The 71,568-nt window shown below is 42.1% G+C and overlaps 5 protein-coding genes across 6 annotated transcripts in view; 2 read left to right on the top strand and 3 right to left on the bottom strand.

Annotated features, from left to right (window-relative positions):
- Positions 1-1,653: 1,653 nt before the first annotated feature.
- ndufaf7 (NADH:ubiquinone oxidoreductase complex assembly factor 7) lies at positions 1,654-12,760 on the bottom strand. The gene is made up of 10 exons (XM_056427522.1): positions 12,559-12,760; positions 11,833-11,993; positions 7,914-7,994; positions 7,352-7,462; positions 6,472-6,685; positions 5,200-5,258; positions 4,649-4,762; positions 3,925-4,068; positions 3,045-3,218; positions 1,654-2,507 (listed from the first exon to the last, which is right to left on the bottom strand). The coding sequence occupies exons 1-10, from the start codon at positions 12,590-12,592 to the stop codon at positions 2,280-2,282; spliced, it is 1,320 nt and encodes a 439-aa protein (XP_056283497.1). The 5' UTR covers positions 12,593-12,760; the 3' UTR covers positions 1,654-2,279.
- Positions 12,761-13,999: 1,239 nt separating this feature from the next.
- On the top strand, positions 14,000-25,833 carry cebpz (CCAAT enhancer binding protein zeta). The gene is made up of 17 exons (XM_056427480.1): positions 14,000-14,218; positions 14,768-16,227; positions 17,098-17,329; positions 17,463-17,631; positions 17,854-17,942; positions 20,682-20,735; positions 20,814-20,916; positions 21,039-21,080; positions 21,440-21,506; positions 21,853-21,956; positions 23,706-23,766; positions 23,850-24,025; positions 24,472-24,498; positions 24,788-24,862; positions 24,938-24,999; positions 25,168-25,249; positions 25,408-25,833. Exons 1-17 carry the CDS (start codon positions 14,012-14,014, stop codon positions 25,533-25,535), a joined length of 3,138 nt encoding a protein of 1,045 aa, XP_056283455.1. The 5' UTR covers positions 14,000-14,011; the 3' UTR covers positions 25,536-25,833.
- Positions 25,291-27,534, bottom strand: LOC130202206 (protein CEBPZOS-like). Of its 2 annotated transcripts, none has more exons than XM_056427578.1 (4): positions 27,432-27,534; positions 26,062-26,179; positions 25,938-25,982; positions 25,291-25,630 (listed from the first exon to the last, which is right to left on the bottom strand). In XM_056427578.1, exons 2-4 carry the CDS (start codon positions 26,177-26,179, stop codon positions 25,548-25,550), a joined length of 246 nt encoding a protein of 81 aa, XP_056283553.1. In that variant the 5' UTR covers positions 27,432-27,534; the 3' UTR covers positions 25,291-25,547. The 2 variants fall into 2 exon arrangements, with proteins under 2 accessions (XP_056283553.1, XP_056283552.1); XM_056427577.1 differs by lacking the exon at positions 27,432-27,534 and adding an exon at positions 26,896-27,032.
- A 2,971-nt stretch (positions 27,535-30,505) lies between these two features.
- Positions 30,506-34,245, top strand: LOC130202172 (hepatocyte nuclear factor 3-beta-like). Its single transcript, XM_056427523.1, has 2 exons — positions 30,506-30,867; positions 32,468-34,245. The coding sequence occupies exons 1-2, from the start codon at positions 30,793-30,795 to the stop codon at positions 33,686-33,688; spliced, it is 1,296 nt and encodes a 431-aa protein (XP_056283498.1). The 5' UTR covers positions 30,506-30,792; the 3' UTR covers positions 33,689-34,245.
- Positions 34,246-68,915: 34,670 nt separating this feature from the next.
- The window catches only part of pax1b (paired box 1b), a 13,071-nt gene continuing 10,418 nt past the window's right edge, over positions 68,916-71,568 (bottom strand). The window contains exons 4-5 of the mRNA XM_056428883.1: positions 70,862-71,048; positions 68,916-69,623 (exon numbers count right to left, since the gene is read on the bottom strand). Coding sequence (XP_056284858.1) covers positions 69,565-69,623; positions 70,862-71,048 — 246 coding nt within the window. The 3' untranslated portion in view covers positions 68,916-69,564. The remainder of the gene's footprint in view (positions 69,624-70,861; positions 71,049-71,568) is intronic.

Here is a 71,568-nt window from a genome sequence, read left to right as displayed (position 1 = left end):
CAGGGTTTGTCGTTGTTATAACTCACCCTGGAGCTGGATGGAATACAGCTGTCCTCACAGAAGCTGATGTAGGAAGTTACAGCCTCTGTGTACTCATCCAGGCTGTTGGTAGCAGTCCTGAAGACATCCCAGTCAGTACAGTCCAAGCACGACCAGATCCTCCAGAGCCTCACTGGTCCACTTCTTGAACTTCCTCACCACAGGTTTGCAGAGCTTTAGTCTCTGCCTGTATGAGGGAATCAGATGAACCATGACGTGGTCAGAGTTTCCCAGTGCAGCTCGAGGGACGGCGTGATAGGCCCTGCTGATTGTTGTGTAGCAGTGGTCCAGAATGCTCTTCTCTAGTAGGGCATTTAATTAACTGTCTATATTTAGGGAGTTCGTGGCTGAGGTTTCCTTTGTTGAAATCCCGAGTACAATAACTAAAGAGTCCGGGAAGGTCCGCTCCACACACCGTATCTGTTCAGCGAGGGTCCGCTGTGCCTCGTGCACGTTTCCCTGCGGCGGCATGTAAACTCCGGCCAGGATGAATGAAGCGAACTCACGTGGGGAGTAGAAGGGTTTGCAGTGAATGATAAAAGATTCCAGGTCCGGCGAACAGTGCTGTAGAATCACCGTTACGTCGTTGCACCAGCCGTTGTTGAGGTAAAAGCAGATTCCTCCACCCTTTGTTTTTCCGGAGAGCTCCGTGACCCGGTCCGCCGGAACAGCTGGAAGCCAGCGAGCTGGAGCGCAGAATCTGGTATCGATCCACTTAGCCATGATTCCGTAAAGCACAGGACAGAGGATGAGGAGAAGTCTCTGTCTCTCCCCACCAGCAGCTGGAGTTCGTCCAGTTTGTTGCACAGTGAGCGGACATTGGAGAAATATGCCCGCAGCGCTGTACGAGATCCCGTTTCCGTAGCCGCATAAGCGCCCTGAACGTCTCCCTCTCCGGCGGCGTCTCACCGCGTGGGCGAAGGTGAGCACACCTTTTACAAAAATGTCCAGTAACTCCACAGAAGTTAAAAACGTTGGAAATAAATCCGCTGGAGTTGTTCCCCTGATGTTCATGAGCTCTTCTCTGGTGAAAGAGCTCCGGGAATCACAGCAGAAAACAGTATTTAAGACGAAAACAACAAAAAACATCGCGCACCAACGCACCGAGGCGGCCGTCCGCGGCGCCATCATGTCTGAAGATGACATGCTAACTTTAAGCATTTTAATATCCGTCTATTATTATTATTACAGGATTATGAAAGGAATCTGTGTTTTTATCAAAATTATTCTACAGACATTATAGTTTACAGTGAAACTAAAGTTAAAGTTTTGATGAAGACGAGCTGAGAATCGAGTCGTCTTCGTTGTCCTGCGGCGTCGGTGATCCGGAGAATTTACTTCACAAGTTTTTTACAGTATTTTTGCAAGAAATGTTCGTGTCACGAGGAAAATATTAAATATTAAATGTTTTACTTTGGGGGGAAAATGTAATTTGTACGTCTTTTATTCATAGAAATATTATAGATTAAATCCTCTGATGGATTTTACCCGGTTACTTTATAAACATTCACATAATATAAATATAAAGCTTTTCTGGAAGGAAAAGTGGATATTAAAGGTTTTATAGCTTTAGACACGGAACAGAAGGAGCAAGAAGTTCTTTGAAGTCTGAAATCTCATTAAAATCTTTACGCTTTTATTCTGCAACGTTCAGTCAACAAAGAATATTTAGAGATCGTTAACGTCTTTTATTTCGTCTTTGATTTCATCGACAGACCGAACGCTGCAGTCGAGTCTGAGCTCAAATTTAAAGGCCTACATTTTTTCGCTTTTAAACGTCTTCAGCTGGAGGCGGTTTATTAATGAAATCCACTAATTTATTCCAAATGTGCGAAACAGTCTGGTTGGAAAACACAAAAGCTCAAAAGCTCTTGGAGGAGGAAGAGGAGGGGGGGGGGGGTTTGGCTGCTGGTCTTGGCCTCACGGGGAACCGGATCCTCTAATTGGCTGCTCGCTGCGAGTTAACCGCTTCAAGATGTGGACGGACGGCGGCGGGAGGAGATCCTCCTGCAGCCGGGGTCGACCTCTGGGGGTTGACCTCTGACCTTCAGCGGTCGACTCTCAAACCTTTGTTGTCGGCAGAATTTGCTGAACAGAAAGTGTGTTTTTCCACCGATAAATGGATGATAACTTCTTTATTATCTTACATCTTCATATCAAAAGTCTTTCTGGAGCTGCGGGGCGTCTCAGACTCCACGATGTCCGCTTGACCTCCGACCTCTCGGCCCTCAGAGGTTCCGTCAGGCGAGGCCGAGCTCGGTGAAGCCGGCCACGGGCAGCGGCGCCGCCCTATTCTTCTCCAGCTTCAGCCCCGCCCCCGAGGCCCGAGGGGGCGGGGCTAGCCGGCTGGGGTGCAGCAGGCCGAAGAAGTGGAAGCGCTCGCCCATCTGGGAGCGGCCGGTCAGGAGGTCGTAGCTGCGGAGCAGCTGCTCCCTGGTGGAGGCGTCGGTGCAGTTCCTCAGAAGAACCTGCAGGAGAACCAAGAACCAATAATCAATAATCAATATTCAAAGATAACTCTGATATTTAACTCATTAAATACGGATATCACGTAGAAACCACTCGCTGGTTTTTGGACTGACGATTGGACGCCTTGTGGCCCCGCCCCTAAGCATACCCTGCTTTAGCCAGAGGAGTCGCCCCCTGGTGGTCAGGAGAAACATTGCAGCTTCCGCCTGGTTAAAGGTGATAATGTTCCAGCTCCCAAAATCATTTTATATAATTATTTTAGATTCTGTATTCTAAGTCAATAATGTCATTAAAGCTGTATACAGAGTCAGTATCACTATTTATTTGGTTTGATGTCAGATATTTAGAAATTGTTTTATTTACATTTCTAAAACTTATTGTGATTATTACTGTTATTTAATTCTTTAAAAACACGTTGGTGACTCCAGTGATAAATAAATAAATAAGATACAAAGCAACGCGGCTAGCTTTGCATTCTGGTATTTATCCCCACATACTGATCACTACGCCCCCTGGTGGTCAGTGGGGGGACTCGCCTGCAGCCGGGTGTCGATGCCCATGTTCTTCAGGAACGCCCTCTGGGTGACGGGGCCCACACAGGCCACGCCCCCTCCGGCCATCCTGCGCAGGAAGCTGAAGTCCACGTCGGCGGTGAGGTCGGCCGAGCCGGGCGCCGTCAGGACGTCGTGCAGCCGGTGGCCTTTGAAGCCCTGACGAAAACGTAGGAGAAACGAGAACTCACACGCTGTTTTCAGAAAGTCTATTTCAACAGGAAAGAGTCAAATTAAAGTTATTATGTGAGAACTGAGAGATGTCAGAGGAAAAGGAGACTTCACTGCTTCCTCCACCCATCCTCCACCCTTCCTACAGCCTTCCTCCATCCTTCCTCTATCCTTCCTACACCCTTCCGCCACCCTTACTACATCCTTCCTCCAACCTTCCTACACCCTTTCTCCATTCTTCATTCTTCCTACATCCTTCCTCTATCCTTTTCTCCATTCTTTCTACATCCTTCCTCTACCGTTCCTTCATCCTTCCTACACCCTTCTTCCATCCTTTAAATATTCTCGTTAGGTGTCCACTTTGTCTATGATGAGGTGTTAATTAAATTATATCTGTTATCATTGTTTAATGTGTTTATGGTTCATATATTTGTAGTTATATTTTAGTTATTGTTGATATTTTTTTCTTCCTTTTTAAAAATTGTTTTCTTTACTGCTGTTTGTTTGGATTATTTTGTATTCATTTTAGTTAAGGTGGGGTTTCTAATATAAAATTATTTAAAAATATTGTACAGGTGAAGTGAGCGTGTACATGTGGAGGGGGCGTGTAAAGGTCAAGTGGGCGTGTACATGTGGAGGGGGCGTGTAAAGGTCAAGTGGGCGTGTACATGTGGAGGGGGCGTGGCCTCCTCACCCTGAACGTGTCCGTCTTGGTTCCGTCGTGGCCGTAGTCGGCGATCAGCGCGGCGCCGCCGTCCTCCTTGATGCGCCGGGCGAGCTGCTGGACCACGACGCCGCCCACCGCACACACCTCCACGTGACCCCGCCTCTCATCGGCCTGACACACACACACACACACACACACTCTATGACTCATCAATAATAAATCCCTTCACTCTCAGTTCCTCTCTGCTGGACGTCGACCTTTCAGTCGGACTTTGAACCCACCGTCCCGGTTCCTCACTTTATTTAAGGTGGGCTGGAGAATTAATTTAATAAATATTCTTAATTATAATAATAATAATATTTATAATAATATCTTTTAAGCTCTCAGACGGCATGAAGCCTTTTTTCTTTCCCCTTTTAACTCCACTGTAATTCCTTTTCTCAGAGGTTTCTTCAACCCAGCCGACTGAGGATGATGGTGATGAAGATGACGTCATGCCTCTGGAGGAGGTTCAAAGGGAGCCACAGAGGCCAAATCAAACAGACCGCGTGGGTGCAGGAGGTTTACATGTGGGCCGAGCCACCAGATGGAGGCCGTAAAACGGAGTTCATCTCCAGCGCGTTTAAAAGATTAAAGAGCTTCTTCTTTATTTCCTTTACGGTTGAAGTTAACCGGCTCCTGCTCCTCCTCCGCTCTGGGGAGCGGTGTTAGAGGAGCACCCTCTCCTCCGGGCTCTCCCTTGGGTGCTGACCTGCAGCAGCGTGGCGGAGGCCGGCGTGGGAGACGGAGCCAAGACGAACCTCAGCCGGTCCGCCTCCTCCGGGTCGATGTCCACCATCACCTCCCTCCAGCCTCTCGCAGTCCTCTGCAAACACACAGACGGTTAGGGAGGGGACGCCCCGGAGAGGTTTGCTCGCGTCGCTCTGGCTCCACCTGGCGGCCGTGAGCTGCAACGACACGCTCATAAAACAAAGCAGCAGAAACAGCGTAAAAAAAGAAGTTCTGAGGTGAGATTTATAGAAGGAATCTCACCTCAAGAACATCAACACAAGTTTATTTAATAAATAAGCAAATGTAATATCAAAAGAGCAACATGAAGCAAACATTTGTTTTTGCCTGATTGATTCACATTGCTCTTTTGATGTTATATTACTTTTTTAAATTAAATTAAGATTTTTTTTAAAGATTAAAACTAATTCAATTAAGATTTTCTAAGATTACAATTTTTTAATTAAATTAATTACAATTAAATTAAAGAATTTAAATAAATACAAATTTAAACAGAGCGGCTTTAAAACAAACCTGAAATGTGTGGATCGGCAGAGCGTCAAAGAACTCGTGAGCGAGAAAGATGCTGAATCCTGAGAAAGGAGGAAGAGAGTATGATTAAAGTGAACTGGTCCTGGACCAGTCTCAGTGTAGTCCTGGTCTTCATATGACCTCAGTGTAGTCCTGGTCCTGCATTGAAATTAGAGATTTTTCTGAAGGGACCCTGGTGCCCAGAGACACTACCACTTTAGTCCACAGGGGGCAGCAGAACCAACACTACCACTTTAGTCCACAGGGGGCGCCAGAACCAACACTACCACTTTAGTCCACAGGGGGCAGCAGAACCAACACTACCACTTTAGACCACAGGGGGCAGCAGAACCAACACTACCACTTTAGTCCACAGGGGGCAGCAGAACCAATACTACCACTTTAGTCCACAGGGGGCGCCAGAACCAACACTACCACTTTAGTCGACAGGGGGCGCCAGAACCAACACTACCACTTTAGTCCACAGGGGGCAGCAGAACCAACACTACCACTTTAGACCACAGGGTGCAGCAGAACCAACACTACCACTTTAGACCACAGGGGGCAGCAGAACCAACACTACCACTTTAGTCCACAGGGGGCAGCAGAACCAACACTACCACTTTAGTCCACAGGGGGCAGCAGAACCAACACTACCACTTTAGTCCACAAGGGGCAGCAGAACCAACACTACCACTTTAGTCCACAGGGGGCAGCAGAACCAACACGACCACTTTAGTCCACAGGGGGCAGCAGAACCAACACTACCACTTTAGTCCACAGGGGGCAGCAGAACCAACACTACCACTTTAGTCCACAGGGGCAGCAGAACCAACACTACCACTTTAGTCCACAGGGGGCAGCAGAACCAACACTACCACTTTAGTCCACAGGGGGCAGCAGAACCAACACTACCACTTTAGTCCACAGGGGCAGCAGAACCAACACTACCACTTTAGTCCACAGGGGGCAGCAGAACCAACACTACCACTTTAGTCCACAGGGGGCAGCAGAACCAACACTACCACTTTAGTCCACAGGGGGCGCCAGAACCAACACTACCACTTTAGTCCACAGGGGGCAGCAGAACCAACACTACCACTTTAGTCCACAGGGGGCGCCAGAACCAACACTACCACTTTAGTCCACAGGGGGCAGCAGAACCAACACTACCACTTTAGTCCACAGGGGGCAGCAGAACCAACACTACCACTTTAGTCCACAGGGGGCAGCAGAACCACCACTACAGTGCACAGTGGGTACCGTCCCGCGTACCTGAGGGGACGTCCTCCAGGCGCCGGTACCAGGACACCGGGAGCCCGTCGGCGGTTTCCCCGCGGCGGTACACCAGCTGGTCCTCTGACTCCGCCTCCTGGTTGCGGCTGCCGGTCAGATTCTGGGCCTGAAGACGACTCAGCACCGGACTCACCTCCACCAGGTGGAGGGACACCGAGGCTCCGCCCACCACGGACCGCAACTGACTGAACACCTGGGAGGAGGACACGGGAAGCCACGCCTCCACTTCGTCATGCAGGTGAACACGTGGTGAAGTCTATGAGGTCATGTGACCCTATAACATAATGACTCCGCCTCTTAGTGAAGTGCCATGTGATGTCAATGAGGTCATGTGACCCTATAACATAATGACTCCGCCTCTTAGTGAAGTGCCATGTGATGTCTATGAGGTCATGTGATGTCTATGAGGTCATGTGACGTCAATGAGGTCATGTGACCCTATAACATAATGACTCCGCCTCTTAGTGAAGTGCCATGTGATGTCTATGAGGTCATGTGACCCTATAACATAATGACTCCGCCTCTTAGTGAAGTGCCATGTGATGTCAATGAGGTCATGTGATGTCTATGAGGTCATGTGATGTCTATGAGGTCATGTGCCGTCTATGAGGTCATGTGACGTCAATGAGGTCATGTGACCCTATAACATAATGACTCCGCCTCTTAGTGAAGTGCCATGTGATGTCTATGAGGTCATGTGACCCTATAACATAATGACTCCGCCTCTTAGTGAAGTGCCATGTGATGTCTATGAGGTCATGTGATGTCTATGAGGTCATGTGATGTCTATGAGGTCATGTGCCGTCTATGAGGTCATGTGACGTCTATGAGGTCATGTGACATGAGGTCGTGCTCGTACTCTGAGGACGTCTGCGGCCAGCGATCCTCTTCCAGGTCCGAGCTCCACCAGCTGCAGCCGTCGGGGCCGACCGGCGGCCATCCACTCGCTGAGGGTCCACACGCCGAGCAGCTGGAACCGAACACGCCGTTATTACGTCACGGGAGACGACAGAGCGCAGACGTCTCGCTGACTTTTGTGTTTTTTTATACCGAAATTAATCAAACTCCTCGTAGCCGTAGGGTAGAAACATCATTTCCCGTTAAGGTGGACTCTTTCCATTAAGGTGGACTGGTCCGGTTAAGGTGGACCGGTCCGGTTATGTTGGACTTGTGCGGTTAAGTTGGACTTGTCTTGTTAAGGTGGATTTGTCCGGTTAAGGTGGACTCGTCCTATTAAGTTGGACTCTTCCAGTTAAGGTGGACTCGTCCTATTAAGGTGAACTCGTCCTGTTAAGGTGGATTCGTCGTGTTAAGGTGGATTTGTCCGGTTAAAGCAAACTCTTTCGGTTAAAGGTGGACTCTTTTGGTTAAAGGTGGACTCTTCCAGTTAAGGTGGAATTGTCCTGTTAAGGTGGCCTTACCTCTCCAAAGATCTGGCTGATTTCTGGAGATGTGATGAAGTCTCCGTCGGGTCCCAGCATGTTGTTCCTCACATAATAACCCTGAGAGAGAAAACCAGCCGAGTGAATTCAGGTTTTAGAAATAAAATTCAACTTTAAAAATGACTCCTTCAGTTCGCTCGTAAAAATATATATATTTTTTTTAATCCATAAAGCCAAAAGTTTGATATTTACTAGTGCTGTGAAAAATAACGCGTTAACTCAGTTAATTCAATTACAGGTTTAACTAGTTATATTTTTTTAACGCATTTAACGCATGCGCAGAATGAGCTTCCAATCTGTCTGTTGTTGGTCGTCGGGACGAAAAAAAAGTCAGTTGCAAAATGAGCTTCCAATCCACCACTTCAATCTGAACTCTGTCCGCTCTCATGCAGACGGTCTGTTCATCGGTAATGATCCTTCCGCAGGTTCACCTCCGGAAACCTTGTGACGACTTTTACTTCCTGTAGATCAGGGTCTCAACCAGGCCCGGGGTGGGTAATCGGGAGAATCGGGAGAGTTCCCGGTGGGCCGCTTCACTTCTGGGCCGGTCGAGAATTTTATTTGTTGACATTTGTCACGTTAGTCCATCTTCTCTTAAAGTGGGCTACACATGTTCCGCATTCTGACACCGCAGCCTCTGCACGGGTTACCGTGCGAGGAAGTTCACCCCTCCCAAATAATAGAGTTGGTTCGGTCCTTAGTCTTTTCCAAAAGTTCTCTCAGCTACGGATAGCTGGGCCGGCCCGACCACAACGATACGCGTCAGGGAGGAAGAGGGCAGGAGGGGCTGAAAAAGCCAGGTTGAAAAAAAGAAAGGCATTGGAGGAGGATGCTGCCAAATGTGCCAAGCTTACAGATTTATTTTCAAGAGGATAACACAAGTGGCAACCAGGGGATACAAGCGACCAACCAACCGGCCCAGGCCCAGGCAGGCCCAGGGGGGGGGGCCTGGCCTCGCCTGAGCGCGCGACGTCGCGCTGTGATTAACATTGTATTGATATGAATATGATATGACACGATCGCGCCGGGCGCGTATATATAGGCTTAAGTCATTCATGTCAGTAACAGGGCCCCAATAGTCCTACTGAGGGATGGATTACCGAACGAGCCTACCGGCACCAGGGGCCCCTGACCTCAGGGGGCCCCTAAACCAGAGCCTCTGCGTGACGTCGCTGTTATTAACATTGTATTGATATGATGATATGACACGATGCGCCGTATGCCGGTATATGCTAGGCTTAAGTCATTCATGTCAGTAACAAGGCCCCAATAGTCCTACTGAGGGATGGATTACTGAACGAGCCTACCGGCACCAGGGGCCCATGAGCTCAGGGGGCCCCTAAGCCAGAGCCTCTGCGTAAAGTAGCTGTTATTAACTTTGTATTGATATGATGATATGACACGATGCGCCATAGCCGGTATATGCTAGGCTTAAGTCATTCATGTCATGGTCATATAATTTGCGTTATGTTGTCTGCTCAGCTCCGGTATCGTTGTTCCATACGGACTGTTTTGTTAGCGATGTTAAATTAAAAAAAAGTATATTTAAAATTGTTTTTCTTTTCTTTTTCGTGTGGGGGCCTTGACACGTCCAGGCCCAGGGGCCCGTGGTTTCTTAATCCGTCCATGGTGGCAACTGGTAAAGAGAGACAAAGGCCGAATGATTAGCAACATAACTATTCGGCTAACGTTGTAGCCTTGATTAATATCATTGTAGCGTTGTCAACCTATTCCCAAGCAAAATATTAAATTGAATTAAAATATTAGCCTTTTTATATCACCCAAAATATGGCAATCCATAGACTTTGCAAATATTATGCAAATATTGATATATACTATTGATATTGAAGTATGCAGTAATATGACTTAATTTTTTTTTGTAGCTTCGGAGCAGCAGATAAGAGTCTCCTGCTGAAAATGATGAGCCCGACATTTGCAATGAGGAGGCCATGACGACAGAGACAGGTAGAGAGGATAACAGAGGAAACTATATGATTTAAAGTTATCTATTCTAAGAAAGAGCAGTATATGACAGTACTTGGTGAACCAATATGCATTGTTTGCTCAGAAGTGGGTGTAGTAAAGGAGTAAATCACCACTATATAATACTCATGCAGAAAAATGATGACCATGCCAATGACGGCCCCCATGAGGTCTCACTCCAACAAATCTGGCCTACTGCCTAATCTGAGTCTGACACCCCTGCTACGCCCTTCTGCCTTTTTTTATGTTGTGCATATTTTTTGTTAACTTCTCATTTTAAGTGGATTATTATTGTTGTATTTAACCGTTACATTATTTGTTGTACCATGGTATTAATAAAAGAACTACAGGATAGTAAGAGCTGAACTGTTGCTTCATTTATCCAATTTCCACTACCATGAAAAAAGTGGGCTGGTCTTGAGCCTGAAATTCCCGGGCTGAAAAGTGGCCCCACTCCGGCCCTGGTCTCAACACGTCGATCGCGACCTGCCAGTCGATCGCGGCGTAGTGTCGGTAGATCGCATGACATTAAAGAGATTGGCCCGCCCCCTGACATGTTCTCTAGAGCACGTCTTTGTTCTTTTATTAAACTAAACATCTGTTGTTGATCGTATCTCCACAGCAGCATGTCATTTCTGTCTCTTCGCGTTGCGTTAACACTTATCGATCTCCGTCTCGCGCGCCACAGAGCTCCGTGCGCGCGCATCGGGACCGAGCAAAAAAAAAGTCACTTGTCAATCTGTCCACCTGTCCGGGCCGGTGAGGTTTCAGCTTTGCAGCGGTGTCCCCGCCGTCCCTTTCATCACGGCCCAGTTCATGAAGAAAACCCCCACAGTCAGTTTGCCTCAGCAGCTGCTAGAGGAAGACTAGAGGCCTTTAGATTGTATCATGGTGGAGTTCATGGTTGACAAACAAGAGAAAAATGCTCTGTTTAACCCTCCTGTTACCTTTACATTTACGAACATATTTTACCCTCTGGGTCAATTTGACCCCAGTAATTAAAACCTCCAGAAAATTATTAGAATTAATATTGCTTCCCAAGTTTAAGTGTGAGGTACTTTATGTTTGTTTGTTGACTACCTAAATAGCCCATTAAATAAATAAAAAAGTTGATATTTCTGATATGTTTGACACTGTGAAAAACAGCCTGGGGTCAAATTGACCCCAAAGAACACCGACATTAAACATTGAATGGGGTCAAATTGACCCGAAAGGTAACAGGAGGGTTAAACATTCTGTTTAGGATGAAGATGTGTTAATGTTCCATATGGAAGAAAACTGCTAAATAACTGCTGAGTTGCAGCACCATTGTATAGAAGAATGTATAAATGTATATATCCGTCTTTTGTCATAAATCTCTATGTTCTCACAAAATATACCGAGAATATCGGTAATATGTGATTAATCATGATTAATCCACAAAAACCTGTGATTAATCCGATTAAAAATTGTAATCATTTCACAGCCCTAATATTTACGAATCAGACTGAAAAGCACAGCTCAACAATTATTTTACTTTATTTAATAAGTTTAACAGATAATGTAGTTCTGTGAATTTAAATAAAAACAAAAAAAAAATACTTTAATTTGTTGCGCTTTTGTAAAAAATTGAAAAAGAAACCGTTGAATTTGTAATATTTTTACTCAACAATTAATTTTATCGCCAATTAATTTTCTATTGATCGACTTATAAAATCAATTAATCCACAAATCTGAGAACGTATGATGAACATTCATCTTTTATTATTTCTAAATGTTATTGACTGTATAATTAAAGTAAAGTTACACAACAATCAAAGTTCAATCATCAGGTAAAGACGATTTATTTTTCAAAATAAAAGTTGTATAGTTCTCCACAATAAGAGCTCAATAACTGAGGGTCAACGTGCGGTAACATGTGACCGGCGTCACTCACCGTCACCGGGTTGGTGAGCGCCTCCCTCATGTACTCCGCCACCGTGATCGGACCCGTGGCTTTTATTTTGGAGGTCAGGTGTCGCATCATGGAGGGGCGGGGCTTGTCCTCACCTGTTGGAGTGCTGCAGGACAGTCTGGTCTGAGCCGCTCGCCATCGCACTGTCAATCATTTTATTATTAAATAACAGAACACAACACAGACTCAGTAAACAAATAGAACAATAGAGAAAATGTATGTTTGTTTAATTATAAAGTAGTTTCAAATTTTTGTATTGTTATATATCTATAATTAATCTTCTTTTTGGCAAAAAAACTACCAAATTAATTTAAAATGATGTATTTTTTTGGCGTTTTTTAAAGTAACCAAACTTCACATTTAGCCAACAACAATTTAAAATATTTCAAAGGTTTTTCAGACTTCCGAGGTCTGAGAACAAAACTATAAACATATTTTTGTAAGAAAAGAGCAGATCTTATTTTTGTCGAACCCTTAAACTTTAAAGTTATTTTGTCAGGTTGAATGGTGTCACAAGTTCGCCCAATTAATATCTAAAAAACAAAACCTAAATCTTTTGTACAACAATAAATCTATTACTCAGTAATAATACATAAAGAATAAGAGCAATAAAACATGTTCACAGAAAACATGCAAATATAAAATAACATGTCTTTTCCATGTAGTGTCTCATAATAATAATAATACTCATCTCGTGGCTGCTCTCACCTGCAGCTGATGGACTGAACACTCTGCTGATCATCTGCTGTGTTTTTTAACACCAAAACAAGTTACGTCATGCGGAACCGCAACCGGAAATCACGTGTTAACGTCCGGTTACAACTTGTAGAAATATATGTGTTGTTTTGTGTCTGTTTGTCTTTTAAAGTCACTAAAAGCTGCAAAGTCCTTGTGCAACAGCGAAATGCTAACAGAGCACCGGAAATTCATCAAACCGGGATAGGATTGATAACATCCGGGTCATCTTTCACAATAAAATACCTAAATAAAACAATGTACAGTTTTTAATTGAAATCGTACACAATCTTAGTAAAAGTGTATTTTTCTGTTTGTTTCTGTTAGTTGTGGGTTAATTTATAATGTATTAACTTGACTACTTGCAAATTATTAGTTGAATAAATATATTTAAGAAACATAACATTTATAACCTTTATTTCCTCATCTATCTGTATTTATTTTTACATTACTTGTATATATATTGTCATATTCTTGCACTAAATGTTTATTATTGAACTTTATATTGTATTGTGTTCTGTACCTTTGTATTTGCCAATTGAAACTTGAATCTGCTAGTATATAATATAATATAGAGGGATGATGATAATGTCTCTCTTAATTTATCATATAGTAACATGTCATAGCCGGGATTTTAGAAACACTGAAAACGCACCCGGAGCAGAACCGCAGTATTTAAACAAATAAATTAACATTTTATTTATTAATTTAAGTCTTGTTCATTTTCATTTATTTGCTTTTTGTTGAAAAGGGACATTTTAAGATAATTAAATTAAAATCCATTATATAATAACAGTAAATAAATAAACTATATAGCATCATTAGTAATAATAATAAAAAGACCCAAAGCACAAAGTCCTTTACAATTACACCTTTACAATACATACACAACAGAGGAGGGACACCAAACAACAATAAAACAACAACGAAAGGACATTAAAAGTGGAAAAACAAGGACATGACTTAATTTTCACACTATAGTAATAATATTATAATATTCCTTTAGTATTATGTATCTTTCTTTTCCATCTTTCAGCTACAAGAGAAGCTGATTTTATTATTCTGAAAAACTATTTGGAATTTCCCCACAATCCCTCCCTGAACTGTAAACACGTCGATAAACTCTCTGATTGGACAAACGGGTGTCACGTTGCAGGGACAAACCATTGTGATTGGCTCCCTTGACGTAAAGCCGGAAGTGTTTTTTCACGGCATAAAAAAAAAGAATAGTAAAAACGACATATATTTTTGTGTGTATACATTTTTATACTATCATTTAATTAATAATATGAATAGTTAAAAACATATAACGTAAGGAAAATTACAAAAATATATTTTTTCTTCTTTTTTTTTTCCAAATACGGAAACGCTGCCGTGACGTCACCTTCCACTTCCGGGTCACGTTCTCCTCATGCCGAAAGCAAGCATGGCGACGAAAGCTAAGCACCGTAAGAAGTCCAAAGCTGGCAGTAAAGTGACATTTCGGCCCGCGACAGACGACATGGAGGCCGACAACATCGGCGGGGAGGAAGATGAAGTCCCGGCGGCGGATGGAGGTGAAGACAGAGGGAAGGAAGAAGGAGAAGAAGAAGAGTTCAACCTGGACGAGGTGTTACGGCTCGGAGGAACGCAGGCGAGTTACCGGATACAACCGAATAAAAACGATCAAAAACGAATACAAGCGGGTTTCCTGTGTTTATAGTAATGGAAGAACGTAATTAAATACTTTTATAAAGGGTTTTTACTCACAAACACTACTTGAGTGTTTTATATTTCTTGCTACGTATACACTTTATTTATTTATTTGCATATTCAGATTAACACAAATTATAAAGCAATACATTTTAATGCATCGCAATTATTAATAATACAATAATATGATCAATATTATCCTGCATAATGAGTACTTTTAAAACAATAAAAATGGATGTAATAAATATATATATATATCTCAAATAGATTTTAAAAAATCAAAGTATATGGAACTTTTGAAATATCACAACATGTTGACATTTTATAATTTTTTTAATTTTTTTAAATTTTAGTTCTTGTTCCAACCATTAACCGTCTGACAGCTTGGTAAATAAACAAAACTCTGGTATCTAATAAATGTATTCTGATGGCCGACGACGAGTAACATTTAATTGTCGCCGTCGTTCTTCTTCTCTCGTTCCGTCTCCAGGCCGACTACGCGATGCTCGCCGCCATGAACGACTGCAACGAGATCGTGGACGGGGGAAAGAAAGGAGCGATCGACGACCTGGAGGAGGGCGAGCTGGAGAGGTTCATCACCAAGCTCGGCCTCCGGGCGTACGCCGGCGTGCAGGTCGTCCCGGACGAGCCCGAGGACGGCGAGGGGGGAAGTGAAGAGGTCGCCGCAAAGGAAGCGGACGAAGAAAACGACGCCCAGGAGAAAGTAAAGCAGGAGGAGAAACCGAAGGCGAAGAAGCCGAAGAAGCCGAAAGAGAAGAAGAAACCGAACGTCAACGTGTTTGAGTTCCAGCGCCGCTCGGCGCTGCTCGTCCGACCCGGGGGGAAGTGGTTCGACCTGGAGTACGCCGCCGAGGACGCGGGCGCCGAGCAGGACGCGGCGCTGGTGGCCCGGTACGAGGCGCTCGCCCAGCAGCTGTACGAGGCCGACGTGGCGCTCTACAAGAGCAAGAAGATCCTGCAGAAAGGCGCCAACTCCAACTGGATGAAGACGGTGGTGTCCTCCGGCGTGCTGGCGGACCGCATGGCGGCCATGACGGTGCTCATCCAGGACGCGCCGGTGCACACGCTGGAGCACGTGGAGAACCTGGTGGCGATGGTGAAGAAGAAGGGCAGCCGGCGGATGGGCCTCATGGCGCTGGACACGCTGCGCGAGCTGCTGCTATCCGACCTGCTGCCCGAGGCCCGCAAGCTCCGCCCCTTCGCCCAGCGCCCCTTCCACCTGCTGGAGGAGAAGGCGAGCGGCAACCGGGACTCTCGCGACCGCCGCCTCGTCCTCTGGTACTTCGAGCACCGCCTGCGGCGCCACGTGGCGGAGTTCGTGGCGGCGCTGGACGACGTGGCCCACGACACGGTGGCGGCCACCAAGGCGAAGGCGCTGGCCGCCGCCCACGAGCTGCTGTGCGGCCGGCCGGAGCAGGAGCGGGCGCTGCTCGGCCAGGTGGTCAACAAGCTGGGCGACCCCGAGTACCGGACGGCCGCCAAGGCGGCGCACCTGCTGGAGGCGCTGCTGCGCCGCCACCCCAACATGAAGGCGGTGGTGTGCGGCGAGGTGGAGCGCCTGGTGTTCCGGGCCAACGTGAGCGCCAAGGCGCAGTACTACGCCGTGTGCTTCCTCAGCCAGGTGCGGCTCAGCCACGGCGAGGCCGCGCTCGCCGCCAAGCTGGTCGCCGTCTACTTCTCGTTCTTCCGCGCCTGCGTGAAGAAGAAGGACGTGGAGTCCAAGATGCTGAGCGCGCTGCTGTCGGGCGTGAACCGGGCGTACCCGTACGCCGGCGCCGCCGACGCCGCGGTGCGCGAGCAGCTGGACACGCTGTTCCGCGTGGTGCACCTGGTGCGCTTCAACACGGCGGTGCAGGCGCTCATGCTGCTGCTGCAGGTCATGGACTCACAGCAGAGCGTCTCCGACCGCTTCTACACGGCGCTCTACAGGTGGGCTCACCTTCGTCTTCAGCGCCTTCTGGAGGTTTAAGGATCAGGTCTTGATATTTCTTTCTCCTCTACCTCCTCCTCCTCTACCTTCTCTTCCTCCTCCACCTTCTCTTCCTCCTCCTCCTCATTTACCTTCTCTACCTCCTCCTCTACCTTCTCCTCTTCTTCCCCCCTACTCCACCTCCACCATCTCTTCTTTCTTCACCTCTACCTTCTCTTCCTCCTCCTCCTCTACCATCTCCTCTTCCTCCTCCTCCTCATTTACCTTCTCTACCTCCTCCTCCTCTACCTTCTCCTCTTCTTTCTCCTCTACCTCCTCCTCATTTACCTTCTCTTCCTCCACCTCTACCTTCTCTTCCTCCTCTTCCTCATTTACCTTCTCTTCCTCCTCCTCTACCATCTCCTCTTCTTCCCCCCTACTCCACCTCCACCATCTCTTCTTTCTTCACCTCTACCTTCTCTTCCTCCTCCTCCTCATTTACCTTCTCTTACTCCTCCTCTACCATCTCCTCTTCTTCCCCCCTACTCCACCTCCACCATCTCTTCTTTCTTCACCTCTACCTTCTCCTCTTCTTTCTCCTCTACCTCCTCCTCCTCATTTACCTTCTCTTCCTCCACCTCTACCTTCTCTTCCTCCTCCTCTTCTTTCTCATCTACCTCCTCTACCATCTCCTCTTCTTCTCCCCTACTCCACCTCCACCATCTCTTCTTTCTTCACCTCTACCATCTCCTCTTCTTTCTCCTCTACCTCCTCATTTACCTTCTCTACCTTCTCTTCCTCCTTCTCCTCTTCTTTCTCATCTACCTCCTCCTCATTTACCTTCTCTTCCTCCACCTCTACCTCCTCCTCCTCCTCTTCCCCCCCCCCAGGAAGCTCCTGGACCCCGGCCTGGCCTCCTCCTCCCGCCAGAGCATGTTCCTCAACCTGCTCTACAAGTCCCTGAAGGCCGACGTCGTGCTGCGGCGCGTCAAAGCCTTCATGAAGCGGCTGCTGCAGGTGAGCGGCGAGCAGAGCGCCGGCTTCACCTGCGGGGCGCTGTTCCTGGTGTCAGAGGTCATGAAGGTCAAGCCGGGCCTCCGGCTGCTGCTGCTGCAGGACCGGGTGAGCGCGCGTCGATCAGTAATCAATAACTCCGTTCTCTCATTGGGTTTTTTATTTACACTGAGACGTCCAATGAGATGATTATATTTAAAAGGGTTTAAATAAAAGTGGGAGTGATTGTTTTTCCTCTCAGGAAGGAGAGGAAGAGGAGTTCAAAGACCTCGCTGAGGAAGATGACGATGAAGAGGAGCGCTTTGTGGACGCCGACAAACTGGAGGAAGGCGCGAGTGCAACGCCGGAGGCGGAGAAGCCCGAGGAGGCGAAGCCCGCTGCATCATGGGTACACCACCAGAACCTGGAGGGTGAGTGAGAGGCTGGAAAGAAGATTTAGAGGAACATTATAAAAGTTTAAAGTTTGTATCTTCTGATTTCCTGAAGCTGATCTTTAATATTTAGATTAATATGGGTCTTTAAATTCATTATTGTCATTAATCCTTAATTGTAGTTTCTTAAGTTTTCTACGTTTTAAGGTAAACAGGTTTTTGTTGTTGTTGACTGGTTGTTGTCCTGTTTGTTTTCTCCAGGAGGGAAGGGCGCCAAGAGCTACGAGCCGCTGCACAGGAACCCGTTGTACTGCGGCGCCGACCACGCAACCTTATGGGAAATGCAGAGGGTGAGAAACAAACAAACAAACAACGATAAAGGGCTCTGCATTCATTCTGTTATTCAAATAGCTCGTAGAATTGTACATTCAGTATTTGTCTTCAGAAATAAAAAATAATAAAATGTATTATTTATTTAAATTGTTTTATATATTTTTATTTAAAATAAAGATTTTATATAGTTCTTTATTTTCTGTAAATTAAAAAAAAACAAAATGTCATGCATTCTGGGAAAACTCAAATATCCTATCTCTAAATATTAGAATATCATGAAAAGTATACTAGTAGGGTATTAATCAAATCACTTGAATTGTCTAATTAAAAACACCTGCAAGGGTTTCCTGAGCCTTGACAAACACTCAGCTGTTATAAATCTTTTTTTTTACTTGGTCTGAGGAAATATTAACATTTTATGAGATAGGATTTTAGAGTTTTATAATCAGCAATATTAAAAAGAATAAACAATATTTCAGTTGATTTGTAATGAATCCAGAATGCATGACATTTTGTTTTTAAAGAACTTTATCACAATATTCTAATTTTCTGAGACAGTCCTGTATATATATCAGGCATGAGAATCCCTCACCTTTCGGCGAAATTCGCCGTTTTGAAACCAAAATAGGTGACTGACGTGAATCGTGTAGATCCGAAGAGGTTTTGTTTTGGGGTAGGGGGGGTGGGGTCAATTGGCCGGCCGGCATTTATGAGATTGGAGTGGGACACGGAGAAAATGTGGAGTGGTGCTTTTCGCAATAGAACGTCTTTGATGGGCACGTGTCGCGTCTCGGCCAATCAGCGTCAAGATGTCTTCAGCGTTTGGTGGTTTAGGTTAGCTTGAATGTTAGCCCGCTATCTGCTGCTGTCACGCTGCACGGTGTAGCGATCCTAACAAAGTACCCGTACGTTAAGAGCGATGTGATTTAGCATATTTTTAGTATCGATACTTCATTAAAAGAGCGATCAGAGCGCACGCGCTGCTCCGTGTCGAGCTGTCTGCGCACACTACGCAGCGAGTGCCGTTAAGTGGCGGAATTTTCGGCTTTAAAAATTAAAAAAGATGCCAGAAGTGAAATGTTTAAGTTCAGTCTGTAAAGTTCTGTTTCTGTAACTCTCCAGCTGCTCATCCTGATGAACTCTGTATCATCTGGTCAGATACAGACTAACAGTCTCATAGTGATAATCAATGCTATGATGGCTCCATGTAGTTTCATTAATATCTTGTAGGCTAATACTAATAATACTGCCATTTGTTAAGTGTTGAAAAAGTTGGTAAAAAGTGAACCATACAGATATTTTATTTATTACTATTATAGATAAATATACCAGGATCGTATTTATGGTACTGTTTAATGGTATTGTATCAGTTTCATGATATTTATGGCAGGTATGGCATAGATTAGAACATACGTGTCAAACTCATGGCCCTCGGGCCAAATGTGGCCCGCCACGTCATTTTATGTGACGGCATTCTTGTGTCCTTAAGATTCACTTGTTGGTTCATAATTGACTGTAAAAGGGAATATTACTAAATAGTTGTGTTGTGCATACTGTGATATTCTGAACACTCAGGTTCAAACTGCAACATCTTTTCATTAAATACATTTGAGAAGTTAAAAATATCCCTCAATTTAGGTCTCAGCTTGTCATTCAGGGGTGATAGTGCGTCCCAAAGCCAGACCAGTGGAGAACTACTGCCCCAGACCAGTGGAGAACCACTGCCCAGACCAGTAGAGAACCACCTGTCTCAACTGTGAAAAAGCTTTTAACAAAGATAATGTAATAATGTTTGTTTGATCTTTGATAAAGTAATGTGGGTTAAAATAAATATAATTAAATTAAATAGATGTATTGTATAATATTAAATACATTTGCATATATAGTTATACATTTATATAAGTACACCTAAATAAACAAACAAATGCAAAGACAGTTATTTAACAATATGTTCTGGAGTAGTTAGAATTATACCGTGTTAGTGACAACCGGCCCTTTGAGGGCAGCCATGAGGCGGATGTGGCCCTCGGTGAAAATGAGTTTGACACCCCTGGATTAGAAGATCGTGACAACCAGGTAGAGGCAGAACAGACTCGAGGAACAGACTCAAGGAACAGACTCAAGGAACAGACTCGAGGCTCAGCAGAGCACAAGACTTGAAGACTTGTTCACGCCAAAAAAAAGAGGAAGTTGGCTCATGAATGACTATATTATATACAATATTACTATTATTATAGGGCCCACTGACTTGGTGTCAGAATGGAGGAACTATAGATTATCATACAACGTCCAACATCGATGTTTGTGGAAGTCACCAGCACCCCCCCCCCCCCCCCCGTGTGCCTATCCTTCTCACCTTTTTCACCCCTGACCCGTTTTCATGCCTGATATATATACTTTTTTTTATTTTACTTTTTTTAGATCCGTATTATTTTCTTCTAGATTTTATATTTTTCCCCAAAAATAATTTTTTTACGAGATAAAAAAAAATTTGCATTAGAATTCTCCTTTTTTACTGAATGGAGTTGAACGCATCATAATGCAACTCAATGCGACCTCCGTTAGCCGTTGAATGTTAGCTGTTAGCGCAGCTATAATAATAATCTGCTGCAAAGAACAAAATACAAATGCGTGGCTTTAAACCTCTTTTTAAATGTTTGTCGTGTTTCTAGTTCCGTCACTGAGATTAGTTTCTTGAGTTATTATTATTATTAATATTCACGCTCGTTCCCCTGAACGCGGCGTGTTTCCTGCAGCTCTCCGTGCACTTCCACCCGTCCGTGTCGCTGTTTGCCAAAACGCTGCTGGAGGTAAGCGGAGTGTCCTGCAGGTGAGACTTCTGACTCCGTGGTCTCGGGACTTCAATGACCTTCTGAGCGTGTCCACAGGGGGGCGCCGTGCAGTACTCCGGGGACCCGCTGCAGGACTTCACCCTCATGCGGTTCCTGGACCGGTTCGTCTTCAGGAACCCGAAGCAGCCAAAGGACAGACGTGAGGAACACGACTCACTTCCTGTTTCTTCTTTCACACGCATGACTCGCTGGAGGACGATTTAACGAAACTGTTAATCCTTCATTTAATGAATGCTGGAACATTTCATCTGTTCTCTGCAGCGCTGATGCCCAAACAGAGGTTCCCACTCAAAACGTTACCAGGTGAGTTTGTGTTCATATTTTTTATTACAAGAATTTCAATGAATTTTTCCCTCCTTTTTTTAAAGCATCATTTCTATTAACTTTTTCCTATTTTTTTACCATAATTTCTATTAACTTCTTTTTTGTGTGCATAATTTCTATTAACCTTTTCTTCTATTTTTAAATCATCATTTCAATTAACTTTCCTCTTTTTTTTGCATAATTTACTTTTTCGTCTTTTTTGAAAGCATACTTTCCATTAACTTTTCCATCTTTTTTTTAGTATTCTAATTCATTTTTAAATCTTTTTTTGAAAGCATAATTTAATTAAACTTCTCCTCTTTTAACCTCATTTAATTTGACGTGTTCCTCTTCGTCAGTGAACTGTGAGGAGTTTCTGTCTAAAGAGGAACACCAGATCCCCGTGGAGGAAGTCTTCTTCCATCGGTGAGTTTAAGCTTCAATAATAAGATGATTTACTTTCTCTCTCAAATCAAATCTGATCTTAACTCAAATATATTATCAGACGAAAATAAACCAAAATCCAGATTTAATGACGTTAGAAGCAACAAAAGGATTTATTCAGAAATGTCTTTTTCTTCGTCTCTTTAGTCCTAAAAGCCAGATTTGACCTTTCACACATGAAAGAGTGTGAACCGTTTCTCAGGGTCCAGTCAAAACTTCCTCTTGTGTCCTGAAGGTGGCGCTGCATCAACGCGTTTCACTGTGACTTTGTAAAGTACAGAAACTCTAGAGTTTAATTAATATTCCAGATTATTATTTTTTATTTTAGTTTCTTCAAGAAGCAGCAGCAGGTGAAGCAGCGGCGTCGTCATGGCGACGGAGACAACGAGAGTGTCCAGGACGTGGACGACGAAGAGTTTGAGTTGATGCTCGGTGAGTTGCAGAGGTCAAAGGTCACGGGACGGCAAAACATTTAATAATAACAACACGGAGAAATTAATATTTGTTTAAGGTTTTGAAGTCCAATCAAACACTATTTACTCAGATGAAAAACGGTTGTTTGGTTTTGGGTATAAAATATATCATACCTGCAAACTTGTCACCTTTCGGTGAAATTCACCGTTTTGAACTCAAAATAGGTCATCCACGTGAATCGTGGAGATCCGAAGAGTTTTTGTTTTTTGGGGGGGGGGTCACCTGGCCTGCTGCCGTTGAGATTGCAGTGAGACGCGGAGAAAAGTGTGAAGTGGTGCTCTTCTTCGCAATAAAACATCTTTGATGGGCGTGTCGCGTCTCGGCCAATCAGCGTTCAGATGTCCACAGCGTTTGGGGGTTCAGGTTAGCTTGAATGTTAGTCCGCTACATCTACTGCTGTCACGCTGCACGGTGTAGCGATGCTAACAAAGTACCCGTACGTTAAACACGATGTGATTTAGCATATTTTTAGTATCGATACTTCATTAAGAGAGCGATCAGAGCGCACGCGCTGCTCCGTGTCGAGCTGTCTGCGCACACAGCGAGAGAAGAGGCGGAGCTTAGAGACCGACTTCGGCTTAAAAAATACAAAGATGGCTGAAGTGAAATGTTTCAGTCTGTAAAGTTGTGTAACTCTCCAGCTGCTCATCCTGATGAACTGTGGATCATCTGGTCAGAGACTAACGCCTCATAGTGTATAATCAATGCTATGATGGAACCATGTAGTTTCATTCATATCTGGCTGTATGAATACTCATATTACTGTCATTTGTTAAGTGTTGAAAAAGTTGGTAAAAAGTGAACCATACAGATGTTTTATTTATTACTATTATAGATAAATAGACCAGTCTCGTAATTATGGTACCATATTGTTTGTATGGTGTATTGAATTCTGGTATGGGGTATCATGATATTTATGGCAGGTATGTAATATGTATAGAAGTTATAATATGAGTATCGTGACAAACAGGTAGAGACAGAACAGATTCAGGGAAAAGTCCATGAGGACTGTTCAGGCAACAAAAAAGGAAGTTGGTTCATGAATGACTTTAACCATATTATATATAATGACAATGTATATTTGTTATTACTATCATTATAGGGCTGAGTCAGAGCGGAGAACCTTTTGGTCTTAAACTGTTTATTATCATTATTTAGATTTGTGGTCAGAACAATAAAATGACTGTAGTTGTGGTTCTAAAAGCTTTGAGGCTTTGTCACCTTTTTCACCCCTCATGAGTTTGCAGGTATGTATATAAATGTTGTGCTTTTACTTTGAAATCTTAGGAAGAAATTAGACACATTGTCCTTGCTGGTTGTAAACTCTTGAGATTATTTATATTCTTTGTTTTTAACATTACAAATGTTTAATTTGTATTTAATATTTAGGATATTTATTTATTTATTATTTATATTTAATATTTAGGATATTTATTTATTTTTTATTTAATGCTTAGGACATGTATTTATTTTTTATTTAATATTTAGTATTTATTTTTCCTTTTACTTAGTTCATTTATTGATATTCACCAAACGAAAAATAATTACTTTAGTTGTTATGTGTTTTTATTCTTTAAACTAGATCAATTCAGTTTGTTGTCCAGCCAAAGTCATTAAATTAGTAAAAACATTATTTTGTTCAGAAATATTTTAATTTGTGTTTTTGTTACAAACCTCTGGTGTATAATTTACATTAATGTTTAACAGATTCCTGTGAGGGAGACTCGTACTTCACCGAGATGCCGGTCGATAATCTGGACTTTGCCGGGTGAGCCTCCTGATTATTGATTATTGATCGACTTCCTGTCTGCCGATCTCTCGTATTGATTGATTAGTTTCTCCGTGTGACAGAAACGTGAAGAGCAAGAAGAGGAAGAGGAGCGGCGAGGAGTCCGAGGAGTCTGACGTGGACGACCTGGACGACGAGGAGGTGTCCCTGGGCAGCATGGACGAGGAAGACTTCGGGGACGAGCTGGAGGAGGAAGGAGGCGCCTTCGTGGACCTCGGAGGAGACGACGATGAAGAAGGTGAAGAAGGCGAGGGGCGGGTCGATTTCCCTTTAACTTTATTTTTAATTTTTAAACTACTAAATCCAGTCACATTTTTAATTAATCTCATTTTCTTCCCGGAGACAAAAAGTTTGATTATTTTATAAAGTTTGGAGCCACATTTCTACAGTTTTAGTTCTCGTGGTTTTTAATTCTATAATTTACTTGCATGAAGGATTTTTAGTGATAAAACTGATTTAAAATTAACTTTATTTCCTTTATACAAACCTGTAAATAACAAATAAATTACTTTGAATATATCATGTTAACTTATCTTAAATCCTCTTTGTGAATCACTCGACCTATAATATTTATTTATTTTATCTGAACTATTTGATTTGCGTTGATATTTATTTGTTTGTTTTAAGCTGGTTGAGTTCAGTAGACACTTTTATTGTCATTGAATGTTTGTTTCTTTTTCTCAGTTCCGGAGCTCGACGACGACTTCAGTGGTGAGTTTATGAACTACAGGTGGAAGTACTTTATCGAGAGGTTGAAGATCAGCACTAAAATATTAAGGACCATACAAAACTCCATATTTCTTCGACTCCATTTCAGAAATCCTTTGTTCTTTTCACTACTTATTGATACTCTGCTCATAAAGTACGACGTGTTAAGATAAAACTTTAAGTAAATGTGCTCGGCCGTGTTTAAAGTATTTAAAATTCATTTATCTGCCAGAGTAGAATAATCTTTTAAAAACATTATTTATTTAATTTCCCTGTGATTCTCGTGTTCCAGACGAGGCGGTCCCAGACGTCGCTCCTCGAGCCAAGAAGGGGAAGAGGAAATCCTCCGAGGAGCTCGGAGCGTCGGGTTGGTTTATTGTTTTATTAAAGTTTGTTTCGACGCGTCGACGTTCAGAGACTCACCACATTTACTGATTTGTAGATTCTAAACCGGGGAAGAAGAACAAGAGGAAAGATTCCGCCATGTTTGCTTCTGCTGAAGAGGTGAGACCTTCTGGACCTTCAAGTGTTCCGAAAATATCTAATAGGAGCTTCTGCGTTCAACATTTTTACTAATTTATTATTTTACATACTATCCCCCAGACTATTTTCTCAACAAACAAAAAAATTACAAACCATAATTTATTTTTTAACGTCCTTTATTTCTTTCAGTTCGGCTCTCTGCTGGACGAGAACGCCGGCTCCAAGTTCGACAACATCGGCCTCAACGCGATGGCCAACACCGACAAAGCCGGTAGGTTGTGTGTGTGTGTGAGATATGCAACATAACAGAAGTTCATATTAATCTTCACGGTTTGATCATGAAGGACTTTATTCAGTTTGCTGGATACCAGCTGTGTTTAAAGACTCCGCCCCCTCAGTCAGCTCCATAACCAGAGTCTCTGTCCTCAGGCCTGAAGCAGCTCAAGTGGGAGGCGCGGCGAGACGACTGGATGCAGGACCGCGACGCCAAGACGATGCGCCGCAAGAAGACGGCGTTCAACAAGAAGAAGATGTTCGGCAACAGGAAGAGGAAGTAGACGTTCCTTTCTTCATTCCCGTTCGCCCGCCCAAGCCTCGCGGTCCCTCTCTCGGACGCCGTAGAGCCCCGCCCACTCGTTGGACTGGTAGTAAACTGGGAACGCACAAGAAGAAAACTGGTTCAGCGAAACCAAAGACTTTGATACCCGATGTTGTGAGAGACTTTAGATTAACATTTTATGATGTCGTCTTTTCTCCGTTTGCCCTTATGGTGTATTTATCAGAAGTCGTCATTAAATATTTACAAAAATCCTGGAAAAATTAATGTCATTGATTAAATAAAGTATTTTTAATTAAGTTTGTCAAATGTCATGATATAGTAAAGTGTCTAATATGATGGTAGTATTTTCCAGAAATAGCCTCAGAACTACATCCAAGATAAATAATAAATATATTCTCACCTTCTAGAACTGAGGGGCAGCGCCTGTTCACGGCGCTCCTGAAGTCTGGGGGTGGAAGTACATTATTTTATTGTTTTAGAAGATATTTAAGTCACTCCGGTGCCGGTAACTTAATATCCGATACCTTGACTGTTGTTCATCTTGTGGAACAGGCCGTACGCCCCGAAGAGGCCCAGCAGCTCCACAGCGACCACGCCCTTCATCAGCTTCATGGCCAGAGGCGCCAGTGGTTTGGGAGACATCTGAAACACCAAAGTCCTGTTTCTGGAGCTTCATTTAACATTCATTTCCCAAGATTATAATTAGCACAACGGTCTTCATATACAACTATTATATGTAGGAATGTACACTCATTGAGCTATATTAAAATAACTAGAATGGGCACTCGGTAGAGCGCATACCTTCACATATCACAAGATTGGGCATTGAATTATGAACACTTTGGCATTAGTTGCATGCCAATTGGATAAAAATTGGTAAAAATAAGATTTTGACCTTTCCATGACCTTGACCTTTCACCCGATCGATCCCAAAATATAATCAAATGGTCCCCAGATAAAAACCAATCATCCCACCAGATTTCATGCGATTCGGTTTATTACTTTTTGAGTTATGCGAATAACACTCATACAAATAAATACACGGCGATCAAAACATTATAATATAACGTAATAATTTACGTTGTGTAGATTAATGTACGTAATGCGGAACTATAGTTCACCAGCGCGAGTTTCTGCCCGGACGCTTTCTGAGGTTACTCTACATGGTGTCATTTCACATCACCAGAGATGCGTTTCAGTTCTACAGCCTTTGTGACCCGATGCATTGTGACAACGTGTCATACAGAAGTGTTTAAAATGTATTATAATAAATAATATTACAATAAACGGTGACTTGATAAACCTGAATGGTCTCTTTAACTTCATGTTTACGTCTTCTTACTCTTACGTTTACTCACCTTCGGATTCTCGTTAGAGGAAAAGGGAAGTAATTTGTCTTTACGAGTAAAATAACGCAGTGAAAGTTGTTAAAATAACGATAAACGTTCGCAAACGTCCTTGTAAAAACGAAATCGCTGTTACTTCCGGAGTACGGAAACTCGGTTGGGACAAACAAAACCAAATGCGAATTTACCACTTTCAAAGTGGTGATTTTAAACGTTTGATATAACCTAAACTCTGACGTGAACAATTATATGCAGAACGAAAAATTGTACTTCTACTTATTTTGCAGATAATAAACTAAAGCTATTAATACACAACTTTTACTTGCAAAAGCGCAATTTTATAGCGCAGTATAAATACTGTTAGCTACTTGAGTCATTAAATATATCCATAATCATATTTCGACGACAGCTTTATTCAATGCCTATTAAATATTTCGTCTCATTCTCTGACAAAAGAGGAAGCCATAAAAAAGATATGCATGTTTATAATTGGTTTGTTAAAGCAATTAAATTGTGATTTCATCCAGCTGTAAGTTGCAAAAACTCACCAGTAGATGTCAGTGAATCCTTATTGAGTGTTCAGACGAGAAGAAAGTTCACTTTTTACCTGCAGAAAGAAAAGAAAGGAAACACACTGACCTGAGGAAAGTCAGCATGTGAAAGAGAAGCTGTGATCAGTTGGAGGAATGATCATCTTCATCACATCCTAAAAACCATTATGTAACAATTGTACCTTAAAATAACAGCTTGAAAAAAATGGTGCCGCTACAATGACTTTTAATATGGCGATGTGCGGCTCCGCCATCGGGGGTCTGTGGGAAATAACTCCGCTATGTAGGATTCTGGAGCCGCCCGATCCGGGGCGGATGGACTAAGACCTGCTTTCTGGCAGTGATTACGCAATGTCATAAAGTGCCACTCCACGCTCGCAGCTCCAGTATAAGGGGAGCTTTTTTATGTAGCTTTTTGGTGTTGTCAACAATATTGTATTCGATCACACGTACTCCACATTCAAACATTTAGAAAACAACGTATATAGGCTGAAAACGCCATCGGTATTTCATCTAAACTAAATGTTGTCATTCTTTTGGTTATGTTGTTTCATTCTTAGCAACTCAATCAAGGGGAAAAGGTACAATAAGCTAAAAAAAAAAAAGGGAATGGGCGGATCTGCGAATTCTGGTGTTAACTCTCTGCTCAAATGGTCGTAAAAGAAAAACACACAGTCGATATGCGGAAACCCAAATGTTATTATATTAAATCAAATTCAATGCATCTGCAAGCCACCAAAATGAACACAACCACTACAAACAATCAAACCCACTCAAAACGAAGTATAATCCCCGGATCCCGACAGTCCCAAAGTCTTTGCAGTCCCTCAAAACAAAAGTAAATGACTGCACACGCACCCCCCCCCCCCACCCCTCCCTCCAAAAGCCGGCAAACAGCTGACCGACCAGGCGGAAACGTGGCGAAGCGCCGCGTTCAATCCCCGCGCTCCTTCACCCTCGTCCGGTAGGTGCTGGGCCAGTTCAGTGTTCCTGCGCATTGTTTGTATTAGTGATCCCGCCTGTTGGTATGAATCCAAAATAGAAACAGTCGCCGGATTGTTGCCGTTCTGAGTCCGCTCACCAGGCCGCCTGTCAGCGCACTCCAAACAAACAAAAACTTGCGTCACCTCCCCCTCGTCACCTTTTATAACCCGTGACACGTACAAATAATAACAATAATAATTATTATTATAATACAGGACAACACATGATCCCAACTCAATACAAGTGTATGCGAGGCTGCATCTATCGTAACTGGGTATTTACGACACTGAAGTAAACGTTAAATACCTCAAAAACTGAAGGGGGCGCTAAAGGAGAAAAACTACATAATGGGGCTTTAAGAAGCCAAATCCAATTTATATAAGACGCTATAAGGATATTATAGAATATGATGCATTGCTTTTGATAAGGAGTTATAATACCTTTTACACATTAATGCAGGATAAATGCTAATCTAGAAACATCAGATATAATATAATAACTATATTTGACTGCATACTTTCATACTTCAGTGAGGTTTGAATGCAGCTTGTGGAGTATTGTCAGTGTGTTGTACTGCAGTAAAGGATCTGAATACTTCTCATCATACAAAATACAGTTTTCGGTGAAATGCACGATTAACTAAATGAATTAACGTTATAATAAAATGCAAATTAATGAGCAGACTTTGATGTTTATTGTGTTTCCTGAGAGAAAACCTCCAATAGTTTCCTTCATTGATTGAATGATTAAAAACTCCAGTACCCATAAGCCTCAGCAGCAGGCAACGTCAACACACGGATTAGTGCATCTTTTATTCAGCGGGAATAAAACATTTAAATAATAAATATTAAAGAGATTTTGTTGCTTTTCTTGGACTTAAATTGTAATATTTAGTTTCAGACCGAAATGACTTGAAGTGAGATTATTATAAGAGGCTTAAACGTTTATTTATTGGAGAGCAGTTTGCTGGCTGTGGTGCAATGTAACTTAAATAAAATATAAATATATTTAAGTAGCATTTTAATGCAACACATTATATGTGCACTTTAATTTAAGTGAATGAATCCTTCCTCCTCCTCCTCCTCCTCACAGTTATTTGTGAGTTTACATGAGGAGAATAAGTTGAGGATGGATTCAAGTTGTTTTAGGGGAAGAAACAAAGAAACATTCCTGAAGTATCTTTTCAGTCCTTAACTCTTAATAATATAATAATAATAATAATAATAATATATCAACAATAAAATGAGCTTGAATAACTTGATTCTCCACAGAAATGTTTCAGTGAGCCGCTGAGCTATGGGGAAGTATTGGGGGTTGTTTGACGTCCAGGGAGGACAGGGTGTGTGGGTGTGTGTGGTTGAGGGTGTGTGTGTGTGTGTGTGTGTGTGTACAGAGCATGGTGGTCCGGCTCGTCTGGTTCCTTCTCCTCCGTCGTGTGTGCCGTTCATCCTGTTTCGTCCTTTCAGATTCATCACCAGGTAAATACAAAGTGACAGACCTCAAACATGGAGGAGGAGGAGGAGGGGGAAGTGCAAGAACCTGAGGAGGAGGAGGAGATGGAGAAGGATGAGGAGGAGGAGAAGGAGGAAGAACCTGAGGAGGAAGAGGAAGAACCTGAGGAGGAAGAACCTAGAAGAGGAGAGGATGAACTTGAGGAGGAAGAGGAAGAACTGGAAGGGGAGGAGAAGAAGAAGGAGAAAGAACCTGAGGAGGAGGAGGAGGAAGAAGCTGAGGAGGAGGATGACTGAATGATGGTTATTGGTGCATTAACGTTGCAGCTTTGTAAATGTAACACGGATTAATAAAGTTGTATCCTAATCTCTAATAACACATCATAATGTAGTTTATTATATGTTGTATAATCTGCAAAAGTAACTAATGCTTTCAAATAAATATAAAGTATAAGTATCAACAGTAAATACTCATTTAAAGTAAAAGTAGCCCTGTAACGGGATGACGTAACCTCTGTGACGTCACGCTGCACAGGTAATGACGTCATTCACCGGGGCGGGAAGTCTCGTTTCTCCGAAGATGAAATACTCAAATCGAAACATGTGCACGCGCTCGAGGAGGGACGCGGGCGCGCGCGGCAGCGGGGAAGGGAGCGTAGGCAGCTGATTGGACGGCGGCTCCGCGGCACGAGCGCAGGTGCCCGGAGCCCCTCATCACGCGCGCACAGCAGAGTCCCGGTCACACGGACACCGCGCCGCGCAGGTGAGAGCCAGACCCGGGGAGACAGCCAGGACGCACCGGAGCGGCACCGGAGGGGTTCGGTGCGCGTTTGTTTTGTTTGTTTGTTTGTTTGTTGTTGTTGTTGTTGTTGTTTTCTTCGCCTGAAGCCGGTTGGATGCGTTAAGTGCGGGGAGCGTGCACGATGCTCAGTGCAGTGAAGATGGAGGGACACGAGCACGCGGACTGGAGCGGCAGCGGCTACTACGGAGAGACCGAGGTCGGTGCACCGAGCCCCGGGGCCACCGGAGCGGAGAGCCGCTGATTATAGATGATTATGATTATGATTATTATTATTAACCGTAATCAGATAAACATCAACGATCTTTATATGAATTTATTTATCTAGATTTATGCAGTTAAAATATTCTCCATATATGTTTCAGCTATTTTGCAAGAAGAATAAAACTATTATAAAAATACTATTTTTATAAAAATGTTCCTATTATTTGTCAATATTAGTTTATCAACTTTTATTTTTGGAGTGGATCAAAATGAGATTCGAGGTCTTTTAAGTCAAAGTCCAGGATGGACAAACCTGTTATTTTATTCCTTTAAATGAAGATTAAATCTGATCTTATATTCATTATGTTCCTGCTTTAAAAATAAAAACATTATATATTTACACATATATATACACACACACATTTATATATATATGTATATATATGTATATATATATATTACCATTGCATGGCTTTATGTAGAATTCATCTTAAATTCCAAAAGAATAATGTTATTCTTGAGGTAATTCATCTCATTCAGAGCAGGTTGTATTTAAACATCAGTCAAATGAGACTTCAGTAATTTCACTTCTTTACATTTATAAAGGTTAAATTATTATAGATTATATGTATTAATGTAAAGTGACTGAACTGTAACGTGTTTTTAAATGGCGTTAAATATAAAAGTTGTATTTTATCATCATTATAGAGCAAAGCTGGAGAAAAGACAAAAAATAAGAAAATCTGAAATAATCAATGTTATTAACCTTTAACGTTATTTATACTACTACAATACTACTAATAATACTAATAATAACAACAATAAATCCATTCTGTTCAAGGTCGTATAGAAACTGAGGTTAAGTGTTTTTCTGGTTAACTGATTATTAATTAATCCTAAAACATTAAACACAAGTTTGAGCTTATTGAGAGTTAAAGAACAGCTCTGGAGTTCATAACAATTACACGTTTCCATATATATATAATGTAATATTATATTATTAGAGCATATTATATCTTATTTAGAGTTCAGCGAATGTCTTTGTCAAGAGAATAAATACTTAATTTAAATAAAAAGCAAGAAATATAAAGTGTTTTCTCTCTACTTCAGTTTTCTGTGATTAACTCCTCCGGTTAATGTTGGTTTAAGTTTATTATAATATAATAATATTATAATATACTTTAGAATGGAGCTGAAGAACACCAGCACTAAATATGTGGATTACGGATCAATGTTCAAAATTGAATGTGCGTTCAATTAAACAAATATGATGTTAGGTTGTTGTGATCAAATAACTCGATTAGTTAGTTAACAACAACAACAACCTAAAGTGACTGCAGCTTCTTTTGCTGCTTTTCTTTATTTAACATAATAAACTTTATAATGTGTGTTTGGTATAATGAGATTAAATGCTTCAGAGCCAACAATCCAATAATCAGATGAATCGATAACGATGATTATTGTGAGCAGAATATGAAATATTATGTAAAAAATGGCTTGTTTTTCAAACTTTTTAGTAATTAAAAAAATACAATTAAGTCTATTTAATAAATTGAATACATTAACATCGTGCCGTAACCGTTTCTCTGTTTCAGTGCTACACCGGGAACATGAACTCCGGTCTGTCCATGAACTCGATGAGCGGCTACATGAGCGCGCCCGGCATGACCAGCACCGGCCACATGAACGCGCATTACGTGAACCCGGTGGGGGTCAACCACCACCTTGCGATGCCCGTCGGGGTGTCGCAGGGCCCCGGGGGGGCGATGGCGCAGGCCGGGGTCGGGATGGGGAGCATGAGCTCCATGAGCTCCATGAGCCCGCCGCCGCCCTACGGCAGCGTGCCGGTGATGAGCCCGGTGTACGGCGAGGCCTGCGGCGGCATCCGGTCCCGGGAGCCCAAGCCGTACCGGCGCAGCTACACGCACGCCAAGCCGCCGTACTCGTACATCTCGCTGATCACCATGGCGATCCAGCAGACCGGCAGCAAGATGCTAACCCTCAACGAGCTGTACCAGTGGATCACCGACCTGTTCCCGTTCTACCGGCAGAACCAGCAGCGCTGGCAGAACTCCATCCGGCACTCGCTGTCCTTCAACGACTGCTTCATCAAGGTGCCGCGGCTACCGGACAAACCGGGGAAGGGCTCCTTCTGGGCGCTGCACCCGGACTCCGGGAACATGTTCGAGAACGGCTGCTACCTGCGGCGGCAGAAGCGCTTCAAGACCGGGAGGGGCGACAAGGAGGCGGCGGGGGCGGCGGCGGGGAAGGCGGGCTCGGAGGGCGGCTCGGTGGGCTCCGGTACCGGCGGTGGCGGCGGCGGCGGCAGCAGCGGCGGCAGCACCCGCTCAGACTCCCCGCGCTCCTCCGCCTCCGACTCTTCGTCCTCGGACGCGAAAGGCACCGGAGCGGAGCGCAGCGCGCACCGTGGAGAACTGCCGCCCCCCAGCCCGGTGCGCGTGCCCTCCCCGCACCTGTTCTCCCCCCCGCACCACCATCACCCCCATCACCATCACCATCACCACCACCACCACCCGCTGCACGAGGCCGCGCACCTGAAGCCGGACCACTACCACCCGCACTACGCCTTCAACCACCCGTTCTCCATCAACAACCTCATGTCGGAGCCGCAGCCGCACAGACTGGAGCCGGTACCGGTCCCGGTCCCGGGGCAGTACGGGGGCGGCGGCGGCTACGGCTACCCGGTGTCCGGGGCCCTGGTGGCGGCCAAAGGCGGCCTGGAGCACGCGCACGCGCACACCACCGACTCCAGCTACTACCGCGGCGCGTACACGAGGCCGCTCGTGAACTCTTGAGGACGGAAGCAGCGTGGATTGTACATTTGTGAAAAAAGGCCCTAAATCTGCAGGACGTGTGTGTTTGTGCAACAGATAAAAACTAAAAAAAATAACTCAAAAAACTTTATATGAAAACAGTGTTTTTATGTTTAATCTGCAGAAACGTTTGTAGTTTATCGTTTTAAATAAGATAAAAAGCTCGATGTTAACATGAGATCCACTTTACATGCTTTAACCATCAGCTGCAGGGTCACACACACACACACACACACACACACACACACACACACACACACACACACACACACACACACACACACACACACACACACACACACACACACACACACACACACACACACACACACACACACACACACACACACACACACACACAGCAGGTCAACGTGGAGCCTGATAGCGTCTCCTCTTCACAGACAAAGGAAACCCTCTGGACTCTTTTTTTAATGTGTAATTCTCTTCTGTATATTCAGAGTTTTAGGATTTCTTATCAAACATAAAAAAGGAAATGACGGCCACGTTAAATAAGAATAATAAAGACTACAAAAGTACAACTTTAGTCTGTCTTGATATTTATACTCAGACCAACCAAAAGAAAAACAGAAACTACGAATCAGAGATATTTATCTTGAATTGTCCAAACCTTCTTAATAAAACGGTCTAAATCTGCAGATCATCATCTCGATTCATCGTTTAATCTTTGAGATGGAAGAAGTATCTTAAATATACAACAATCCTCAAAAATACTCCATTACAACAAGTCCTGCATTATAAAGTATCAACGAAATATACTTAAAGTATCAAGAGTACTAATTTAGCAGAAAGTTTTGACAACATGAAAACATGAGATACTATATTATTTATTGTGTGGTATTTTAATGTTGGACCTGGAGAAAGTTTTACTGGTATTTGTGTGTTATTGGGCACAAATGTACTGCATTATATAAAATCATATTAAAATACAAACTAAAAGGTATTTAGTGAAGTTAAACGTGACACATTTATGAAATGTAGTCGAGTAAAATAAAGAATAAAAATAGAAATACTGCAGTGCAGTATTTAAATATACAGTCACATTCCACACTGACTCTTACTGCTCGTCCCAAATCACATTTAAAAAGTTTATAGTTTCTAAATCAAGAGGAGTGAAAGAGTTTAAATCGATCGATTGATTAGAAAACTAAAATAACTCCAGATTACACAGAGGAATAATTATTAGAATAATTATTGATCTAATAATTATTCCGCCGCGTCTTCGACTCCTCGTGAACCAAATGATAAATAATCCATGAAGAGAATAATCTGCAGGCGGCTTTCTGCTGAAACTCAGCCGTCCAACAGATTGACATGAAGAGTATTCAGACGTTCATGTTCCCCAGAGGATGAACCGTAATAACTCTGGTGCTCCCCGATTTCTCCTATAGCGCCACCAGCTGGTCAAACATGTTACTAATCATGTGAAAATATCTCAATATTTACATAATTGATGTGCACAACATTTTTCACAGATGTTCATGTTCCCCATGAGATGAACCCCACTGACTCTGGTGATCCTCTGACTTCTCCTATAGCGCCACCAGCTGGTCAAACCTTTCCCTCATACTTAAATATCTTAACATTTACATAATGATGTGCACAACATTTTGCAGCGATGTTCATGTTCCCCAGAGGATGAACCCCACTGACTCTGAGGACCTCTGACTTCTCCTGTAGCGCCACCAGCTGGTCAAACCGTCCCTCGTATGTAAAAGTGTCTCGACATGTTCTTGATGACTGGCACACCGTTGTGCACAGACGTTCCCGTTCCCCAGAGGATGAACCCTAAAGCCTGACAAGTAAACCCGGCTTTGCTGCGTGATTAGAGCGGGAGCTCGCGGAACAAGCACTTTATACTTTGAAAATATGTTTGATAATTCAGCGAAAGAGAGAATAAATAATATATATTCTCATATTTATATGTTCATGCCATGTGCGGATGTTGACGTACGAGTCAATAACCGAATAAGAAATATCGATACTGGAACTGGATTATTTCTGATTAGTGGGTTTTTTTAAAAGCTTTTTTTCTTTTTAAAGTAATTTTCCTTCAACATGAAAATAGAGAAGAAATAAATTTCTTAATGAGATGTTTTGATTTGATTTTTAAAACTTGGACAAAGAGAAACTGACGGTATAAAAGTAAACTTCTGTCTGGAGTTTCCTCCTTTTGAGAGTCTATATTAATCATTATGATAATATTACGATAGTTTTTAATGTACGTCTGTCACATGACTTCACCATTGATGTAACAAGAGATAAATAGAGACCACGATAAGAGACGTAAAACAATAGAAACCAGAACAATGAAAGACAACAATGACTTTACGCCGTCTGTAAACACCACAACAACACGGCAGAGTCGGTGAGCCTCGGTACTTTAGGGGGGGCTCTTTTTAACGGGGGGGGGGGGGGGGCAGGTCTCTTTCTAACCAGCATTGAGGTCTGGAAGCTTCCAGAGGATCCAACGGTTTATATGATGAGGAGAAAGAAGTCAACGCTGGAGGAAGTGAGGAAGTACTACGAACTCTACTACAGTAGAAGTACTATGATCCTTACTACAGTAGAAGTACTACGAACTCTACTACAGTAGAAGTACTATGATCCTTACTTCAGTAGAAGTACTACGATCCTTACTACAGTAGAAGTACTATGATCCTTACTACAGTAGAAGTACTATGATCCTTACTACAGTAGAAGTACTACGATCCTTACTAGAGTAGAAGTACTACGATCCTTACTACAGTGGAAGTACTATGATCCTTACTACAGTAGAAGTACTATGATCCTTACTACAGAAGTACTATGACCCTTACTACAGTAGAAGTACTATGACCCTTACTACAGTAGAAGTACTATGATCCTTACTACAGTAGAAGTACTATGATCCTTACTACAGTAGAAGTACTATGATCCTTACTACAGTAGAAGTACTATGATCCTTACTACAGTAGAAGTACTACGATCCTTACTACAGAAGTACTATGATCCTTACTACAGTAGAAGTACTATGATCCTTACTTCAGTAGAAGTACTATGATCCTTACTACAGTAGAAGTACTATGATCTTTACCACAGTAGAAGTACTATGATCCTTACTTCAGTAGAAGTACTTGACTTCCGGCGCTGCACGCGTGGCTGCCTTTCACAGTAGCTCCTGCTCACAACTTAGTTTTAGTATATTATGTGTTTTTTCCTCGTTATTTCTTGTCACTTTTTTTTCCCCTGCTACTAGTTACAGTTTAACGGTGCAGTATGGCAGCTGGACACGTCGAGCTTGTCGTGGTCTATCTGCTGTTAATCGCTATTTTCACCTCCGTGTTTGGGGACCCAGCACGCAACCACGGTCCAGTTATTTACACGAGGGACCAGCTGTTGGCATTCCGGGACTCGGCGGTGCTACTACCCGAGGAAAGACCCTATGTTCCCCGTGAGCTGAGGAGGAAGAAACGGGGAAGCCGTGCGGGGGCGGAACGTCGCGCCAGGAAAAGACGCTACAAACCCGTTCTACCCTCCATCATCATGGGAAACGTGAGGTCTCTCCCTAACAAGATGGACGAGCTAGCGGCGCTGACTCGCCATCAGAGGGAATACCGGGAGTGTAGCCTCGTGGTGTTCACGGAGACGTGGCTAACAGAGCTAACTCCGGACACGCACGCTGCACTCGACGGGTTCCACATCATACGGGCGGACAGGACAACGGAGAGCGGTAAGAGGAAGGGAGGAGGACTGGCAGTGTTTGTGAATGATAGATGGTGTAACTCTGGGCACATCACTGTTAAAGAGCAGACCTGCACACCGGACATTGAGCTGCTAGCTGTTAGCATGAGGCCACACTATCTGCCAAGGGAATTCTCGCACGTTATCATGGTGGCTGCGTATGTCCCCCCCTCTGCTGACGCTGAAGCGGCCTGTGACGTCATCCACTCGGCGACCAGCAGGCTGCTGACACAGCACCCCAATGCTCTCCTCCTTCTCTCTGGGGACTTTAATCATGCCCCTCCGTCCTCCACTCTGCCCACATTCACCCAGTATGTCAAATGCCACACCAGAGACAATAAGACACTGGATCTTCTCTATGCCAACACCAAGGAGGCATACTCATCATCACCACTCCCTCCCCTGGGCCGATCTGATCACAACCTGGTGCACCTCCTGCCTGTGTACACCACTCGTGCACAGAAGCAGCCAGCTGTGACCCGCACAGTTAGACGATGGACCGATGGAGCCGAGGAGGCTCTGAAGGACTGTTTCGAAACAACTGTGTGGGAAGTATTCAGTGATGCCCATGGGGAAGACATCGACGGTCTCACCGACTGCATCACGGACTACATCAACTTCTGTGTGGAGAACACCGTACCCACCAGGACTGTACGGTGCTTCTCAAGCGGCAAACCCTGGATTTCCCCAGAGATAAAGGCCCTCCTCAAGGAGAAAAGAGGGCTTTAGATCTGGCAACAAAGAGGAGCTGAAGACTGTGCAGAGGGAGCTGAGGATGAAGATCAGGAGGGAAGGATGTCTACAGGACGAAGATAGAGGACCAGCTGCAGCAGAGGAACACCGTCGGTGTCTGGAAGGGCCTCAAAGCCATTTCTGGGTTCAAGGGCCCAACCAACAGCCTGAGGGGACCAAAAGTGGGTGAACGACTTGAACTTATTTTTAATAGATTTGACCGCCACCCACCACTCCCCAACCAGACCTCCCGGCTGCTGCAACCCCATCATCTGCACCCCTGTGGACCACTGCCCCCTCTCCGTCTCCCTCACCTTCTTCCAGCACACTCTGCTCCCTTCACACCCTCATACACAGCATTCCACAACCAGCAACCCACTCCAACACCTCACAGCAACCCACCCCCCAGAGTGTCCCTTACCCAGGTGAGAAGGGAACTGAGGAGGATCAAAGTGAGGAAGGCCACGGGTCCAGGCGGCATCAGCTCAAGGCTTCTCAAATCCTCGCAGACCAGCTGTGCGGGATAGCGAGCACATCTTCAACTTGAGCTTGAGGCTGGGAAAGTACCACAGCTATGGAAGGCGTCCTGCGTGGTACCGGTACCAAAGACCCCGCGGCCCAAGGACCTCAATAGCTACCGGCCGGTGGCATTGACAGCCCACCTCATGAAGACCCTGGAGAGGCTGGTCCTTGCCCATCTCCGCCCTCTGGTGAGTTCATCCCTGGACCCACTCCAGTTCGCCTACCAATCTGGCATCGGGGTGGATGACGCCGTCATCTTCCTGCTACAAAGATGCCTCTCTCACCTGGAAAAGGCTGGAAGCACTGTGAGAGTCATGTTCTACGACTTCTCCAGTGCCTTCAACACCATACAGCCTTTGCTTCTGAGGGACAAGCTGGAGCAGAGCGGAGTGGACCACCACCTGACCGCATGGATCCTGGACTACCTCACCAACCGTCCTCAGTATGTGCGGATACGGGGGTGCGAGTCAGATCGGGTGTCCTGCAGCACAGGAGCCCCACAAGGAACCGTTCTGGCTCCATTCCTCTTCTCCATCTACACATCGGACTTCAACCACAACTCTGCTAACTGCCACCTGCAAAGTTCTCCGATGACTCTGCAATCGTCGGCCTCATTTCCGCCGATGATGACAGGGAATACAGAGAGCTAAACCAGGACTTTTTAGGATGGTGCCAGCGGAACCGCCTCCAGATTAACTCCAGTAAAACCAAGGAGCTGGTGGTGGACTTCCGGGGTAAACGCCCTCCTCCGGTACCGGTGAGCATCCAGGGACTAGACATTGAGATCGTCAAATCTTATAAGTACCTGGGTGTTCACTTGAACAACAAACTGGACTGGTCCGACCACATACATGCACTTTATAAAAGGGACAGAGCAGACTCTTTCTGCTGAGGAGACTGAGGTCTTTCGGGGTGCAGGGTGCACTCCTGAAGACCTTCTTCGACTCTGTGGTGGCATCAGCCATCTTCTACGGAGTGGTCTTCTGGTGCAGCAGCATCACTGCAGCTGACAGGAGGAGAATGGACAAGCTGATAAAGAAGGCCAGCAGCGTGCTGGGGCGTCCTCTGGATACCGTGGAAGTGGTGGGGACAGGAGGATGATGACGAAGCTGTCGTCCATGATGAGCCACGCCTCCCACCCCATGCAGGACACTCTGGTAGCGCTGCACAGCTCCTTCGGTCACCGGCTGATTCATCCCCGGTGTCTGAGGGAGAGGTACCGCAAGTCCTTTCTTCCCGCTGCGGTTAGGCTACACAACCGGCTGAGCTCCCGGTAGGCCACTTCACAACCAAACTGAACTTGGTCACTCAGCAGTTTATCACTTTATCACTCTACCACTACCTGGTGCAACAACATGTGCAATATGCTGAAGTACTTTTTGTTTATATACTTTGTTTATATATATATATATACTTTTTATTCAGTCTGTACATATATTCTACTGTTTTTAATGCTTATTATATTCTACTGATGTTTTCTTTTTTAATGCTTATTATATTACTTGTTTCTATTTTATTATTCGTTTATCAGTGAGCTATACTACTGTGATCCTGTAATTTCCCCACTGAGGGACTAATAAAGGAATATCTTATCTTATCTTATCTTATCTTATAATCCTTACTACAGTAGAAGTACTATGATCCTTACTACAGGAGAAGTACTATGATCCTTACTACAGTAGAAGTACTATGATCTTTACCACAGTAGAAGTACTATGATCCTTACTTCAGTAGAAGTACTATGATCCTTACTACAGTAGAAGTACTACGATCTTTACCACAGTAGAAGTACTATGATCCTTACTTCAGTAGAAGTACTATTATCCTTACTACAGTAGAAGTACTACGATCTTTACCACAGTAGAAGTACTATGATCCTTACTTCAGTAGAAGTACTATTATCCTTACTACAGTAGAAGTACTACGATCTTTACCACAGTAGAAGTACTACAAACTTGACTCTAGTAGAAGTATCACAGTGGAGTACTTAGTCAGGTTTGATAAGACCAACCACAGAAGAGCTCAAAGTTCTTAGGGTTCATCCTCTGGGGACATGAATGTCTGTAGTGAATAACATGGCAATGCAACAAACAGCTTCGAACACATGTCCCTCGAAACTGTAAATATCAACCTCAGGGTGGCGCTAGAGGGAACATCAGAGGACCACCAACGTATCAAGGGTTCATCCTCTGGGAACATGAACGGACCTCACAGCAAATGGATACATATTGGATAGTTTTCATCGAACACACACTGAACTCAACAGAAACACTTTTGTTGCTTCAGTGCGGAACGGAAACAAGAAACATGTCCAGTACAACAGAAGTTTATCCAACGGGGAACATGAAAACTGTCGAGCCGAAGCTCTGTTTCCAGGAACAAAGGCGTGGCGGCGGCGGCGTGAGCGGGTGAGCGGTTCCTCGCTGAGCGACTCTGTTTGCTCACGAAAGCAATCAGCCCGTTATGAATAATAATGGCGTTTTTCTGAGGGAGCGCTGCATGCCGAGCGACTCGAGGTCAGAGCTTAGCCAGCGATGCCGTGTTTGGACAAGGAGCGTTTACCACACACACACACACACACACACACACACACACACACACACACACACACACACACACACACACACACACACACACACACACACACACACACACACACACACACACACACACACACACAGCCAGTGTTATGCCGACAGTTCCAAACCCTCCAAGAGACGCGTCTCCAACTCAGAGACACGGATCTGCATCTCGTGATGAATATCAAGATAAAGTTCTGATTTGTTATTTGTGTGTTTTTCCCCCAGAGTATGAATATTTTAAGAAGTGACGGATGCTTTTTAAATAGTGTAATTTCCCCGTTGGGTCACTACTTTGTGCACAGTTCATTGTCCCGTTGGATGAATGCCAACATGCTACATATTTGAATATTGAAAACTTTATTGATGTCAACTTGTTCTCAAGAAGCTTCACAACAGAGGAATGTTTCATTGAGCTCAACTTATATATCAACTATATATATATATATATACACACATGCATGTATACACGTACATATATACACACACACGTGTAAATACACACAAACGTATATATATATATATACACATACACGTGGATGTACACATATATATATATATTTATGTATATATATACACTACCGTTCAAAAGTTTGGGATCACCCAGACAATTTCGTGTCTTCCATGAAAAATCACACTTTTATTTATCAAATGAATATAAAATATAGTCAAGACATTGACAAGGTTAGAAATAATGATTAATATTTGAAATATTCATTTTGTTCTACAAACTTCAAGCTCAAAGGAAGGCCAGTTGTATAGCTTATATCACCAGCATAACTGTTTTCAGCTGTGCTAACATAATTGCACGGGTTTTCTAATCAGACATTAGTCTTCTAAGGCGATTAGCAAACACAATGTACCATTAGAACACTGGAGTGATAGTTGATGGAAATGGGCCTCTATACACCTCTGGAGATATGTCATTAGAAACCAGACGTTTCCACCTAGAATAGTCATTTACCACATTAACAATGTAGAGAGGGTATTTATGATTAATTTAATGTTATCTTTATTGAAAAAACAGTGCTTTTCTTTGAAAAATAAAGTCATTTCTAAGTGATCCCAAACTTTTGAACGGTAGTGTATATATATATGTAAAGATGTCTACACATATACACACGTATACACACACACATATATACGTGTGTATATGTGTGTGTGTGTATATATACACATGTATATATATACACACATATATATATATTTTTTTTATATGTGTGTAAATTATATATATATATATACTCACACACATATATATGTATATATATATACATATATACATGTGTAAATATATATATATACATACACACATATATATACACATATATATATACATACATGTATATATATGGGTACACCATCAAGAGCTGTAACTTTACTATCGTCTTCAGTGTGTGAGTCTGCCTCCGCCGCCTCCTCCTCCTCCTCCTCCTCCTCCTCCTCCCCTGCTGCTGTCAGAGCATGTGTACACTGAGTAAACCTCCATATGCCGATGGACCACCTTCCGCATATTTGCGCTCGGCTCCATGAGACTCTCCGTTTGTTCTTCATGCAGAGGAGAGAGAAATAAAAATAAAACCCGACAGACGGTGGAGAAACCCTTAAAACATCCGCCATGACATTTCTATTTGTTTCATTATAGTCCGTCTGAGGTGACGGGTCATGTGATCATCTCCCCACATACATGATGTATGTTAGGAAAGGACTTCTATACAACCGGAGGAGTAGAACAGGTTGCTTTTGACCAATACAGCATTTATTTTGACGACACTCTTCTGAGTAGAAGAATGATGAAGATGAGGTCGCCCCCTAGAGGTCGAAGATTATGTTTTCTTAAGGCGTTATTTCCTCGCGGTGATGAGCCCCTACGTCTGTTTTAAATAAGCCAGAAGCCAGAGCTACGCTGCAACCAAGATGGCGTCGCCCATCGCTTTGTGGACGTTTGAAGCAACGAGTTCCACGACTTGGCCGTCGCCATCTTGGTTTTTGCAACGAGTTAACAGGAAGTGACCATATCTGACACTGTCGACCTATGAATCCCCACTTAGCCCCGCCCCTAAAGCGCCCCCTGCTTTATGCTCCGACTCTAAATGGCCATAAAGTATAAATGATGACATCATGCTGTATAGAAGAAGACTTGAAACTAGAGACTGAGACATAAACTCATGTTTACAATGTTTACTGAGGGAATACATCAAGAGAAGTAGAGTCACTATATAGACTTCTATACAACCAGAGGAGCCCCCTGGTGGTCAGGAGAGAGAATGCAGTTTTAACACATGAAGCATAGACATCTATACAACCAGAGGAGTCGCCCCCTGGTGGTCAGGAGAGAGAATGCAGCTTTAACACATGAAGCGTAGACTTCTATACAACCAGAGGAGCCCCTTGGTGGTCAGGAGAGAGAATGCAGCTTTAACACATGAAGCGTATACTTCTATACAACCAGAGGAGTCGCCCCCTGGTGGTCAGGAGAGAGAATGCAGCTTTGATACATGAAGCATAGACTTCTATACAACCAGAGGAGTCGCCCCCTGGTGGTCAGGAGAGAGAATGCAGCTTTGATACATGAAGCATATACTTCTATACAACCAGAGGAGTCGCCCCCTGGTGGTCAGGAGAGAGAATGCAGCTTTGACACATGAAGCATAGACTTCTATACAACCAGAGTTGACTATCGTATTATACATACGTCTTAAAAAACCTTAATAATTGTAACGCTACGTCTGTTAATTACGTGTCCATCAAATGAAAGTTTGATATCAGCTTTGCCCTTCAAAGTCCTACATCAATCGCCCCCTAGTCTCCAGGAAGTGTGTTTTGTGTGCGTGTGTGTTTTGTGTGTGTGTGTGTGTGTGTTTTGTGTGTGTGTGTGTGTGTGTGTGTGTTGTCCCTGACTTCCAGCCACCTGTGTTTGCTCAGCAGCTTTCCCTCGGGCCGGGCAGAGTGAGCGGCAGCAGCCAGATAACACCGAGGCTGCGGATCGGCAGCAGGGTGTTTTTTCTTTTTGAATACAGTTAATCATCATCGCTGCTCTGCTTTGTTCCGCGGCTCAACGCCGCCGCCGAGGATCTGCATTGTGTTGTCGGCTTCACGAGTGACACGAGGCCACGAGTCAGGAACCAGCAGCCGCCATGACGGCGTGGTTTCATTTAGTCTGGGATTTGACTCCAAGTTATGGAAGCCCCTTCATGCCATGTGAGGCAGGCTTCTCATCATGTTTTTAATAGTTATATTTAGAGATACTTCATTATTTTAGGATACAAAGTCATATTTTGAGATATTAAGTCATTATTTAGAGATACAGAGTCATTATTTAGAGATATTAAGTCATTATTTAGAGATAATAACTAAGTCATTATTTTATGATATAAAGTCATTATTTAGAGATACAGAGTCATTATCTAGAGATACTAAGTCATTATTTAGAGATAGTCATTATGTAGAGATACTAAGTCATTATTTAGAGATACTAAGTCATTATTTAGAGATACCAAGTAATAATTTTGAGATATTAAGTCATTTAGAGATATTAAGTCATTATTTAGAGATATTAAGTCATTATTTTATGATACAGAGTCATTATTTAGAGATACAGAGTCATTATTTAGAGACACTAAGTCTATTTAGAGATAGTAAGTCATTATTTAGAGATACCAAGTCATTATTTGGAGATATTAAGTAATAATTTAGAGATATTAAGTCATTTAGAGATATTAAGTCATTATTTAGAGATAATAAGTCATTATTTTATGATACAGTCAATATTTAGAGATACAGAGTCATTATTTAGAGATAATAAGTCATTATTTAGAGATACTAAGTCATTATTTAGAGATAATAAGTCATTATTTAGAGATAATAAGTCATTATTTAGAGATAGTCATTATTTAGAGATAGTCATTATTTAGAGACACTAAGTCATTATTTAGAGACACTACGTCATTATTTTATGATACAAAGTCATTATTTAGAGATAGTCATTATCTAGAGATACTAAGTCATTATTTAGAGATACTAAGTCATTATTTAGAGATAGTCATTATCTAGAGATACTAAGTCATTATTTAGAGATACTAAGTCATTATTTAGAGATATTAAGTCATTATTTAGAGATACCAAGTCATTATTTGGAGATATTAAGTAATAATTTTGAGATATTAAGTCATTTAGAGATATTAAGTCATTATTTAGAGATATTAAGTCATTATTTTATGATACAGAGTCATTATTTAGAGATACCAAGTCATTATTTGGAGATATTAAGTAATAATTTTGAGATATTAAGTCATTTAGAGATATTAAGTCATTATTTAGAGATATTAAGTCATTATTTTATGATACAGAGTCATTATTTAGAGATACAGAGTCATTATTTAGAGATACAGAGTCATTATTTAGAGACACTAAGTCTATTTAGAGATAGTAAGTCATTATTTAGAGATACCAAGTCATTATTTGGAGATATTAAGTAATAATTTAGATATATTAAGTCATTTAGAGATATTAAGTCATTATTTAGAGATAATAAGTCATTATTTAGAGATACTAAGTCATTATTTAGAGATAATAAGTCATTATTTAGAGATAATAAGTCATTATTTAGAGATAGTCATTATTTAGAGATACTAAGTCATTATTTAGAGACACTAAGTCATTATTTAGAGACACTACGTCATTATTTTATGATACAAAGTCATTATTTAGAGATAGTCATTATCTAGAGATACTAAGTCATTATTTAGAGATACTAAGTCATTATTTAGAGATAGTCATTATCTAGAGATACTAAGTCATTATTTAGAGATACTAAGTCATTATTTAGAGATATTAAGTCATTATTTAGAGATACCAAGTCATTATTTGGAGATATTAAGTAATAATTTAGAGATATTAAGTCATTATTTTATGATACAAAATCATTATTTAGAGATACAGAGTCATGATTTAGAGATATTAAGTAATTATTTAGAGATACAGAGTCATTATTTAGAGACACTAAGTCATTATTTAGAGATATTAAGTCATTATTTAGAGATATTAAGTCATTATTTAGAGATACAAAGTCATTATTTTATGATACAGTCATTATTTAGAGATACAGAGTCATTAATTAGAGATAATAAGTCATTATTTAGAGATACAGAGTCATTATTTAGAGACACTAAGTCATTATTTAGAGATACAGAGTCATTATTTAGAGATACAGAGTCATTATTTAGAGACACTAAGTCATTATTTAGAGATACAGAGTCATTATTTAGAGATAAGTCATTATTTAGAGATATTAAGTCATTATTTAGAGATACAGAGTCATTATTTAGAGACACTAAGTCATTATTTAGAGATACCAAGTCATTATTTAGAGATATTAAGTCATTATTTAGAGATACAAAGTCATTATTTGGAGATATTAAGTAATAATTTTGAGATATTAAGTAATTTTGAGATATTAAGTCATTATTTAGAGATAATAAGTCATTATTTTATGATACAAAGTCAATATTTAGAGATACAGAGTCATTATTTAGAGATACTAAGTCATTATTTAGAGATAATAAGTCATTATTTAGAGATAAAGAGTCATTATTTAGAGATACTAAGTCATTATTTAGATATACCAAATAATTATTTAGAGATAGTCATTATTTAGAGATACCAAGTAATTATTCAGAGATATTAAGTCATTATTTAGAGATACCAAGTAATTATTTAGAGATACCAAGTAATTATTTAGAGATATTAAGTCATTATTTAGAGATACCAAATAATTATTTAGAGATACAGAGTCGTTATTTAGATAGTCATTATTTTATGATATAAAATCATTATTTAGAGATACAAAGTAATTATTTAGAGATAGAAAGTAATTATTTAGAGATGCAAAATAATTATTTAGAGATACTAAGTCATTATTTAGATATACAGAGTCATTATTTAGAGATACAGAGTCATTATTTAGAGATATTAAGTCATTATTTAGAGATACCAAGTCATTATTTAGATTGTAAGTAATTTAGATTTTAAGTCATTATTTAGAGATACGAAGACTTCGTATCTCTAAATAATGACTTGATATCTCTAAATAATTACTCTGTATCTCTAAATAATTATTTAGAGATACTAAGACTATGAGTTTGACTTGTGTGTTGTTTAAAACTATACTTTCATATAACGGAGTAAACAAAGGACTGAAGACTCAGCAGCTCGAGATCATGAAGAGGATCCATCTCTCTCTCTTAGCCGTGTTTCTGTCTCCACCCGAGTGTCTCTTTAGCTGCTCGACGCTCCACCACCTCCACCTGCTGCTCTCCAGCTGCGTCCGCCTGCTGGCCAGGTCGTGAACAGCGGCTTGAAACGAGGTTCACAAAATCAAAAAACAGGAAAGTGTGGAGCTCTAAAACCAAAACGAAGAGCTGAGAGACGCCGACGTGCTCGAGCAGAGGGCGAGCAGCAGTATGTGGCCACGCCTCCTCCTTCCGTTATCGATATGAACTTATTGACTATTCAGCTCTAAAGCTCAACGTGAGATACGAGATGCTGCAGCTCAGACGATCAGACTTTGGCTCCTTTGTGAACGTGTGAACGTGTGAACGAGGACATCTCGTTGCCGCCTCACCTCTCCCCCTTAAATCAGACGGACTTGTGCAACTTTAGAGATCTTCATCTCTTGATCTCGTCCTCATGCGAGTCCTGGTCTCACGGCGGTGGGCCGCCTTTGAAACCGCAGATACTTTATAAAAAAAGAAGAAAAAATAAAATCAGATCCATCTTAGATAAACAGCAGTTTTCCATTCATGGAGATGTACAATGACGCTTTCTTAAGGTGAAAAGAGCTTAAGCGTCAATCTGGGAGCCTTTCAGACCTCCGGCCACCCACAGAGCTCCGGCCTCTGGTTGCTTTTTGGGGGGTTTTGTCGTGGGGATAAAAAAATTTGGCGGGGCAACAGTCAACTACTGCTAAATGTCATCTTCACTCTGCCACGTTTGAAGTGGTGGGAAAACCCCCTTTTTGGGGGGGTTTCGGCGGCCATCTTGCCGCTGAACAATTAGCTCGACGGCGCCACGCGCCGGCCGGCTGAACTCGTACCGACGGAGGCCAAATGAAACAACAACAACAGAAAGTCAGACGCCAGGTCACCTGACGGTACAGTGTGCAGAGAAAAGGCCTCTAAATGGCGCCCAGTCATACGTCGTGTGTTGTCTCCGAGTTGGCGACGCAAAAAAAATAAAGAAAGGGGGGACGCCGGAGACGGCGCCTTGATTCATGGGAACGCCTCGGCTCGGCCTTTGTGGCTCCTCCACTGAGCAAATACTCCAAACTGTTCATTCCCCCGCCGGCCTTTCTCTCCTCCGGCACATTGTTTGTGCCCTCGCATTTCATTCAGCCGTGGAGGAGGAGGAGTGGGGGGGGGGGCGGAGATTGCTCTCAGAGCCACTGAGCAAACAGTGTGGAGAGAAAAAGGGAGCCTGCCATCTTTACTCTGTTCCCAGGAGAACTTGCCTTTTTTTCTTTTTTCTCTCCTTATTTGAGCTCCAAGCTGTCGAGCTGAGCCGAGAGTTTGATGTCAGGAAAGCTGAATTAATTGCTTTAAGCCAAAGGGGCGGGCCACCCATCACCAGAACGCTGCCCGCAATGCTTTATGGAGATTATTAAAAGCTTTCCCGCTACACAAGGTGGACAAATATGAGCCGGCGGGCGAAAGAGTCCGGAGGCTTTTTTATTTTGTACGATTCCGAGTCATTTTTTTCGTGGACGATGTCGTCGCTTTTTTGTTCGTCGATAGATTTTTAAGCCCGAAAAGATTCTTTTAGTTGCTTCTTTCCCTCCAGAGAGAGAGAGAGACAGGTGCGCAAGGAACTGAACGGAAAGCATTAGCATCACATGACGCAGACAGCGTCAGGCGGCCATCGAGTTCCATTGATTTTTAGCATGAAAATCAATATTTTCTGTGATTTCAAAAGAGTTGCGTCATCCAAATCCCCCCAAACGGTCAAATTTATATAAATGAGTATAAAGTAGTGCTGTGAAAAATAACGCGTAAACTCAGTAAATTCAATTACAGGTTTAACTAGTTGTTTTTTTTAACGCATTTAACGCATGCGCAGAATGAGCTTCCAATCCGTCTGTTGTTGGTCGTCGGGACGAAAAAAAAGTCACTTGCAGAATGAGCTTCCAATACACCACTTCAATCTGAACTCTGTCCGCTCTCATGCAGACGGTCTGTTCATCGGTAATGATCCTTCCGCAGGTTCACCTCCGGAAACCTTGTTACGACTTCTACTTCCTGTAGATCAGGGTCTCAACACGTCGATCGCGACCTGCCAGTCGATCGCGGCGTAGTGTCGGTAGATCGCATGACATTAAAGAGATTGGCCCGCCCCCTGACATGTTCTCTAGAGCACGTCTTTGTTCTTTTATTAAACTAAACGTCTGTTGTTGATCGTATCTCCACAGCAGCATGTCATTTCTGTCTCTTCGCGTTGCGTTAACACTTATCGATCTCCGTCTCGCGCGCCACAGAGCTCCGTGCGCGCGCATCGGGACCGAGCAAAAGAAAAGTCACTTGTCAATCTGTCCACCTGTCCGGGCCGGTGAGGTTTCAGCTTTGCAGCGGTGTCCCCGCCGTCCCTTTCATCACGGCCCAGTTCATGAAGAAAACCCACAGTCAGTTTGCCTCAGCAGCTGCTAGAGGAAGACTAGAGGCCTTTAGATTGTATCATGGTGGAGTTAATGGTTGACAAACAAGAGAAACATGCTCTGTTTAACCCTCCTGTTACCTTTACATTTACTAACATATTTTACCCTCGGGGTCAATTTGACCCCAGCAATTAAAACCTCCAGAAAATTATTAGAATTAATATTGCTTCCCAAGTTTAAGTGTGAGGTACTTTATGTTTGTTTGTTGACTACCTAAATAGCCCTTTAAATAAATAAAAAAGTTGATATTTCTTATATGTTTGACACAGTGAAAAACAGCCTGGGGTCAAATTGACCCCAAAGAACACCGACATTAAACATTGAATGGGGTCAAATTGACCCGAAAGGTAACAGGAGGGTTAAACATTCTGTTTAGGATGAAGATGTATTAATGTTCCATATGGAAGAAAACTGCTAAATAACTGCTGAGTTGCAGCACCATTGTATAGAAGAATGTATAAATGTATATATCCGTCTTTTGTCATAAATCTCTATGTTCTCACAAAATATACCGAGAATATCGGTAATATGTGATTAATCATGATTAATCCACAAAAACCTGTGATTAACCCGATTAAAATTTTTAATAGTTTCACAGCCCTAGTATAAAGTCAAAAACATTTTTTTTTAAACATTAAAACTTTTGCCATTTGACTTGGACCTTTTATTTTGAAATTCAGCCGCAAAAAAAAGAAGGTGAAATCTCAAAACCCTTTAAAGAGATTTCCTGTTTCAGCTTTAATAGAAACCTTAAAAAGGGGAAATACTGTAAAAAGAATGTTTACAAAAAAGTGGCATACTCAGGTGTTAATAGAACTGATCCTTCCCAGAATGCAACGCTAAACCGACTGAAAAAGGTGTACAAGGTGTACAAATGTCATCCGGAAGAGTCTTTTATTTAAGATACTGAATTTATTTTTCGAGGGAACGAAAAAAATGGTGGACGTCGTCTTTCTGTTCGTCAACAGATATTTAAGCCTGAAAGATTGTTTGAGTTGCTTCCCTCCAGAGAGAGAGAGAGCGAGAGCGAGAGAGAGAGAGAGACAGAGAGAGAGACAGAGAGAGAGAGACAGGTGTACGAGAAACATGGCGTTGATTTCCATTGATTTCCATTGATTTCTAGCATGAAAATCTCGATTTCTTGTCATTTAAAAAGAGTTGCGTCATCCAAATTCCCCAAAATATCAGCTTTGATATCAACCTTAAAGGGGAATTACTGCACCTTCACAGAAAGGTGGCGTGCGGGTGAATAAGAGGGACCCTACACTTCCCAGAATGCAACGCTGAACAGAGATCGACTGTGTTTCTGTGAACGATTCCTCCCTCAGGTGCATTCAAAGACCTCCTCCCCTCCAGATTAAAAAAAAACTGCTGCCTTGTGTATATCACACACACACATATACATATTTGTACACATATCTATGCATGTATATATATTTATATATAAACATATATATATATATAAACATATACATACACGGATATACATACACATACACGTACATATATTATATATATATTATGGGTTCATTGTTGACCAAACTTGTGTTGAATTAATCTTATAAATCACTTGATGTTCCGGTGTTACAACCAACAAGTCTGAAGATATAATATAATTAACTATAGATTCATGGAAGGTGAGCAGAATATCGGAGTCGGCGGCTCTCTAAATATTATTATTATTCTTAAGGAGCGTGTCGTCTCACAGAGAGCTGAATAAATAAAACGATTCCCTCAGAACCGACTCGTACACGACGCCATTCAGTAAAAACCGTAAATAAAAAGTGACCAGAAGCCCAAAACATCCAGAATAAACTCACCGCGTCTTCAGTTGAACCGCCAAGAAAATATAACTCACGATAACTAAAATGAGCAGAATATGATTCTGGCGTCTGGTGGTATTTTTTATATATTCCTCATAAAATATCATTATTATTCAAGACCAAATATCACAGTACGAAGAAACCACAGAGAAACCAAATAACGGCAGCACGGCCAGAGGGAAATCAGTTTGTAGAATATATATATAAAGAGTTAGTCAAAATAATGGTGTTAATTAAATATTAAAAGTCAACAAATGTCCACCTTCTTACAGCCGTGAAGATGTAAATATGAACAAATAATCAATAAAAATACAAATTAGCAGAATATGACTGAAGGAAAACTGACATAATTTAACTAAAATAAGACAATCCAGCTCAAAACTGAGATAATTCAGCAAAAAACTGACAATTTAACTAAAAACTGAGATAATTTAACTAAAATCTAACATCATTTAACTAAAAACTAACATTTCACTAAAAACTGAGATAATCCAGCTCATGTCCGCCGGTGAAACACGCTAAGAAATTTTGTTTTAATATATACATTTTCACCGGTGACACGTTTAGTTAAAGCCAAGATTACATTAAACATGACATTTCAACCCTGTGACATCACATCCTGTCAAATTGAGGAAAGAAAAGCCACAAAAAATATATATTTTTGTATTTTTATATAAACTGAAGGATGAACCCTAAAGATGTAAATAACACAGAACGTGTGTAAGTGTTGTGTTTTGCTGGTCTTGTGGGGACATAGACGTGTTCAGTCACAATGTGGGGACTCGTCCTCCTTCGGGGACAAAAATGGAAGTCCCTATAACGTGAATCAGAACATTTCCGGATGAGATAAGCTACGGTTTAGACTGTGTGTGTGTGTGTGTGTCAGCAGCAGATAAACAGACTGTTTGTTGTGGCTCAGTGAGCCGCCGCTCATCTGGAAATCCACATTTCTTCCTCTCTCACATTTTGTTTGTCTGCAGCAAACAGCAGGAAGGCTTCAGCGCTAACACAGCATGCTAACTAACACGGCATGCTAACTAACAGCCAGCTTTGTAACATAGCATCATAGCTAACACCGCATTCTAATCGACACATCATGCTAACTAATTAGCATCCTTAAGTAACACAGCAAGCTTATGGAAGGTTGTATAGTAGCCAACATAGCATGTTAACTAGTAGAGAAAGCTAACTAATAAAGCCAGCTAAATAGCACAACATGCTAGCAGATACTGATAGCTAACCAACAGAACAAGCTAACCAACAGAGCACGCTAACCAACAGAACAAGCTAACCAACAGAGCAAGCTAACCAACAGAACAAGCTAACCAACAGAACAAGCTAACCAACAGAACGAGCTAACCAACAGAACAAGCTAACCAACCGAACAAGCTAACCAACAGAACAAGCTAACCAACAGAACGAGCTAACCAACAGAACAAGCTAACCAACAGAGCAAGCTAACCAACAGAACAAGCTAACCAACAGAACAAGCTAACTAACGGTCTGCTAATGTAAAATGGAAGAAGAAATGACAAATGTAATCCTCTTTAAGTCTTTAAAAAGCTTGTTATTAATGCTGGTAGTGGGTTTTATTAAATGTTTTAAATCCAGGTAAACCATGTAATGTACTGATTTTATTAGTGCTGTATAAATACAGTTTTTATTATTGTGGTGGTTATTGTTTTCAACCTGATGTTCTTTTCTTGTTCTTCTACTCGTCTCCTTGATGCTGTAAATACGTCTCATATTCATGCACTTCATGAATAAAAGCAAACCATTATATTAACGATTCAATATTGGTTGTTTATTCCCGTCTTTCTTAAATTGTTCAAAACATTTTTATTGAGAGAGAAAGATGCTCAAATAACAATAATGTTTGAGTTCACATTGAATCAAAGAGATATCTGAACATCGTCAGTTATTGAAGAGCTTCATTCTTAAAGGAGCAACAGGCTGAAGTAAAGACGAGTGCCGCCACCTACTGGCCGGGACACAGTAACACAGTTTTACTGCACCGACAATATATAATATGTTTTCAAATAATCCTGTAATTTCACACCAATATAAAAGGAGACTGAAAAGTTAATTCGCATGTAGATTTCACAAAATAATTCAGATTTTTTATTATTTTTTTATGTAAGTCCTGTTTTTTCTTTTGAAACTTTTATTTAAAAAGATATTTTGCTGGAAAAAGTCAATAAGAGGAAAGAAGAAGAAAAGAGAGTTCAGTCTTTTTATGAATCTGTATATTACAGGATGCCTCTGAAAATTCAGAGTTATAATTTAGTTTCAATCTCTCGTGCACATTTATTATTTTTTCCATTCTGTTTTGCAGGAAAAATGTAATCCATGATTAGCAATAATAAAAAAATATAATAAATAATAGTTGTGGCAGGGAACATGTTTATATTTATAATACTAACACTTTTACTTACTTAATGGAGAACTTTTTCTAAACATGTTACAGAAATAAAGCATCTGGACTGTCCACAAGGGGGCTCCAACAGGTGATAGAATACCTGCATGACTCCTAAAGGAGATCTTAAAGCGATAATTATAATAGCACTAAGGAAAGGAGATAAGGACTCATTTAAAGGGAACAGATCACTCCCTTAGTCTCATTCTTGATTCAGCAGCACAACGCTGTCATCTACCTCTTCTTCCAAATGGGAATCTGGGAGTGAAATCCCTTTAAGTCGGAAAACCCCGAGAAGTGACGGCGGGGTGAGGCGGTCCTTACGACGACCAGCTGCCGCGTCTGACTTCCAAGATGGAGACTCGTTCCAAAGCCCGAGAGTCATCCGAGAGAGGAAAGCTTCTGCAAAGCTGCGCTCGCCACGCTGAGCCGCCGTGACCATATGTGCAAGACGAGAAATGAAAAGCTAAAAATAATGGAGGTCAACATCAGAAACCTCAAAACAACATTAGCGCTCACATTAACTTTGATTTAAAACACGTGGTTCACATCTGTGCTATTGCTACAACATGTTCATACAAGATGCTGGCGTGACCATGACACGTGTGCTGCCATTTGGCCAATAGAGGGTGCTGTAGCGCAGCATCATTTAACTATAACACAGGTGCCAAACACAAGGACCGCGGGGCAAATCCGGCCCGCCGCATCATTTTAAGTGGCCCCCTGACGGCTTGAAAGACATGTGATCCACTTTTCTTAAAAAAAATTTACACAAATTCCCGTGCTTTTATTTTGAAGGTTTCAAATTAAATGGATTTATGTTGTAATATAGACATTTTCTTTTGTACAATATTTCTACACTCAAATAAACAATAATCAAATGTAAAGAGAGTTATTTAACAACATGTTCGAGGAGTTTATAAAGTGTTTCCGGCCCTTTAAGAGGGCGGCCATGATGCTGATGTGGCCCACGGTGAACATGAGTTTGACGCCCCTGAACTATAAAAACAGTGAATCTCTTTGTGTGTTTGTTCTTTGCGTTTCTCGTGAACTTTTCATCCGATCCACTTCACACTTGGTGGGCGTGTCGCCGGCGAGCCGATGACGTGCCGTGTAGAAGTTGGTGCAAATTGGAAATGCTTCACGTTAATTATTAATAATCTTTGCGTAAACAAACAAACGGCGTTCCGCAAACCAATGTTTCTGTTGAAGAGGAGGGTCAGGGTTGGGGACAGGTTGAAGGTGCCACACTGATAGCTCATAGCTTTCTCCATTTTGGACTCTCCAGGTCTCGGTTCCCCAAAAGGAGGATCTTATTTTCTTTTTTTTATCCGAGTGAGCTGGCTGTTCGTGGAAATCTCATTCAAACTTCTAGAGAACAAACCGTATGGGAGCTGAATTCTAATATGAGGAAATAAAAAATGTATGATGTTGAGAAATGTTCCAATTCAAACTCATCATCAAGAATCTGTCGAATAATGTTGAGCCATTAACCGTAAAAAAACTGTTTAAAAAAAAATAAGCAAGAAATCGCCCCAAAAAAATGGCGTCAGGTTGTAATAACAGTCGTGAGCTCCTCGGGGGCGAGGGGCAGGAAGACGGACGAGTCGGTTCGGGCGCTTTGTGTTCGGAGCGTTTCACTCAGTCGCTGCATTTACCGGCTTTTTGAGTCAATACATTAAATGGATCCAGAGGGACCCCCCAACCCCCCCAACACCCCCCCCCCTCCCCCAGCCCCCCCAAGTCGCGCTCGGCGGCCAATGAAAACACAGCGTGGGCGGCGTCTCCGTGTGGGTCTGAGGAGATATTTGTGTTGCTGACTGTGCGGTCGGGTTCTGGTCGAGGACTAACCCAGAATTATTATTTTTTCCTCCAGCTGTCGTCTTCATCGCCTTCTTCATCCTCACTGAGGGTCTGCCATGGACCCCATTGGACCACTCAGAACCCCCTGAGTCTATAAATATAACAAATAGATCGTCTTATTTTATAAAAACACATCATGGATGTTAGGAGGTAAATAATTTTATTAAATGACAAATAATTTGAGATTAAAGCCACTATTTATCTAAATGTATAAATTACAGACTGGCGCCCCCCAGTGGTAGTTTGAGAACACACACACAGAACACTTTATACTCATGAGCGTTTCCTGAGATAATCGTTTAAGGTTCAGTTAAATAAAGAAAAGGCTGTGGATGGATCTGTTCATGTTTAAGGAGACGTGTCAACATAATACTTCGTTTATATCTCAGTGAATAAAAAGTTACTGCTCACTTCCTGTTTTCCTTCCTTCTGAAGTCCAGTTCGTTACATGAAGACTTTTCAAAATAAACTTCCATCTTTACGGCAAACAACTCCATCAGATTTAGGAAAAGAATGGGAGATACTTGGTTATGATTATACAACAAAACTTAGAAAAGGTTGCAGGTTTGAGTAGAAATAAGACCAATAATTAATCGTGAAAAGTGCATTACAAATAAACCATGTTGACTTCTTGTTTCACACGTTGTCTCCTGAATCTGAACCTTTTATTGCCAAGTATGTTTTCACATATAAGGAATGCGTCATGGTGGGTGGTGCAATAGACAAACACAGAGCATTAATTAAGAATATTAAATAAAGTGCAGACAGGCAGGTAACAGCACTTTAAACAGTGTGAGTAAATGTAGGTTTAAAGTGACAAGTGTATTTAAAGTGAAGAGTTAAGTGATGTGCAGGGGAGTGAGCGGATATATATGAGGTTATTAATCACATGGTTTAAATACAAATTGATTTTGGTAATCTACCAAAATATATTTATCAAAGTGTTTTTTTTAATTAACCATTTTAACACTCTTGTTAAACCATTGTTTGTTTATTTTAAATGTTAAATCTTTTCCAGTTCTTATTCATCCGTTTAACTTATTTAAATTACACTTAGATTGACACAGAATGTGTGCACTATTACTACTACTTATATCTTAATACTACTTATATTTGTAAAAGTAAGGCGTCCATGTTTTGTTTTTTAAAGATTTACAGCACTTCTTCAAAGTCTGTATGAAATGTGCTGTATAAATAAATATAATAATAACCGACGATCTAGACCTGCTTTGAACGTCGTCTGGAGATGCCGCTGTATAATTAAACTGAATTAAACGACTTCCTCCACCACTGCCTGTATAAACAAGAGACTCTCTTGAGCGCCGGTGTAAAAATATAACTTTCCGAGTGCAGAACATGCACAACTAGTCCAATGAGAAGCTTCCAAAGTGACTCCAACATGAGAAGAACAGTCTGCGTGTCCAGCTCCGACCTCCATTTGAATCACAGTCGGGTTTCATGGAGCTCGACCTTCACAAGAAGTTTTGCTCTGTTCTCCTTCAGGTGCTTTTGCTAAATTAATTGGGGTCACACATGTCATGGAAAGAGAACATCCAAAAAAGGTGTTTAATTTACTACCAAAAGTTACCATGATAACATTTGAAAAAAAATCTTTCATTTAAAATAAAAAATTTAAGATTTATTATATATATATATATATATATAAATCTTAAATTTCTTTTTCATTAAATATATCAAAAAACATTCATTACTCGCATTAAGAGGAGGATTTATTGCGTTACAAGTTTTATGAAATGTTATGTTGTATATATATATATATATAAATATATCTAAAAAAAATTATTTTGATATATTTATTTTAAATGTATTTTTATTAATTTAAAATTAAAAAAATTAGTTTTATATATATAATATGTATATATATATATGATCTTACATTTATATATATATATATTACATTTTTAAAACATTTTTTTTTTTAAATTAAGATTTATATATAAATATAATCTTACATTTTTTTACATTTTTTTTAATTTTTATTATTCATTTATTTTTACGTCTGTTTTTATTGGTTTTATTTTTAAAGTTTTATAAATTGTGATGTTATTGATTTATCGTTTTTTAAATGTCATTTGTTGAACTTTTTTTATTTCATTCAGAGCCTCATTTAAACTGCATTTATTAATTTAAAAAACATGAAGAAAATAGATTGTTGCATATTTTCATTCATTGAGTGATATTTATTTATTTATAATTATTTCAAAACCTTTGACTAATCAACATGAAACAACGTTCAACCTTGCTGTATCCAAAGTTCACATTTTTCTTCAGGACATGTATTCATATCAGCACATATTTATTAATACAATGCATACTTTTTTAAAATATTTAATATTTAGAATACTTGTATTACAAAATACAATTGCCCTAATGGGAGTAATCAACTGGGGAAGTTTCACGGTGATATACATCAGATTCATTCTTCTTCCTTTACCTTTTGCTCTCATTGTGAATTAATCTGATAGTTTTTTTTCTTCAACTACAATTAACAGTATCAAAAAGAGAAGCAACTAATCCGTCAGTTAGATCTAGTGAGGTAAAACACGACAATACTGAGATAAAGTGGAGTAGAAGTATAAAGTATCTGTTTTGCTCTTCAGTAACAGGGCTCATATGTACATGTAGTTCAATGTTCGCCCACTAGGCGGCAGCACTCTGCAGGTAATTATCTACAGACACTTTCCACAAAGAAGAAAACCAGGAATCCACCATGTTGTTTCCAGTTTCACCCTCCTGTGTGTTTATAGACGTTAACATTCTTCACACCAGGTGATTTAAACACTCTGAGTATTCATAAAACTGTTTCCTGTTTTCCTCAGTGAGGTTTTCACCCTTTCATTGTTTTTAGGGAGGATGGTCAGGATAACACAGAATTTTTATCTTAAAATGATATAAAATTATTAATATAGATTAATCTGACCTCTGAAAATGGACAAACCTGTAGAGTAACTTGGGGTTCAGCTCAAGGGCACTTTGACATGCATGGACAGAAGGAGCCGGGAGTTGAACCGCTAACCTTTCGGTTGAAGGACGACCGCCGACTCACGGAGCGTTAAGACCAGTGTTGGGAGTAACGCGTTACTGTAATTCCACTACTTTTTGCGGTAACGAGCGTGTAACGAAGTATTTTTTAAATCAACTAACGCAGTTACAGTTACTGAAATTTAAATGAGTTCGTTACTCGCGTTACTCTCTTTTGTGAAAAATGAACACTTGCAGACAAGAAGACAAGCTAGGCTACTTTAGCTGCTTCTGATCTGACATCGCAGGACCTTGGTGGCGCAATGATGTAACGTCTCGGACGTTATGGACTGATGACACGGAGACGGGACGACGTTATTACTCCTCCTTTATTGGGCATCCACCAACACAGACAGCTGCTCCTCTCAGCTCAGCAGCGCGAACATCAACAACAACGGTTCCCGTCAACCACCCTTAACTCCCGTTTTCCGACAGGTTAACCCCGCCTCCCCTCTACTCCGCCAATCACAGGCACGCCCCCTCGACCAGCACGCACGGTGCCACACTGTGATTGACAGCCACTTCCAGTGTTGCCAGGTCCGCGGTTTTTGCCGCTGGTTGAATTTTGTGTCCGCTGGTCCGGGTAGACCTATTTTGCATGCAAATTACATGAATGTCTTTAAATAAAAATCCATATTTTAAATGAAATAATTTATTTATACCCAAATCCTATCAATCTGACTCCAGATCAGCACGTACACGCCTCACTAGCACCCCCCCCCTCAATTATATGCAGCACCTCAAGGCACCTTTGTTTTCTCTTTTAATTAGTGTTAATACTGTGTAGGCCAATCACTTTTATTTCATTGGGCCTAATGTGGTTAAAAAAAACACTGTTAAATCACTGAGACAGTTATTTTGTATTAAGTTAAGTAAAAAAGGGACTTTTGTACTCCTGCTTGATTTGAAGGCCTGTTGCCCTGTTGATTGCAATAAATAGGTCTACAACATATGTTTATTGTGTTTGACTGTTCAGTACTGTTCATGACATTAAAAAAGCAGACATAAAAGTAACTTAAAAGTTACTTTCCCTAGTAAATAATTACTTTTGATATACAGTAACTAGTAAAGTAATTCAATTACTTTTAAAAGAAGTAACTATAACTAATTACTAATTTTCAGTAACTTGCCCAACACTGGTTAAGACGGAATCACAACATGAAATCCATGAGTTTCCTGGAAAGGGAATGAACTCAGATTCGTTCAATAGATGGTTACCAACAGTTAGGTTCACACAACTAAACCAACAGTTAGGTTTATATAACACCAACAGTTAGGTTCACACAACTAAACCAACAGTTAGGTTTATATAACACCAACAGTTAGGTTCACACAACTAAACCAACAGTTAGGTTCACACAACTAAACCAAATTAGGTTTATAAAACACCAACAGTTAGGTTCACACAACTAAACCAACAGTTAGGTTTATATAACACCAACAGTTAGGTTCACACAACTAAACCAATAGTTAGGTTTATATAACACCAACAGTTAGGTTTAGACAACTAGACTAAACCAACAGTTAGGTTCACACAACTAAACCAACAGTTAGGTTTATATAACACCAACAGTTAGGTTCACACAACTAAACCAACAGTTAGTTAGGTTTATATAACACCAACAGTTAGGTTTATACAACTAGACTAAACCAACAGTTAGGTTCACACAACTAAACCAACAGTTAGGTTTATATAACACCAACAGTTAGGTTCAGACAACTAAACCAACAGTTAGGTTCAGACAACTAAACCAACAGTTAGGTTTATACAACACCAACATTCAGGTTTCTCTTCGCTACAGATTAATATTTTGAGTTTTTTAAATGTTTTCCTTCTTCTTCCTTCGGCCTAAAACTGGAAAACCCTGAGAAGTAGTTTCACTCTTTCCGCAGCCGAAGGGATCCACGTCTCCCGTCCAGCGCGACGTCATCGGCTCCGTGTGTTGTTAGTTCTTCCCGTTGCGTTCATGCGAAGCAGCTCAGCTATTGGCCGTCTGTGATCTTTGATCTTTCCTCCCTGACGTCGTCGACGACCGCGAAGACGACCGCAGACCAAACACCGGCGACGACTTCCAACCCTTCAGATCCGTCAGTGTGACCCCCGACCTCTGGACCTGGACCCGAGGACCACAACCACTGATGCAACGCGTTTGGCAGCCATCTTGTTTTCACAGCCTTCAGTAGTTAAACATGCAGCGTGGGCTGCTGACACATGACCACGGATGTCACCCCACAAAGACACGCTACTCCTAAAACCAATCAAAACATCGTTCGACGATTGGTACGATGTTTTAAAAGTTACTCACGTGTTTCCGTGTGTGCAGCAACACATCAGAGTTCACCTCCGCCCCCCGTTACTTCAGTGTGTGTTGATTGTTCACTCCCTTCACCTGCACTCAGCCACGCCTCCGCCGCCATGATTGTTCACTCCCTCCACCTGTGCTCTACCTCTTATATATTCACCTGTTCTCTCCCGGCCACATTGTTGTTGTAGAAGTTTCTCATGTTTGTTTTTCAGTCCCCGTTTTTTTAAAACTTTGACCAGTGAAGACATTTTTACCCCAACACACCTCAGTCTTGACATTTTCAATTCATTTTTTTAAAGCTTTTCGTTCATGATTATGCGTAAAACATAATTTGATGGGATATCTACAGACTACACAGAGCGTTGTCTTTCCTACTATATATATATATATATATATTTATATATTTATTTATGTATATGTAAATGTATATATTTATATATATAAATATTTATATATGCATTTATATATATATATAAATATATACATATATAAATATATATATATGTATATATATATATGTATATATTTATATATACATATATATTTATTTATATATATATGCTGGATGAGAGCAGCCAGATGAAGTGAACTGGTCTTTGTTGTAAAGATCTCGTGTCACGTGGAATGTCTGAAAATCCTCTGTGGGACTATTTCTTTGCGTGGTTGTATATTTCCCACCGGCGATGTCGTGATGTTCTTGGCTGTTTTACAACTTACCACCTCGACCTGAACACCCGGGCGTCCCCGAGCTGCACTAACTCATCTCGGAGCGGATTTATGACCCTCTGCTTTCAGGAGAGAGAGAGAGTCCGACCAACTGCGCTGGAAATGGAAGAAGGAGGGGGAGGAGGAGGAGGAGGAGGAGAAGCTTGTTTCTCTCCCGGGGACAGCGAACGCCTCCATCAAGCTGCCACAGGCTCAACACACACTGTCCTCCTGCTGTTAGAACCCGTAACAAGTGGGTCACCAGTGGCCCGTGGAAACGGTTTAACGGCCCTCCGCGGGTCGGTTCCAGGGTGGGTGGTCCGCCCCACACCCACCGCCACGTGTTCCACCAACGTGGAAACGTATCTGCACACCAAGGCGTCTCGGTTAGAGTTGAATGAGCTTTGACTCCGTCTCACACACACAGCGCGGCGGCGGCGGCGGCGGCGGCCGGATGGAAGTGGATGTTCTCTCTGCAGTAATCAGAGATGATAACCGACGCCGCGTCGTGGAGAGAACGTCCTGGGCTGCTCTGCACACGCAGAAACAAAAGCACATGAAGAGTTGGAGCCGTAACACGGCGAGGCCGCGGACAGGTGACATGAAGCTTCACAACAAACACGGATGACCTTCATGGCCTCACCAACATCTCACCTCTCACCTTTTTCAGACTCATCAGCTTCATGATTCATTTGCAGTTGTCACTTTACCTTTATTTATTTTGTCACTAAACTTTTACATATTTATATACTGTATTTATACAATATATACATTCATTTATATTTATATATACACTACCGTTCAAAAGTTTGAGATCACCCAGACAATTTCGTGTCTTCCATGAAAAATCACACTTTTATTCATCAAATGAATATAAAATATAGTCAAGACATTGACAAGGTTAGAAATAATGATTAATATTTAAAGTATTAATTTTGTTCTACAAACTTCAAGCTCAAAGGAAGGCCAGTTGTATCGCTTATATCACCAGCATAACTGTTTTCAGCTGTGCTAACATAATTGCACAAGGGTTTTCTAATCATCCATTAGTCTTCTAAGGCAATTAGCAAACACAATGTACCATCAGAACACTGGAGTGATCGTTGATGGAAATGGGCCTCTATACACCTATGGAGATATTTCATTAGAAACCAGACACTTCCACCTAGAATAGTCATTTACCACATTAACAATGTATAGAGGGTATTTCTGATTAATTTAATGTTATCTTTATTGAAAAAACAGTGCTTTTCTTTGAAAAATAAAGTCATTTCGAAGTGATCCCAAACTTTTGAACGGTAGTGTATATATAGCAGTTGATGTTCAGTTTATTAATTTTGCAAATATATATTATTTTCTTAAATATTCTAAGAACAAGAGAATGGCTGACATGAACATAACAATCATCATAATAAGGAATGTGTATGAGTTTATTTTGGGGATCGTGTGAGTGTGTGTGTGCGTGAGTGTGTGTGTGTGTGTGTGTGTGTGTGTGTCTCTAGACTGATTTCATAAGTAACCTGTAACTCCAGTTCTTCGTTGGTGTCCTCTCTGACGTGTGAAGAGACAAAGTGACTTTTACACATGAACTCAGCTGTTGTTGTTGTTGTTGTTCAAAAATACTTTTAAGCTTCATTTACTTCCTGATGTTAAATGTTATTTTATTACCATGTCGTCTGATTCTGGAGCTTCAAATATGAACATTATATTTGGCTGAATTGCAAAAATACTAATATATTAATTCCGTGATAATGAAGTATAAAACAACCTGAAGGTTCTTAAACTTTACAGGTATATGTTCTGTTATTTACCTTATGACATCTCAGAAGTCAATATTGTAATTTTTACTTTAAAACTAGTTATTCAGTAAAACTTTATAAAGTAAACTAATAACTGAAGATGTTTTATTCTCAGTGAATATAGAACCGTCCCCACGGGGAAATGTAGCAGAATATAAAGAAATTAAAATTGGATAATTATGAAACAATATTATAAAATTCACTATTCTGCATACTTAGTTTTACTTTTTGTATTTCAAGTATATTTTGAGGTTAACTATTTATTATACTTGAGTTTACATGCAGGGTTTTTACTTTTTAAAACAATGTCTACCCTATAGTATTAATGTGGGTTTTAATTCATTGCTGTAACAGTTTATTCCACTTTTATGCTTTCTGGAAACATCAAGATGCTCAACTTGAAGGTTGTTTGGATCCTTTTTTCATTTTAACTCCATATTCAGAGAAATGGAGGAAATATTTATATTTACCAGTTTTCACTCGAGAGGCGGAAACAGAAAAGCTTCCGAAAACAAGCCGCCGACGTCAAACGAGAGCCGAGGGACCGAAACACGAAGAGCCTCGCGAGGACGGCGCTTGACATCTGTTTCCTTCCCCTGGTGACCCCTGGGAAGTCACGCAGGGGTCACGGGGCACCAGCAGAGGTCACAGGGAGGGGAACCCCACCAGAGACCACCTACCAGAGAGCAGCAGCCACGGCCGTCCAGCACGCAACCCTCTGGTTGTATAGAAGTATACGCGTTGTGTGTTAAAGCTGCATTCTCTCTCCTGACCATCGGGGGGCGAATCCTGTGGTTGTATAGCTTTAACACATGAAGCATAGACTTCTATACAACCAGAGGAGTCGCCCCCTGGTGGTCAGGAGAGAGAATGCAGCTTTAAGACATGAAGCATAGACTTCTATACAACCAGAGGAGTCGCCCCCTGGTGGTCAGGAGAGAGTAGGCAGCTTTAACACATGAAGCATATACTTCTATACAACCAGAGGAGTCGCCCCCTGGTTGTCAGGAGAGAGAATGCAGCTTCAACACATGAAGCATAGACTTCTATACAACCAGAGGAGTCGCCCCCCGGTGGGGAGGAGAGAGAATGCAGCTTTAACACATGAAGTATAGACTTCTATACAACCAGAGGAGTCGCCCCCTGGTGGTCAGGAGAGAGAATGCAGCTTCAACACATGAAGCATAGACTTCTTTACAACCAGAGGAGTCGCCCCCTGGTGGTCAGGAGAGAGAATGCAGCTTCAACACATGAAGCATAGACTTCTATACAACCAGAAGAATCGCCCCCTGGTGGTCAGGAGAGAGAATGCAGCTTCAACACATGAAGCATAGACTTCTATACAACCAGAGGAGTCGCCCCCCGGCCTTCACCACCTCCACGTCCGCCCTGACTGGAAGGTGCTCAGCGACTGAGTGTAAACACCTGAGCCTCAGTCACCTGAGTCCACCTCTTCGTCTCCACTCATTCCTCTTCGTCTGCAGCCCTCCTCTTCGCTCCTGTTGAGCGTCTCGAGCCTCGTCTTCTCTGATCAGCTGCTCCGTGACCTCGTCTTACGGTCCGAGGCGTTCAGCGCTGACCCTTGTGGTCCGGACTCCCCCGTGGAGGAGGGACTCTGGACTCCCGGCCGGTGGAAACAAGCCGGTTCCTTGAGGGGAAACTGGACTGAGTCCTCCAGACGAGACGAACGCTGCAGCTCAGCAACACGACTGTTTCCGTTTGATCGTTTCCCCCGTTGAGGATAGAGGTGAAACATCCACTAGAGCCCTGCGCTCTGCAGTGAACTCCACGGCGTCTCTCCTCCGCCGCGGCCCGACTCGTCGCGGCGTGCCCGGCGAGAAGCGGAGCGCGGCGGAGGCCCGGCACGCTTCAATGCTCCTCTTTAAAAAAAAAAGGAAGAAAACCTGCACAGGTGGAGAAAGTTTCACATCTCTTTTTATTTAATGACACCAAATGAAACACAACACATTCTGGGGAAGCAGGTGAAACACTGTGTGCTGAAAGGCTTTAACGAGCGCCATTGTGATGCCTTCAGGTACCGTCGCCTCCACACCTTACCGTGAAACCTGAGAGTTTTACTCGCCCCCCTCTCCTCCGCCGAAGTATTTTTAAAGCCTTTCGGCGTTAATCCTCAGGTAAAATATGGTGAGAGTTTCTGTTGATGTATGTGAGCTCAGATCTGCAGGATTACCAGATCAACAGCACAGGTGAGAGGTCAGGTGATCAGAGGAGATCCACAGGGGAGATCCACAGGGGCTGTCGAGGAACCAGAATAAAAACAACCACTTTAAACCGCAGGGTTGTATAGAAGTCTATGCTTCATGTGTTAAAGCTGCATTCTCTCTCCTGGCCACCAGGGGGCGACTCCTCTGGTTGTATAGAAGTATATGCTTCATGTGTTAAAGCTGCATTCTCTCTCCTGGCCACCAGGGGGTGACTCCTCTGGTTGTATAGAAGTATATGCGTCATGTGTTAAAGCTGCATTCTCTCTCCTGACCACCAGGGGGCGACTCCTCTGGTTGTATAGAAGTATATGCAGTACCGCAGTTGACCACTAAGATAAATTGTCCGCGATGCCGCCCAGCTCTCTTCGTAACCCCGTGGTGTTTCACGGCTGTTATTCCTCTCCCGCTAACTTTAGACACGCAGCTGAGAAACACTGACCGTGTCGTCATGGCGACGCAGCGGCGTGGAACTCGGCCAAATAGTTGAGATGGCGTCACTGAGCCATAAGTCAGAGATGCTATCGGCCGGCCGGAGACAGCAGGAGGTCGTCCAGGTGAGTCTGGGGGAACCGCCTCTCACCTGGCGGCGTTCGTGCAAAGTCATCGTTTTCCTAGACGAGAAGAATAAAGTATTTTTTATTTATTTATTTTCTGGGCGCCTTCACTTTACGATATTACCTGAATTCTATGTGGTTCGAAAATATACGACAAATTGCATCGTAAAGATGATATCTAACGTTTTTTTAAATTTTAATTTTAAACCTGGTGTTCTTCCCGGCAACAGTGACGATAGAGAAGCTGTCAACAGCCAATCGGAATCCTCGAGTCAGACGAGGACCGAAATCAGTTTAATCTCAAATCACATGTTCAATCAAACATAGCATTTCTCCAACAAAGCGAACTTTCCTGTTTTTATCAGTTTTGCGTGATTTTACAGTTAAATACCGTAAAATCTTAAAGAATTAAAGATATTTTTTACCTTTTTAAAATATTGAATTTAAGTGTTTAAGTACCTCAAGCTTCATCCCCACTGTCACATCCAGCAGCTGCTTTATTCTGGGATTTATACTAAAGTTACTCATCATTGTTTGAGTTTTCCTTAAAAAAAATTAAAAAATAACGTGCGCTCGTTAAATTAATTGAGTTTCTTTTTAATAAAAAACCTTTGTATCGTAAAAGGTGAAGAACAGAAGCATTTGAACCTTTATGTTGGACTTCACAGCATGAGGTGTACCTAATAAACCGGCAGGTGAGTAAATATAAATGCTATATTTTCTTTGTAGTATACAATGGCCACTGGGCGATCCGATGGATTATTTTCCCACGTCATTTCTATTTATTTTAAAACGACAACCACCGAATAATCGTGTTTAAAAGAGAACATCTCACACTTCCGTGAACTTTGGTTCGCGTGAGGAGAAAAAAAAGAACAAAAGAGTTGTGACAGGGTGATCCGTCATCACGGACTCCTGTTGTTGTTTTGCGGTCATCGACACGCCACGGCGGCGGAGCGTGAGGACGAAACCACGCGGGGAATCCTCCGGAGGGCGGCGGCGGCCTCGTGGGCGACCGGCACGGAGATGATGTCAGCGATCAGAGATTAATCAGAGATTATACTTCAACCATGAAACATCGCACACGCACCCTGAAGGAGCAGGAACATGAGGCCTGATCCGGCTCTTAAAGGTACAGTACATGTAAATACAACAACAGCTCGAATCCAGTTGTTTCAGGGAAACATCAATATAAAACACCTAATCCAGTAGCTCTTAAAGGTACAGTACAACTATTACACTATTAAACAATAGCTCTTATCCAGCAGCTCTTAAAGGTGCAGTACAACTATTAAACAATAGCTCTAAACCAGCAGCTCTTAAAGGTGCAGTACAACTATTACACTATTAAACAATAGCTCTTATCCAGCAGCTCTTAAAGGTGCAGTACAACTATTAATCAATAGTTCTAATCCAGCAGCTCTTAAAGGTGCAGTACAACTATTAAACAATAATCCAGCAGCTCTTAAAGGTGCAGTACAACTATTAAACAATAATCCATCAGATCTTAAAGGTGCAGTACAACTATTGCACTATTAAACAATAGTTCTAATCCAGCAGCTCTTAAAGGTGTAGTACAACTATTGCACTATTAAACAATAGCTCTAATCCAGCAGCTCTTAAAGGTGCAGAACAACTATTACACTATTAAACTATATCTTTAATCCAGCAGCTCTTAAAGGTGCAGTACAACTATTAAACAATAATCCATCAGATCTTAAAGGTGCAGTACCACTATGGCCAGGTGGCTCCAGGTGGAGGTGTTGAGGCCGAGCAGCACCAGGCGGGTCACCGGGAAGAGGATCCTAACGGCTTCCTAGAGGACTCAACGGGTCGGTCTGGAACAAAGAGCCGGCGCTCCGGTGTTCATGGTGTTTACTCTGAGCTGCTTCCTGACGGGTCGCCTTACACCTTCTGTTTGTTTACCTGCTGAGCTTCTTCTGCCCGGCAACCGGCTCAAATGGAACTGCTTATTTTGTTCAGGTTTGGTTGGTTTTTGCTGAATTCCTGTTTAGTTGTTATTATTTATATAAATATAAAATGCTAGAAAAAAATACTGGATATTTTAATCGTTGATGTTTAGATTTAAACATATATAAATATATATATATATATTCCTGGTTATATTTAACCGTTTATTATTTTCTGTTCTCTGCTCAAACATTCAATACCACGACATACAACCTCTATCGACTTTATTGAACACAAAATATAAAAATATATTTACAGCTTTACCAAAATATTGACCAAGATGAATTAATTCCAACGCAATTTTGGACAGAGTGTTGACAGAGTGGAGGCTCAAGAGGGAATAAAGAATAGCTGTCACTCTTTTCTGCTTCTCTCTGAAATAACTTTTGAGTTTTTCGAAGGTTTAGGTAATATTTATTCGGGGATTGCAATAGTGACAGTGTGGGCTACGTGGGGGCGGGGCTTATGGAAGAGTCCATTACCGGGAACTAAAAACTATTTTGCGGTTCCAGAGGAGATGATTAGACTCCAGGAAGTCTTCAGTTTTATGCTAAGCTAAACTGCTGCTAGCTTCATATGCCACAAATATATGGATCTTCTCATCGGACTCTTCACTCCTGACTCCTCAAATGTAAAGTTATTGCTTTAAAACAACAACAACAACAACAAAGAGTCAATGTATCTTACACATCTGATTGTTGTGCTTCTGCTTTACTAAACGGTGTGTGCCGCTCGTCTCGAGAAACATGATGAAGTCCTGAAGAGTTTTAAACGTCATGGGAGAGTGTTCTTCCTCCGGTTCTCTTCTTCTTCAGCAAAAAAACAAAAACAAATCCCTTTTTCCAGAAACAAAAGCTTCACATCTCACCGCCGTCTTCACGACGTTGAAGACAGTCGGAGGTGTTTGTACGGAGGACTGGGCGGCTTCTGGTCACCTGCAGAGAGAACCAGAGGAAACCATTCAGCTTCAGGGAGAGACCATTCAGCTTCAGAGGGGAAACCATTCAGCTTCAGGGAGAAACCATTCAGCTTCAGGGGGGAAACCATTCAGCTTCAGGGAGAAACCATTCAGCTTCAGGGGGGAAACCATTCAGCTTCAGGGAGAGACCATTCAGCTTCAGAGGGGAAACCATTCAGCTTCAGGGGGGAAACCATTCAGCTTCAGGGGGGAAACCATTCAGCTTCAGAGGGGAAACCATTCAGCTTCAGAGGGGAAACCATTCAGCTTCAGGGGGGAAACCATTCAGCTTCAGGGAGAGACCATTCAGCTTCAGAGGGGAAACCATTCAACTTCAGGGGGAAACCATTCAGCTTCAGAGGGGAAACCATTCAGCTTCAGGGAGAGACCATTCAGCTTCAGGGGGGAAACCATTCAGCTTCAGGGAGAGACCATTCAGCTTCAGGGGGAAACCATTCAGCTTCAGAGGGGAAACCATTCAGCTTCAGGGAGAGACCATTCAGCTTCAGGGGGGAAACCATTCAGCTTCAGAGGGGAAACCATTCAGCTTCAGGGAGAAACCATTCAGCTTCAGGGGGGAAACCATTCAGCTTCAGGGGGAAACCATTCAGCTTCAGGGGGAAACCATTCAACTTCAGGGAGAGACCATTCAGCTTCAGAGGGGAAACCATTCAGCTTCAGGGGGAAACCATTCAGCTTCAGAGGGGAAACCATTCAGCTTCAGGGAGAGACCATTCAGCTTCAGGGGGGAAACCATTCAGCTTCAGGGGGGAAACCATTCAGCTTCAGGGAGAAACCATTCAGCTTCAGGGGGGAAACCATTCAGCTTCAGGGAGAAACCATTCAGCTTCAGGGGGGAAACCATTCAGCTTCAGGGGGGAAACCATTCAGCTTCAGGGAGAAACCATTCAGCTTCAGGGGGGAAACCATTCAGCTTCAGGGGGAAACCATTCAGCTTCAGGGGGAAACCATTCAGCTTCAGAAATGAAGCTCCTCCTGAAGCTGCAGGTGAAACTCAGCCTGCAGGTTTACAATAACATTTATATTTTATGCTTCAGACTTGTACTGTTTTTTTCCCTCCCAAACTTTTTCTCTGCTGTGTAATTTGTGTTTTAAACTCCGGAGTGTTCCGGAACGTCGAGCGGAGGAACGCAGACGTGTTGTTACAGCTTAAAATACAAGATGGACGTCCTCGAGGGAACCAATCAGACTCACCGTCTCTTTGTGGGAGGAGTTTAAATGATGCTGCGGGGTGAAGACCTGCTGGGCCGGGGGGGAGGCCGGGGGTCTGGGAGGTCTGCCAGTGGTTCAGGTAGCTGGCTGCCGGACCCCCGTACACGCCGTACTGGTGCGGTGGAGAATACGCACACGCCGAGACGTAACCGGGCAGACTAGACGAAGACTGAGAGGAAAGAACATCCATCAGAGACATTGACCGTCTGGTCACATGACATCTATTGTTCATCTGGTCACATGACATCTATTGTTCATCTAGTCACATGACATCTATTGTTCATCTGGTCACAGGACATCTATTGTTCATCTAGTCACATGACATCTATTGTTCATCTGGTCACATGGCATCTATTGTTCATCTGGTCACATGACATCTATTGTTCATCTGGTCACATGACATCTATTGTTCATCTGGTCACATTACATCTATTGTTCATCTGGTCACATGACATCTATTGTTCACCTGGTCACATTACATCTATTGTTCATCTAGTCAAATGACATCTATTGTTCATCTGGTCACATGACATCTATTGTTCATCTGGTCACATTACATCTATTGTTCATCTGGTCACATGACATCTATTGTTCACCTGGTCACATGACATCTATTGTTCATCTGGTCACATGACATCTATTGTTCATCTGGTCTCATGACATCTATTGTTCATCTGGTCACATGACAT

Source organism: Pseudoliparis swirei, chromosome 12 (assembly GCF_029220125.1).
Source record: "Pseudoliparis swirei isolate HS2019 ecotype Mariana Trench chromosome 12, NWPU_hadal_v1, whole genome shotgun sequence".
Classification (NCBI taxonomy): domain Eukaryota; kingdom Metazoa; phylum Chordata; class Actinopteri; order Perciformes; family Liparidae; genus Pseudoliparis; species Pseudoliparis swirei.
This window is presented reverse-complemented; position numbering and strand designations above follow the sequence as displayed.

Coding starts and splice junctions, on each gene's coding strand:
- ndufaf7 (XM_056427522.1), bottom strand. CDS start 12,592: ATGATCAGCAGAGTGTTCAGTCCATCAGCTGCAG. Junction 5,259..6,471: donor CCTGGAGGACGTCCCCTCAG/GTACGCGGGACG, acceptor CTCCTTTCTCAG/GATTCAGCATCTTTCTCGCT. Junction 4,763..5,199: donor TGCCGATCCACACATTTCAG/GTTTGTTTTAAA, acceptor GTGTGTTTGCAG/AGGACTGCGAGAGGCTGGAG.
- cebpz (XM_056427480.1), top strand. CDS start 14,012: ATGGCGACGAAAGCTAAGCACCGTAAGAAGTCCAAAGCTGGCAGTAAA. Junction 16,228..17,097: donor TTCTACACGGCGCTCTACAG/GTGGGCTCACCT, acceptor CCCCCCCCCCAG/GAAGCTCCTGGACCCCGGCC. Junction 17,943..20,681: donor CCTTATGGGAAATGCAGAGG/GTGAGAAACAAA, acceptor TGTTTCCTGCAG/CTCTCCGTGCACTTCCACCC.
- LOC130202206 (XM_056427578.1), bottom strand. CDS start 26,179: ATGTCTCCCAAACCACTGGCGCCTCTGGCCATGAAGCTGATGAAGGGC. Junction 25,983..26,061: donor CAAGATGAACAACAGTCAAG/GTATCGGATATT, acceptor TTCCACCCCCAG/ACTTCAGGAGCGCCGTGAAC. Junction 25,631..25,937: donor CTGCCCCTCAGTTCTAGAAG/GTGAGAATATAT, acceptor GTGCGTTCCCAG/TTTACTACCAGTCCAACGAG.
- LOC130202172 (XM_056427523.1), top strand. CDS start 30,793: ATGCTCAGTGCAGTGAAGATGGAGGGACACGAGCACGCGGACTGGAGC. Junction 30,868..32,467: donor GCTACTACGGAGAGACCGAG/GTCGGTGCACCG, acceptor TCTCTGTTTCAG/TGCTACACCGGGAACATGAA.